The 72,089-nt window shown below is 42.3% G+C and overlaps 2 protein-coding genes, 4 long non-coding RNA genes and 1 other non-coding gene across 8 annotated transcripts; 4 read left to right on the top strand and 3 right to left on the bottom strand.

Annotated features, from left to right (window-relative positions):
- Nucleotides 1–12,245: 12,245 nt before the first annotated feature.
- On the top strand, nt 12,246–14,106 carry LOC122897283 (melanoma-associated antigen B18-like). The gene is made up of 3 exons (XM_044235473.1): nt 12,246–12,274; nt 12,709–13,798; nt 13,914–14,106. The coding sequence occupies exon 2, from the start codon at nt 12,773–12,775 to the stop codon at nt 13,775–13,777; it is 1,005 nt and encodes a 334-aa protein (XP_044091408.1). The 5' UTR covers nt 12,246–12,274; nt 12,709–12,772; the 3' UTR covers nt 13,778–13,798; nt 13,914–14,106.
- Nucleotides 14,107–18,589: 4,483 nt separating this feature from the next.
- Nucleotides 18,590–20,529, top strand: LOC122897581. The gene is made up of 3 exons (XR_006382560.1): nt 18,590–18,665; nt 20,208–20,356; nt 20,456–20,529. It is a non-coding gene; the product is annotated as an uncharacterized LOC122897581 (long non-coding RNA).
- Nucleotides 20,242–20,378, bottom strand: LOC122897850. Its single transcript, XR_006382680.1, has one exon. It is a non-coding gene; the product is annotated as a U8 small nucleolar RNA (small nucleolar RNA).
- Nucleotides 20,530–23,989: 3,460 nt separating the features above from the next.
- LOC122897227 lies at nt 23,990–40,964 on the top strand. Its single transcript, XR_006382497.1, has 4 exons — nt 23,990–24,232; nt 35,553–35,625; nt 37,174–37,352; nt 40,657–40,964. It is a non-coding gene; the product is annotated as an uncharacterized LOC122897227 (long non-coding RNA).
- On the bottom strand, nt 24,233–37,271 carry LOC122897224. The gene is made up of 3 exons (XR_006382494.1): nt 37,203–37,271; nt 35,038–35,224; nt 24,233–24,927 (listed from the first exon to the last, which is right to left on the bottom strand). It is a non-coding gene; the product is annotated as an uncharacterized LOC122897224 (long non-coding RNA).
- Nucleotides 38,452–48,330, bottom strand: LOC122897226. Of its 2 annotated transcripts, XR_006382495.1 has the most exons (5): nt 48,226–48,330; nt 47,989–48,064; nt 46,504–46,563; nt 39,745–39,860; nt 38,452–38,739 (listed from the first exon to the last, which is right to left on the bottom strand). It is a non-coding gene; the product is annotated as an uncharacterized LOC122897226 (long non-coding RNA). The 2 variants fall into 2 exon arrangements; XR_006382496.1 differs by lacking the exons at nt 38,452–38,739; nt 39,745–39,860 and adding an exon at nt 42,182–42,208.
- A 1,285-nt stretch (nt 48,331–49,615) lies between these two features.
- On the top strand, nt 49,616–50,599 carry LOC122896699 (melanoma-associated antigen B17-like). The gene has a single exon (XM_044234755.1). It carries the CDS (start codon nt 49,616–49,618, stop codon nt 50,597–50,599), a length of 984 nt encoding a protein of 327 aa, XP_044090690.1.
- The last annotated feature ends 21,490 nt before the right edge of the window (nt 50,600–72,089 follow it).

Below are 72,089 nucleotides of genomic sequence, written 5' to 3'. Positions count from 1 at the left end.
TGTTTTTGTTTGAAGTTGATGTGTCTTGATTCAGCTGTAGCTTGGTCATTGCCATATGACCTTTCTTGGTGTTTGTTTGTCTTTGGGCTCCTTATCTAGTTATCAGTCCAAACACCAGTAAAAGAAAACAAAAACTGGTTTCATTCAAATAGTAAATGGCTTGACTCAGTAGAAGTATGAAAGGGAACTGTTGGTTAAAACCACTATTGAGGGTTGCCTGGGTGGCTCAGTTGGTTAAGTGTCTGCCTTCAGCTCTGGCCATGATCCCAGAGTCCTGGGATTGAGTATTGGGCTCAAACTGTATTGGGCTCCCTGCTCAGTGGGGAGTTTGCTTCTCCCTCTCCCTTTGTTCCTTCCCCGTAACTCATGCTCTCTTGCTCACCATATCAAGTAAAATCTTTTTTAAAAAGCCCATTATTGAAATTTTCAGGTATAATTTCTGTATCATATACTTCTATGTATTTTAATACCTATATATCCTCATTGTTATGGATATTTGAGAGCTTTCTTATTCTTTAAATTTCTTTACAGTTTTAAAAGTGTCAAATCAGGGTACCTGGATGGCTCAGTGGGTTAAGCTTCTGCCTTTGGCTCAGCTCATGATCTCAGGGTCCTGGAATCAAGCCCGGCATCCAGCTTTCTGCTCAGCAGGGAGCCTGCTTCTGCCTTACTCTCTGCCTGCCTCTCTACTTGTGATCTCTCTCTCTCTGTGTGTATCAGATAAATAAATAAAATCTTTTTAAAAATAAATAAATAAAGTGTCAAATCATGAAAATATAGTTTAAAAAAATTATCTAGGTGCCAAGATAAAACTCATATTGAATGACCTAGATTAAAACTAAAGTTTAATAGGAAATACTTATTTTTTTGTAAGATTTTATTTATTCATTTGACACAGAGAGAGAGAGAGATCACAAGTAGGCAGAGAGGCAGGGAGAGAGAGAGGAAGGGAAGCAGGCTCCCTGCCAAGCAGAGAGCCCATTGTGGGGCTTGATCCCAGGATCCTGAGATCATGACCTGAGCCGAAGGCAGAGGCTTTAACCCGCTGAGCCACCCAGGCATGCCAATAGGAAATATTTATCTTGATTTAAAAGCCCAGTGTCTTTTATGAATAATTTTCTTAAAATGACAGCAAGTGTACATATGCTTTAATAGTTACCACAACAATAAGAGTGCCATAGATCCTGAAATTTAATATTTCTCGAGAGAGTTTCTTCAGTTTTGCAAAGGCATCACTGTAATTAAGCAGTGAAGAAGTTAATTACTTTATGGCTTGTTGATTCATTCTCAGAAAATAAATTTTTAAATATCATACTCGGGTCCTAAGGCTCAGCTCAGTGTTGCATTATACATAACATGGTTGCGACAGACCCCATAAACCACGTGCCACTGAAGATAGGAAAGGACCCCCCTAATGCAAATACCAAATATTACACATTAATCACAATATGGCTTTGCCATCGATTTCACATTCACATGCAACTGCAATGCGCATAGCCATTTTCTTTTGAATGAATTTTAGGTGCATTTAAAAAATGCATTATACTTATAGACACTGACACTTTTAAAAGCTGTTCAAGTTGAAATCAAATTAGAACAAACCAGTTAATATTTGTTTTAATAGAAACACAAATGACTCAGTGTTGGAAAAGCCAGTAATAAGTTGTTCTACTTTGCTGTCGTAATGCACATTTAATGTGTTGTCCTTCACACAGCAACACACTGCCACCATTAGCCTAACACCTGCTTTCTGCTTTTTTTCAAATGCGACAGTGAGTTTTTTCTGAAGCAGCTACACTATAGAACTTAATTTCACCAAATTCTCTAGATGCCTTAAGTAGAGGTACTGAGTATAAAAGTTTAACTCTTTACAGAATCTATTTTATTCATTACATTATTATGCTTGTATTTTAACAATATTCTTGAGTGGATTAATTTATTTGTTGACGCTGAAGGAGAACTTACTATCTCTGTTAATTAAGAGTAAAAATATTTGGGATATTCATAGGAATTGTAAGCTCTGGTACCAAAATGTTAACAATTTCTATGTATATTCAAGAGAATTATGGGTGTTTAAATTATTTTCTATGTATTTTAAGTCTTCTGTAATGGGTAAGCTTCTCTACCCATTCTTGAAATGCTGGCTTGCCTTCATGTTTATCTGACTCTGTACTCTTTTTCTTGCTGATCTCATTCATGTTCATTGCTTCTATTTTCAAATACTTGCTCATGACTTCAGATGTGCATCTCAAGGTCAGGCCTCTCTGAACATTCAGCTTCATATATATTTCTGCTTGCCTGATACCTTCCTTTGAATATTTATCAAAGGTGCTTCACATGCAACCTTTTTAAAAATTGAACTCACAACCATACCCCCAAATTACATCCATTCTGGTGCCCAATGTTGGTACACTGTACACTTGCAGGTTCCCTAAACTCGGCAGGTAATGCAAGTGTGAGTGCACGCCCCCTCAACATGGATATAGGCAGGCATTTGGGACACTGTTTTCTCCTATACCATCCATATGCAAAGCAGCATGTGAGTCTTGCAGATTCTGTTCTGATGTGGCTTTCTCATCTGTGCAGTTTTCTCCATCTCTAGCGCCACAGTCCTGCAATACTGCACAAGTGTCCAGAATTCTTTTTCCTACATGTTTCTGTTAATCTGTTTTCTATATTGTGGCCACAGAGATCTTTAGAAGATGCCTATCTGATCAGGTCCTGTCCCTGCTCTAATCCCTTCAGTGGTTCTATTTTGCACCTGAAAAGAAACCCAAACTCCTTACTGTTCTTCTCACTGATTTTCGCACTCAAACAAGAGTGGTCTTTCTCCAGTCTGTTGAGTGCATCAAACTTATTCTTCTTTCGGACCCTTGCACAGGCTGGTCCCTTAAGGAACAGTCTTGAAACCCTACCCCACCTTTGTTATTCTAACTCAAATCTATCCTTTTCCTAGGTTAAAATACGAATTCTTTGGGATAGCCTTCCCAAACTTACTGAATCAAATAGTATCTTACTATTTTATCACCCTGTCCTTTACCTTCTTGAACAGTTTGTAATAAATACGTGTGTGTGTGTGTCTGTGTGTCTGTGTGTCTACTGGATTTATATCTGTCTCTCCTACTAGATGATAAGCTCCATGAAGGCAGGTTGTGCCCGTAGTTTGTTCACCATTTTATCCTCAGTTCTCAGTACATCACATAGCCAAATTCTTTACCAGTAAATGACTATTGAATGGAGGATTGTGATATTTTGTATTCAGGAAAATATTAAAGTGGGGGGTGAAATATGCAAGGTCTGGTTGGTAGTCAGAGTGCACAGAATCAGATCATGTTCACTTGCTATGAGAATGCATGAATTTGACTTTGAGATTCCACTTCCGACTTGAGTGAAAAAGACAACAGAATAGTTTCCCCTAAATAAGAGAGCTAAGCTAAGAGTATATTTCCTAAGGGTCTTCTCAACTGAATGCTCAGGGTGATTCTATCATGAACAACGTCCTTGCCATAAATATCACATGAATTTTTTTATTATAATGACTTTAATTGTAGTTTATAGCTGAGATCCTTCGTTTTGATGATCAAAATTTTCAATAATATGACAAAGAGAAAACAAAAGAAAACGTGAAAAGAGAAAGTAATTGACCAGGGCTGATTACAAGATACAATACAGAAGAAAGTTGCTTGTTGCTTATCCACTGGCAAAGAATCTTTGCCTCTTCTGAACGTAAAAAGAGCTCTTCCAAAACCCCTCTCTGTCTCTTTCTCAGTCTAGGCCTTTGCTGTTTTTTTTTAGGACTTTCATCATGTTCCTGGCTATAGTAAATAGAAATTAAATACATAAATGAAAGTTTTTAAATTGCATGAGCCTCCCTTTCTTCGCCTGTATAATCTAGTGACTAAAAGTGACCAGAGGTTTTGTACGATGAGGCACAGGGCACACTTGTAATGCCGGGGGTCCTCAGTAAATAAGGAGTTCTGATGATTTTCATTTTATGGTATTTGTCTTGCCTCCTTCCTTTTTCCTCTCCTATCCCTGTGACTCCACAGCAGACAGATATTTTAGAAAACAGGGTGAGAAAAGCTATATGCCCCATCCCACAACTCAGTCACACCTCAGTTGTAAAAACTGGGGAGCTAAGTCGTAAAAGTCTGGGGAGCTAAGTTAATGACATTTTTACAGTCACAACCCCTTCTTTCTTAGGGCACATCTCACTTGTCTTGTAGTGGTTGAGAATTGTTTTTTCCATGCTGTCCCTTCTTACCTGCCCCATGAGTGCACACGCATGCGCTGAGATGCTTAGTTTGACCATGCCACTAAGAGTGAGCATATAAAGAAAACAAATGAACAACAAACCCAAACCTCTTAAACCATCAGATTATAAATGTTTAAAATACCCCAGTGTCCCTTCAGAACTTCCAAATGGTGTTTTCTTTGCAGGTAAAAATCTACTCTCTTGACATATAGCTTAAATGACTGCTAATGTCTAAAATACCCAAACTTTTCTCTTTGCTTGGCAAGCATGCTTTACTTTTTTCCCTTCATTTTGGAAAAAGATTCCCAACAACCCTTCTGTAAAGATTAAATACACAGGCCTCTGGTGTTTAAGTTGACTGAACTTGTGCCTTTGTAGGCATCTTTTTTTTTTCTTCCTTAAATCCTTGTACTTTTCCTATTTTTAGCCAAGGAAAATTTTACCAACTACCTGGTCAGAACTTACATGATTATGATTATGTATACATTGTTATTATACTTGTTTGGCAGATTACTCCTTTCCAAGTAAATTAATGACATTTCATTTGAAACTTTTATATAACCTACACGTTTCCTGTAGAATCTAAAATTCTTTTCCATTTGTAGTAAGCACCGGTAACAAACAGGCAATACTTGTGATAGGCTAGTCCACCAACCTGTCAGGATAGCATCTGAGGCCTAGACAGGCAAAGGTATGGTCAGGTTGAGAGGCATCAGTGAGCCGTCACTGAAGCCCAGATGTCCACGTTCCAGTTGAATGGTCCATGCATCATTCCTCATTTTGTTACATGACCATTGCTACACCTTTGAAAATAGTAGAACATAAGAATAATTTATTGCTGCTTACATTTAAAGTTACTCTGATGGAAAGAAGGATGAATGAGTGGTAAACCTTGTGGATTTCCATGTAGTACCTGAAGACACAGAGGAGGGCTCATTCATTACTGCGTACTCCACTCTTGGCATGGTGCTTAGCTTTATATGTATTTGTTAAATAAATGACAAGTAGAAAGAGAGTAGCTATTGAGTTGATAAAACCTGAAGACATTAATGATGAAACAACAGACCCCTTAAAGTTCAGTGTCTGAATGCAGCCTTTCAGTTTGGGAATTAGAAGCCTCAATTTTGCCTGTTGTGCCACATATCCCATTGGAGCAGTGGCCTGATGGATGCTAACGGCCGTGAGGCACAGTTGTTTCAAAGAAGGTAGAAAACCAAACAAACTAAAACAAACCACAGCATTAGAGACTTCAAAACCATTTGTTCTAAATTTAGTACAGTATATGCAACTTGGAGTTCTAGCTACAGTTATGGTAAAAAATTCTGTAGTCATTTATTTTTTCTAGGCGTGAGAGGCAGAATAATTAAGACTACCTTCAATAATTCACATGCCCATATAATCACCTCCCATTGAATGCAGGAAGCATCTGTGTTTATGAGGTGATATCACTCCCATAATAAATTTATGTTATGTAGAACAGCTGACTTTAAGGAAGGGAGATTATCCTTGATGGACTGGACCTAATTAGGTGAGCCCTCAAAAAGGGCAGGTTTCCTTCTTCCTGGAGAAAGGGATTCAGGTACTGAGGATTCCACATAAGGGAGATTCTCCACTGATGGCTCTAAAAATGGAGAGGGCCAATGGCGAGGAATGCAGTCAATTTCTAGGAGCTGAGAGTGGCCCCTGTCTGACAGCTAGCAAAGATACAGAGGCCCTAACCCTGTAGTGACTGACAGATTAACTCGATTCTGCCAACAATGAGAATCTTGCAAGTGGTCCCTTCCCAAGAACCTCCTGAAAAGAATACAGTCCAGCAACAAGACACCTTGAGAGTGAGGACCCGAACAGAGAACACAAATGAGTTGCATCTACACTATTGACCCACAGAAATGTGAGATAATAGGTGTTATTTTAAGCCACGGTGTCTGACGTAATTTGTTACGTAGAGATGAAAAACTAAGGTATTGGGTATCTCAAAGGATGGATCAAGGCTGATTTTTAGGACTTTCTCAAAACTTCAATCCAAGAAATATTTCTAAACAACTAGTAATTTGTGAAATTTAAGAAGTGTGTTTTCTCATATATACTTTTATCTCATCATCCCACCAATTCAGTAAAAAGAATATCCTTATTCTCTACTCTAAATGTTTTTAACATAATGTCATATCGGGTAATTTTATTGCTCAAGATCACAAAGGCAGACAGTGGAATGATGCCTAGAATTTAAAACAAGACCAGGTACAATTAAGTATTACTGCTCTTAGTGTGTGAAGACAGGATCAGTATTAAATCCTTAAGATTCATCAGAACTAGGGCTAGGGTGAGGCAAGTGAGGCTTGAACTCAAAATTTAAGGTCAGGGGTAGATCAAACAATCTCAGTAATCAAGATGAATTATGCTTTTACTCAATATTAAACAGAATAAGGTTAATGCCAAAAATCCATGATGAGAAAGTATCACACTTTTAAATAAAGATACCATCCATGGGCTGGAAATAGTCTTAAACAAGTGAGGCACAGACTGTCAGGATCATCCATGTGTAGGGTCAGATCCCGTCTCTTTAAAACTTTAGTATTTTATTCCCCACTCTCCTCACCTTAATCCTAGTCCTGACTCAATAACATGCACCCTAACATGTTAATATCTCCTTGTATTAACACCTCCTAGTAACTGGAAGACAAGGAAGTGTCTGAAGGTTATTCAGAAATTTTTATTTTATTTTATTTATTTGAGAGAGAGAGAGAGAGAGGGAGAGATCATGAGGAGTGGGGAAGGGTAGAGGGAGAAACAAACTCCCCACTGAGCAGGGAGCCCGATGCAGGACTCAATCCCATAAACCTGGGATCTGACCTGAGCCAAAGGCAGCCACCCAACCGAACTGAGCCACCCAGGGGCCCCTATTCAGAAGCTTTCTAGTCAGTTGTTTGGGTTGCTTGGCAAGTGGCAAACTAATGTGTTCAAAAATAGTTTTCCTCGGGGCACCTGGGTGGCTCAGTGGGTTAAGCCCCTGCCTTCAGCTCAGGTCATGATCCCAAGGTCCTGGGATCGAGCCCTGCATTGGGCTCTCTGCTTGGCGGGGAGCCTCCCCCACCCCACCCCGCCTGCTTCTCTGCCTACTTGTGATCTCTCTCTCTCTAATAAAAATAAAAACAAAATCTTTTAAAAAATTTTCCTTATCAAACTCAACACTCCAAAAACAAATAATCCAGTTAAGACATGGATAGAAGATCCTTTTCCAAAGAAGGCCTCCAAATGGCTAACAGATACGTGAAAAGATGTTCAACATCACTCATCATCAGGGAAATACAAGTCAAAACTACGATGGGATACCACCTCACATCTGTCAGAATGGCTAAAATCAACAACATAAGAAACAACAGATGTTGGCAAGGATGAGGAGAAATGGCAATTGCACTGTCGGTGGAAAGGCAAACTGGTGTAGCCACTCTGGAAAACAGTATGGAGTTTCCTCAAAAAGTCAAAAATAGAGCTACGCTATGACCCAGCAATTGCACTGCTAGGTATTTACCCAAAGGATACAAAAATACAGATTTGAAGGGGTACGTGCACCCTGATGTTTATTGCAGCATTCTAAACAATTGCCAAACTGTGGAGAAAGCCCAATATCCATCGACTAATGAATGGATAAAGTAGATGTGGAATATTACTCAGCCACCAAAAAGAATGAAATCTTGCCATTTGCAATGGAGCTAGAGTGTATTATGCTAAGTGAAATAAGTCAGTCAGAGAAAGACTAATTCCATACAATCTCACTCATGTGTGGTATTTAAGAAAGAAAACAGATGAACATATAGGAAGGGGGAAGATTTAAAAAGAGAGAGAACAAAACAAACTGTAAGAGACCCTTAATGACAGAGAACAAACTAAGGGTTGATGGAGGAAGGTCGGTGTGGCGATGGGCTAGATGGGTGATGGGGATTAAAGAGGGCACCTGTTGTGATGAATGCTGGATGTTGTATATAAGTGATGAATCACTGAATTCTACTCCAGAAACCAATATAGCACTATGTGTTAACTAACTAAAATGCAAATTAAAAACAAATTTAAAAACCCAAATAGAGTTCTCTTTATCTGCCAAATTGGCCCCTGGCTATGTTAATCTGAGCATTGTGTCACAGGTATTGTGCTCATCAAAGACATAGCATCCATTTCCTCTGAATTAGTAACAGATAGAGCCTGTGTCTCCTAAACATCGTTCCCTGGGCTGGAGTTGATGTCTAAGAGAATGAGACATGGGAATGAGGAAGCCTTCAGAAGTTCAGTCCTTCACTGGCAGTGTAGCCATTGAAATGACTGACATGGTATTGGAAGCAGCAGGTTTAAGAGTGGACAGTTTGTCTGAGTTGGACTGGAGCAGAACATATAGATGAACAAGGTCTTGAGCCACTGAAAGGCTAAAATCATTGTCAGGGGCCAAATCAATCTAGGTCCCTTCTGCTTGAGAACGTGTTATAACATCATTCACAGAAGAGCAGGATGGGTGAAGGCACAGGGGAATACAGTTCTAACTTACCCATTCTAACAGAGAGTGGTGACAAACCGGGTTTTATAACCTGACTCCTTTTCCATGGTTTCAGTGTCTTTGCTTGACAACTATTTTGTATTGCCAGGCTTATTAACCTGGAAATATGTCTAAAAGTAACCTACTCAAGAAGTAAATATTCATTCAAAAATCTAAGTATTTAATTTACTAACAAGTAAAATGAGAAGTTGGAAAGTCTTTTTTAATAAATTGAGAGTACATATTAGCATATTTATTCAAACACGTCAGATGTTTTTGCATTGGTTACAGTAATGAATCGTGCCCTGATTCTATTAGGATAGCCCTATATTGAATAAATTTGTGAACCCAGACGAGGGAGTATACGATTTTATCTTTTACGTACATGCATGCAACCTAAGAGAGTAATAACATTGAAACAAGTTGCCATGTCTACATTAGAATTTATAAAGAAAAAAAAAACATCAACTGGCATGTTGACTGGTTAGCTATGTAGAAAGAACACGGAAAGTATATTCCTTCAAAGAAAACTAGCTTTGAGTAAATTATAGTAAAATTCTCTATTTTCTGAAATTATAACTATCTGTAGGCACAAATAATCTGTAATGTGACAAAGATTAGGGCCTGAACATGGATTATTTCACTGCTGCCCATTAATAATTATTATTAATGGATGAATTATTCCTCCAGTTACTAACTGATTTAGTTCTCAGGCAATATTTCTCATTATTTAAAATTACAAAAAATATAATTCTGAGCTAAAGAGTTTACTGATACTGATTAGACCAAAAAATCTAGCTTTCTTTACCTATCTATATATCTAGCTCTCTAGGTAGTAAAATGAGGCAACTCTAAGACTTACCTCAAGAAAACAGAATGGAAGATTCTACCTATAGACATAATTCAGCTAATAATCTCAGAAGAAATGACAGAACTCCAGAATTATAATTCAGCAGCCCCTAATGGATTAGTGGATGACACTGATGATCCTTAACGACTGCCAACATTACCACAAAGGAAACAGCAGATGTTATGTCTCCTAATGGACTTAACTTAATGACACTTTGGGGGTGATTTTGCCAGCAAAGAGACAAATAATAAACCTTAATCTGAACAAGCTTCCTATAACTACTGAAGATAAATGATACTGAGCATCAGGTATATTGAATTATTTTATCCTTTGTAATGTACATGATGGACAATTTTCTATAATAAAATGATTTTATTACAAATATGTCTGTAAATTTGGAAACCCAAGTAAAATGGAATCATTTTTAGCAAAATATAAATCACTAAATAGGTCCATGAAGAAGTACAAATCTTTCATTGAACAAAAGAACCCAAAACTGTAGTCCTGATATATTTCCAGGGCAAATTTTGCCCTCAAAATGTAATGGGATCAGCCAGGTTGAAAGGTCATTACACCGAATGATGAAGGAAAAGCTAATCAGCACATTAAGTAAGCTCTTAAAAGCCATTCAATGTGGTTTTAATTTGAATCTCCCTGAGGGCTAATGATGATGAGCATTTTTTCATGTGTCTGATAGCCATTTGTATGTCTTGATTGGAGAAGTGTCTGTTCATATCTTCTGCCCATTTTTTGATGTGTTTGTCTGTTTCGTGTGGGTTGAGTTTGAGGAGTTCATTATAGATCCTGGATATCAACCTTTTGTCTGTACTGTCATTTGCAAATATCTTCTCCCATTCCGTGGGTTGCCTCTTTGTTTTTTTGACTGTTTCCTTTGCTGTGCAGAAGCTTTTGATTTTGATGAAGTCCCAGAAGTTTATTTTCACTTTTGTTTCCTTTGCCTTTCAAATAGCATGGAGGACAAGGGGCGTTAGAGAGGAGTAGGGAATTTGGGTAAATTGGAAGGGGAGGTGAACCATGAGAGACTATGGACTCTGAAAAACAGTCTGAGGGGTTTGAAGTGGCGGGGGGGTGGGAGGTTGGGGGTACCAGGTGGTGGGTATTATAGAGGGCACAGCTTGCATGGAGCACTGGGTGTGGTGAAAAAATAATGAATACTGTTTTTCTGAAAATAAATAAATTGGAAAAAAAAAAAAAGCCATTCAAGAAGGTGGGAAATCACTCAACCACTTTAACGCGCTAACTCTCCTTGATACGAAAACCAGATGAGTAGGCTCCAAGAAAAAAATATTTGCATCAAGCTCACCCATATACATATTCTAAATAAATTCATAGCCTATGCAGTACAGCAGTGAATTAAATGAAGAAAGAGGCTGTGTCCAAGGAATACAAAGATCATATGATATGAGAAAAATCTGTGAACTGGAATTCACTATGTTAACAGAGAAGAGAAAGCATTTTTTCATGTTCTGAAAGCAGAGAAAAAAAAAACACCTTTGATAAAAATTCAACACCAGTTCATGCTAGTAACTGTTAGCAAACATATTAGAATAGAATTTCCATATTCTAAAATCAACAGCACACATACATAAGTATGAAATGTTAAAACATTCCCACTAAAGTCAGAACAGGACATGGAGGTGTGCTATCATTTCTACTATTCTAAACTCTACTGGTTGACAGAGCCAGCATAGAGCCATACATAAGAATACCAAAATAAAATATATGGATTATGAAAAGAGATAATAAGATCCCATAATTAACAACTGCAAAGAAATTGACTGTCTAATATTCAAATGTATAAGGCACTTCAGGAAACTGATGTAGCCCTCTAGAGCAAAATTAGAAGTCTATCCACACAAAATAAATGGTAGAATACATCATGGAGAACATACCATTTGAAACAGTAGCAATATCCAAAATATACTTAAAAAAAGAACTAAGAAATATGTACATGATCTTTATGGAACCAAATATTTTTAAAAGTTACTAATAGACTTAGGTAAAAGAAATCTCAAATAGAGCAATACACCACGCTCATTTACAGTGTGCAGAATATTGTACAGATGTTACTTCTACTTAAATTATTTACAGATTTCTGCCTTACCTGATGGATTTGACTCTGGGTCAGCAGAAGAGACACAGCCCAGCACCAACAAGGTGTCAAGGTATGACACTGAGTGAGGACTGAGGGGAGAATCCACCCCAAAAGAAGGGGCAACAGAGAGATTTCCATACCGCCCCCCCCCCGGCTGTCAGTCTTGGAAGGTCCCAGTCATGGCTGCTCAGCTCTACTCCCACCTTACTTCCTACTGGGGGTTCTGAGGGAAATGAAAGCCTTGGTCTGATGTGAGCTAACTTCACCAGAGGAAGAAGTCCCAGACCCTGCAATCGGGAGTCAGAAAGGACCCCTGTTTGACTTCTGCATAATTCTTCCACCACCAGTACTGAGGGGAGTCCCCCAGAAACCCACGCGAGATTTTATGCTGGGAAGCCCAGATGGGCGTGGCCGGAAGTGCTCACCCTGACTTCCGCTACATGCGCAGTGGAGTCCGAGTTCGTTTGAGACGTGGAGAGGTGTGGTCTCACACCAGCAAAGGAGGAGTGCCAGGAGTGGACAGTTGTCAAGGTAAGTAACTTGCTAGGCCTGGAGGGATACACTCCTTTCAGAACCGAGGTTCCCCAAAGAGCCTGGTCCAATTCTGGCACACCCCACCCCCAGTGTCCTGATCTTGTGGCCGAAGTACGACTGTTAGGCCTAAGGGCCCTCACTTCTGCCTTGCGCGTTTGTGGTTTGGGAGGTCTTTGGCTGAAGGGGCAGCCTCAAGTCAGCAGAGGGTGGTTTCAGAAGACCAGTTAGGAGTCAAGTTTAGTACTCTGAGTTTGAACTGAGTTTCCAAGCTGCCACAGAAGAGAGCAGGTGCATGGAGTCCTGCTCACCCCTGTTTTGTGGGTTCCTAGAAACAGTACCGTTAAGGGAATAAGCAGAGGCAGCTTTTCTTGGAGCCCAGGTAGAATATCCTTATTGAGGCTAGACATACCATCTTTTCTTCCATATTCTAGGGTGACATCTTCAACCCAGCTGCTTGCACCTAACTCCTGCCTGCCATCTCTGACCAGTGTCACCATGCCTAGAGGTCAGAAGAGTAAGCTCCGTGCCCGTGAGAAACGCCGCCAGGCCCGCTGTGAGACCCAGGCTCTGAAGGAGGCTCAAGCTACTGCGGCAGCAGCAGGAGAGTCCCCCTCTGCTCTCTCTGGGGGTAGACCTGCTGCTGCAGCTCCTAGGCGTCCTCAGGGAGCCGCATCTTTCACTGGGGCCGATGCAGCTCTTTCAGGCACCGATTCAGATGAAGGTGCCAGAAGCCAAGATGAGGGAAGCCCCAGATCATCGAAGGGCTCCGAGGTCTCACACAGAGACCCACTAAACAAGAAGGTAGTTTTGCTGGTCCAGTTCCTGCTGCAGAAGTATCAAAAGAGAGAGCCAATTTCAAAGGCAGATATGCTGAAGTTTGCCATCAAAAAGTACAGGAATCAGTTCAATGAGATCCTCAAGAGAGCCTCCGAGCACATGGAGCTGGCCTTCGGGCTTGATCTGAAGGAAGTGGATCCCATCCGCCACTGCTACACCCTGGTCAACAAGCTAGACCTCACCGATGGCTCCATGCACGAGGACGAGAACATGCCCAAGACCGGCCTCCTGATGATTGTGCTGGGTGTGATCTTCATGAAAGGCAACTGTGCCCCTGAGGAGGAGGTCTGGGAAGTGCTGAATATGATGGGCGTCTACGCTGAAAGGAAGCACTTCATCTACGGGGAGCCCAAGAAGGTCATCACCCAAGATCTGGTGCAGCTGCAGTACCTGCAGTACCGCCAGGTGGCCGACACTGATCCTCCACGCTTCGAGTTCCTGTGGGGCCAGCGAGCTTATGCCGAGACCAGCAAGATGAGAGTCCTGGAGTTTCTGGCCAAGATCCATGATACGGTCCCCAGCGCCTTCCCGTCGTGGTATGAAGAGGCTTTGAGAGATGAGGAAGAGCGAGCCCGAGCCCGAGCCGCTGCCAGGGCTCGCACCGCTGCCATGGCCAGCGCACGTGCCAGGGCCTTGGCCAGCAGCTTCGCCCACCCTAAGTGATGTCCGCGGCCGGTTGACCAGGTGGGTCAGCATGCGAATGGCGAAGGGTCAGGGCGGGGCTGGAGAAGCGGGTGTCATCTTTGTGTTCCTCTTGTATATCAGTAACGTGGTATTTCACCCCTTTTCTTTTTTTTAGGTTTTATATCCAATGTTGAAGTTTGAAGCAGATTCTTTTCTCTGTGGAACGAAAAAGCAGTCTACGTTTTAAGTAACCGACGGCCAGGGTGGATCTAGAAGAAACACAGTGAATATTGTCTTGGTGTTCTTGTTCTATCTCATAAACTTAGAGTTGTTTTCTTCTATTTTCTCTTTTCTTTCTCTTTTTTCTTCCTTCCTTCCTTTTGCTTTCTTTTTCTTTTTGTTATATTTCAAATGTTGTTTCTTTAACAGAACGTTTACATAATTTTCATATTTAAGTTTAGTCATAATTTTAGTTATTTAGTTATTATATTTTAGGTTATTTAGGTTATTTCTCTATAATAGCTTTAGGATTAGGAGTTTTGTTAGTTAGTAAACCAAATTGGGAAACCTTTCATATTTACCAAAACAGAACAAGAAGACATGGCATTGTAACAGGCTTTCCCTTGGAAATGTGAAAAAAATTGAGCGGTAAAATTACCAGGATCAGAAAATGGAGGGGAAAGAAGCAAAAGAGGTTCCATTCTCGGTTTCCCCTATACGTTTTAGTTTGTTGCTCTGTAAGGATAGAAGATACATACATGGATTTGTTTGGCTTATTTAAAGAATGGAGGAGAAATAAAATGTTTAAACAGTAGAATTCATGCTTGCTGGCTCGTTTATTTTCCAGATACTAACTGAGCGTCTGCTCTGTACAAGTCAGTGTTAGATATGGGGAAGCCACAGGATGCCTGGGTGGCTCAGTGGGTTAAAGCCTCTGCCTTCAGCTCAGGTCATGATCTCAGGGTCCTGGGATCGAGCCCCACATCGGGTTCTCTGCTCAGCGGGGAGCCTGCTTTCTCCTCTCTCTCTCTGCCTGCCTCTCTGCCCACTTGTGATCTCTGTCTGTCCAATAAATAAATAAAATCTTAAAAAAAAAAAGAAAAGAAAGAAAGAAATGGGGAAGCCAGGATAAAAAATACTCCTGGCCTTAGACTGTGCATTTCAGGAACAGTAATCATATGAAGAAGATGGGGAAGGACCCTCTTAGACCCAAAGCACTGGTAAGAAGGAGTTAAAGAGGTAAGGAGGCAGGGGGAGGGTTGGAAGAAGTGGGACGGTGGGGGGGGGCGGTCTGGCTGAGTCATAAGGTATAAATTCCCTGAAGAAAGGCAGTTTGGGGTTCTTAGGAAACTGTGCCCCTCTGGGTGAGATAGACTTAAATGAAGCTGCATGGCGGGCCACACGGGACTATGGGACTGGTGAGCAGAGGCCAGACAGACAGATGGTTTCTTGGTGTTGAAGGACGTGAAATGCAAACCTGCTCTTTAGCGTTACTTTGGTACCATCAGTAAACCGGAGGAAAACCTCCACAGGCAGAAATGGAAGGCATCCTGTGTTCTTGTTCACGGCGGCTGGACAAGGAGTGCAATCTCATCGTAGGCACAGCATCATCGGGGAGTATCTAATAAGGGTGCTACTCCTTGAAGGTGGGATGCCGCGAAGATACTGTGTTGGCTCTCCGCGCTGAAGTGGGTGAGGAACCAGGTCCCAATGCATTGAAAGCCCGGTGGTGGGTATTAAGGAGGGCACGGATTGCATGGAGCACCGGGTGTGGTCTGTAAACAATGAATCTTGGAACACTGAAAAAATAAAACTATTTTTTTAAAAAGGGCATTTTAAGTAGATTATCATGAGTGCAATTTTGCAGAGTGTAAGGGAGGATTAAATTTTCGGTGGTGGTGATATGGGTGAAAATAAGGGTGTTTTGGATGGAAAGGGCACCTGGGAGCAAAGATCTTGGTCTTTGACACATTCTGGGACATCTGAGATACCTCTGGCTTGGGGGGTGGGGGGGAACTCTTCTACTCCCAAGTTAAGTTAACTTACTCTGAAGTGGGTCAAATCTTCTTTAGTTTTACTTGCTGAGAAGCATTATGGGCTAATTTGGTGTTATTTGTCCTAAAAGTTGCATATTCTGTGATATCTCCTCGATTAAAAACATCTCAAAAATTTTAAAAAATAAAATAAATTTCCCCAGAGAGGAGGATGGTGTATCATCAGCAGGTAAAAAGAAAGAAAGGAAAAAATCAATTATATGATAGCTACCATTCATTGAAGACCTACTATTTTTCAATTACTCTGCCAAGTGCCTCATTCCTGTTACATTTATTTCAACAGTCCCACAGGATGGGGCTTATCAGACATATTTTGCAGCTGAAAAACGGAGTTTTCTGAAGTTCACATGGCTGGTAAGTCACAGTGCTAGGACTTGATCCCTGGTTATATTTGACTGGGCCCCCCACTTTTCCATTCCTCCAGCTTGAGGCAATCTTCTGGCTCTTACCTTTCTATCCTTCTCACTACTCCAAAACCCAGACGCTGGGCACCTGAGTGTCTCAGTGGGTTAAGCCGCTGCCTTCGGCTCGGGTCGTGATCCCAGGGTCCTGGGATGGAGTCCCGCATCAGGCTCTCTGCTCAGCAGGGAGCCTGCTTCCTCCTCTCTCTCTGCCTGCCTCTCTGCCTGCTTGTGATCTCTCTCTGTCAAAGAAATAAATAAAATCTTTAAAAAAAAAACACCCAGATGCTTTAGCCACATGCTAAAAGCAGTCCTAAGAAGGAAGGTGAATGGGAGAATAAAGCACGATTTGGCGGTTATGTGTGAGGCTCCTGTTACAGCCCTTGTCTCCTGAGCGTTCCCCATTGTGCCCTCCGGTCCAAATTGGAACCTCATTTGCTAACCAGCTCTCCACAGTCTGCTGGAATCTGCACCCAGCTTCCGGCAATCCAGACAGTCCTGAATCACCTGCCCTCCCCTAAGAGCCTTTCAGCTCCCAGTAGGGGGACCTTGGAGGTCCCAACCCTCAGTGGAACCATAGCCAGTGGAGTTTAGATACTGGATTACCACAGCCCCTCCCCCCCAATCCCTACAGCAATAAGAAAGTATATCCCAAATAAACAGGTGTTTAGACTCTTACAGAATAGATGGTTCTCGGCATGTAACTGAGGTTAGATGGGGGTCTTGTAAACAGCACAGATATTTTCAGTAGGGTTTTGCAGGAGTGTGGAGTCAGAGACTGGCACTGAACATACACTAAGGACTGAGCTCACATAGTTGGTCGTCAGCAATCAAAGCCTCCCTTGTAATTGGTTAACTGTGGAAATCACTGGGCCCCAAACATCTACTGACACTGAGAACCTGGAGCTTTCCTAAGCAGGGCATAAATGGTTTCTTGACAAGACATACTATCTTGGAACAGCAAACACTAATATAATTTGCCATTCTTCTGCTGCCTCTTATCTCAGTACTCGCCCCAGAGGAAAATGCTCGTTTGTCTTTGTGCCTAATGGCATCTGTCCAAGTGTCCTGCGCGTTCAGTCATTCTAAGGATTGCCCAGTCTCCCAAGTTTTGATCATGCTTCCATAAAGAGACCCTTCTCATCCTATAGAGAGTCTAGAACTCATTTAAAAGGTGAGTACAGAAAGGTGCCATTGAGTGCAAAAGGTGAGCCCTCCTGAGATTTTACCAGGATCCTTTTAAAAATTAAATGTGGGGGCACCTGGGTGGCTCAGTCGGTTAAGCATCTCCCTTCAGCTCAGGTCATGATCCCAGGGTCCCGGGATCGAGTCCTGTAATGGGCTGCTGGCTCAGCAGGAAGCCTGCTTCTCTCTCTCCCACTCCCCGTAATTGTGTTCTCTCACTTGCTGTGCCTCTGTCAAATAAATAAATAAATACATAAAACCTTAAAAAAAAAAATGTGATCCAGTCTTTGAAAGCACCTGCCACATAGCAGGATTGGAAAAAACCAAAAGAACTGCAAGGCAAACTGGCCTACTTAGAAACTCCAAGAAGAGGGTTGTTTTCATAACAAATTCTAAGAGTTGCTCTTTATTGAGCACCTACTATGTTAGAATTAATGGGAGAGGCTGCAAGGGCTTATCACATCATGTCTTGGGCTTCCTGGGCTGATGGGGAGCCTATATTGCCTCCCTGCTTGAGAAGGGTGGTACAACCACTGTCTTGACACTGAAACAAGAACAGACACAGTGTTCGTCACCTCCAGGCCGAGGTATTTGGGAGCTAGTACGACTCTGTTTGATTCAGCAGCAAACGGAGACCCTTGTTGAGAAGCTGAGCCATTTCATGGGAGCTGCCTGGACCCCTGGGTCATCTGACAGAGGGGACCCTCGGCAACCCACATCAGACCATGCGTATGACAAACAAACTTTTGTTGTTTTAAGCCTTGGCAGGTTTGCTGTCAGGATCAGCCATCGGTCACTTTATCTGATTAATGCACAGCTACTATCCTCGTGGTGAGATGTATTTAAATATTTTAATAACAAAGGTAATAGTACATATGTTCTTATAAAGACTTCTAACAATGCACATAAATGACAGTCTCCCCTCTCCTCAAAATTCAGCCTCCTCCTCAGAGGTAATCACAATGAACAATCTGATGTGTGTCATTTTAAAGCTGACCTGAGGCTTTTTCTTATGTAGATGTGCTATAAAAATATACTGAATTTTTAAGATTTGTCATTAACAGTGTATATATTGTTCTGCCTCTTGTCCTTGATGTAATAAAATGAACACAAGGTATTTCCATGACAGGACATACAGACCCACCACACTCTTAACTGATCCCTAGAATTCTTTTTTCTTTTAAAATAGGTTTATTGAGGTTCACAAAAATCAGTTCATACTTAATATGTGTGGTCGGATGAGTTTGGACATATGTATACATCTGTGGAATCATCATCACAATCAAGGTAAGATGTATCCATCACCTCCAAAAGGTTCCTTGTGTCCCTTTGGTTATTTTTCTAAAAAACACGTTCATGAACTCTTAAGACTATTTAAGTGTGTAGTATGGTACTGTTAACTGTAAGCTGATCTCCAGAATTAATTCATCCTGCATACCTGAAACTTTCTATCAGTAGAACAACTCCCCATTGCCTCCTCCTCCCAGCCCCTGGTACCCACAGTTCTATTTTCTGATGCTGCAGGTACGATGATGTTAAGTACATCATATAAGTAGAACCACAGGGCATTCATCCTTCTGTGAGCGGCTTGTTTTACTGAGCATGACGTCCTTCAGGCTTGCCTGTGCTGCTGCAAATGGCAGGATTTCCTCTTTTAAGGCATTTTAGGTGTTGACCCAAAATGAACAAATCTTTTTTTTCTTTTTAATTTTAAAGGAAAAGGGTTTTATTCGAGCCCAAGTTAGGACAACTGCCCTGGATATACAATCTTCAAAAAGAAGAGAGCGCTTCAGGGAAAGAACATTTGGTGTAGGGTCAGATAATTTTTTTTAATTTTTAACAAAAAAAGTTACAAATCATCGCAATAAAGGGCATTACAGGAAGTTACAGACTTTATCCTATGTTTTTAGTATGTGGAGGCTGTAGGACCGCCATCTTATGGGAACCGGGGAGCCTTTTTTTTTTCTTTGTTTGGAATGTTCCTTTCTTGGTTGTTTTCGTGAAGCAGATGTACAGTGTGCCCGGGGCAGAAATAGAGCTCCTGTTTGAAGGTCTGGCTGAGTCATTTTGACCTTGGTAAATGTTAAAGCTGCTGTGGGAGCCTAGCAGCAGGGCCCGCAAACATAACAAGTTTGAAAATCTCCTTTATCAATGGTGTGTATGAATGTGTATATATTTATTAAAACATATGGGGCGCCTGGGTGACTCAGTCGGTGAGGCGGCCAGCTATTGGTTATGACTCAGGTCATGATCCTTGGGGTCATGGGATTGAGCTTCGCGTGGGGCTCGGGGAATCCATGCTCAGCGGGGAGTCTGCTTGAGATTCTCTCTCTCCCTTTGCTCCTTCCCCGACTTCTGAATGTGCTGTCTCTAAAATCAATAAATCAATCTTAAAGACATATATATGTGTGTGTATACGTGCACACACACACACACACACACACCACATTTTCTTTATCCATTTCTCTTCAGTGGATATTTAGTTTCTTTCCAGAACTTGGCTATTGTGAATAGTAATTACAAAGAGGGTAAAAATGCAGGTATCTCTTTGAGATCCTAAATTCCATTGAGTATTTATACCCAGGAATGAGATTGCTAGATCATATGGTATTTCTATTTTTAATTTTTTGAGGAACTTCCATACTGTTTTCTATAGTGGCTGCACCATTTTACATTCCTATGAACAGTGTGCAAGCCTTCAATGTCTCCACATTCTTGCCCACACTTTTTTTTTTATATTAACCATCCTAACTGATATGAGGTGATATTTCATTGTGGTTCTGATTTGCATTTCCCTCATAATTAATGATGTTGAGCATCTTTTCATAGACCTCTTAGCCTATTGAAGGAGACCTCGTCAGGAAGAAGACAGGAGCAATCAGGGCAGTGCGAGTCTTGATTACAAGGAGACGTTAATCATGTATTATTGGCAACTCCAATCATCTAGTCCAAAGCTCTCCCCCACAAAAAAAGAATAGGTAAAGATCATCTTACTTATGTTTGCGCAATAATTAATTTAACCATTCTCTTCCTAATAGACATATAAAGTGTTTCCCATTTGTTGCTATGATTAACAGGACTGAAATCAACATCTTTGAACATGAAATCTTGGGCAAAGGTGCATGCTTTCTCATAGGAAAGACATAGCAAAGTACAAGCCTGATGTAAGTGGGTGAGTGTGAAGATTGGGAAGTTTTAACAAGTATTGTTGAACTTCTGCTCCAAAAGTGCTCTACCACTTCATAGTCTGACCAGTGAATGTGTGTGACTGCTGTACATCCTCCTAGGCATTTTATTCATCACACTTTGAAATTTTGGTCAAACTTTGGGGTGAAAGATGGTCTCAGTATTGTTTTACTTTTTATTTCCTTTTTTTCTAAAAAGGTTGACTATAAAATTCAGTGACTCCCTTAGAGTGGCACTTCTGCATTAATGTCTTGAGTGCCTGGATTTTTCTCAGCATACTTTTTATATTTGGAAAAAGACATTCCTCCTTTACTTATAAAAGCAAGGACTTCACAGAAGGATCAGTTGCTGAGCCGTGGAGCGAGGCAGGACACCCTTAGCTAATGAGGGTTGGAGGTCAAAGCAATTGCGAGGGCCCATAAGGGAGAGAGAGACCATGTGTAAAACCTCATCTAGAGAGCCCAGGGCAGGCTGGTGGTCAGCATTCTGGATCGAGAGTTGAGCACAAAGTGGGCAAAGAACCATAAGGACAAGAGCGAGGAATGTGTAGTGGATCCAAGAATTTCTGTTAGTAGGCTTGGCAAACCTCTGAATTGCCACCACCAGCTGAAGTTGTGAGGTGGTCTCAGTGGGCAGGTCTGCGGGTGGAGAGGACACCCTGCCCTGCCTCTAAAGTCTCCATGCCCACAATCAGGCAGACCACAGATGGCTTTCCGGCATCACGTGGTGGTGCTGCCTTCTGGATCCTGGGAGGGCCACATCTCTTGGCTGCTGTGGTAGCTCACAGCGTCCTCGCCAGTGTTCCAGGCTGGGCAGGTTTGCTCAGTGATGACAGCTCAGATGGGCCACGAGTACCAGTGAGCAGTGCAAGGGGCCAACCACTGCAGGGAGGTGGAACTGAAGGGAGATATGCTTCGGCCTATTGCCTCAGTGACTCTACAGATAAAGGGTTGAGTGTGGACATGTCTGGAAGAGATGATCTAGATGGTATTTGCAATTCACACTGTCCTCCCTGGCTCCTGACCTCCTGGCACACCAGAGGCCGGATGACCAGTGGCTCTATCTGGTGGCCTCTATTGCTACCAGCTATTTCCTAGGGTAAGAGGTTGACTCAGAATGCAGACATTTGTCGGATGGATGGAACATCTGTGACGATGGGACTGTTTATTAAATCGACCGTGGGTGACAGGGATGCGTGGAGTCCAGAGCTGTATCTTTCTGGTTATAATAACCGAGACTGGATGTATTTGAAAAAAAAAATCTGTACTAGTCCTCTCCAGGTTATCACATGATCTGTAGCGCAATGTAAATCACTACTTACCGTGTAGTGTGGGGAGGATTTGTGTTTCTAAGAAAGTTGCATTTATTGCCTAAGTGACAGCTGAGTGAGAATAATGTACAGTGAACAGGACAGGAAATAAGGTTTATTTCCCTGTATTAGAAATTTAATAGAAGTTGTATATCCTCCCTTGAGCAGGTTTCCCCTTTTATTTGTGACTGCTGCTTTATCTCCTCCACCAGTCATAACACAGATTACTCCTTGCCTCTCCTTCCACATTTGCATAAGTAAGTCTCCTATCCCACACTCTTTGTAAAGTTCTGTATTTTATTTGAAATCACTACATCTATCAGAAGGACATTATTATCATTTGGCTCAATAAACTGCAGTTAGACCCTAGCAATTATGGCCTAGAAGGACAGAAAAGTGGATATTGGCAAACACTAATAATTGTACAAGTTACGGCCTCCCTATTTAAAGTCTTTCATTTTGAAATAATTTTATACTTACACATAAATTGTAAAAATAGTACAGAGAATTCCTGTGGCTCTTACAACCAGTTCAGCCAAACAAATCTGTTTACGTTGTGATAGTTCATTTAGCAGAACTCATAGACTGACATTGGTAGAGTAGTATTTAACTGCAATCAAATCTGGATTTCACCAGACTTCAAGTAGACAGGCAATCAGTGCTTTTTGTTATGTTTTGTTTTCTTTGGTATATAGCTGGAGACATTTTTATCCCATGTATAAATCTGTATGAATTCTACCAGAATTCAGACACACAAATTTCCCCAAGCCCCAGAAACTCCCTATGTTCCTTCTCTTTTGGGGTTTAGTATCTTTTTTCATGTCAAGTGCACTCTTTAATCCGCACCCTATTTCACCCATCCCCCCACTCAGCTCCCCTCTGGAACCATCCGTTTCTTCTCTATCGTTCAGAGTCTGTTCCTAGGTTCTTTTCCCCCCTTGCTCATTTGTTGTTTCTAATTCCACATGAGTGACATCATAAGGTATTTATCTTCCCCTGATTTATTTCATTTAGCATTATACTCTAGCTCCATCCACGTCATAACAAAGAGCAAGTTTTCATTCCTTTTTTATGGATGAATAATATTGCATTGTGGGTATGTACGCATGAATATACATACATGCATGCACCATGTCTTTATCCATTCAACAATTGATGGACACTTGGGCTGTTTCCATAGTGAAGTTATCGTAAATAATGCATCAGGGTGTATCGTATTTGCATTATTATATTTGTATATTTTTGGTAAATACCCAGTAGTGTGATTACTGGATCATAGGGTAGTTCTATTTTTAACGTTCCTTCTTTATAATCACAGCAGATGGAATCCTTGGCAACCATGGATCTATTCTCTATTAGTATAATTTTTCTTTTCTGAAAATGTTATAGAAATGGAATTTAAAATTACCTAATTTTATGAAATGGGCTTTTTCAGTTGGTCTAATGCGCTTGGGATCCTCCCAAGTTGTAAGGACAAATAGTATGTCCCTTTTGACTGCTGAATAGTATTCCCAGTATTCCCAGTTTATCCTTTTATCCACTGAAGGAGGCCGAAGTTATCTCTGGTTTGGGGCGATCACAAATACAGTTGTTAGGTACATTTGGGTATGCTGTTTTGTGTGAATATCTATTTTCATTTCACTAGGGTAAATTTTCAGAAGGGGCTTGTTCTGTCATCTGGTAAGTATATGTTTAACTTTGTAAGAAACGGGTAAGTTGATTTCCAGCGATCCTGGACCATGTTACACTGTCACCATCACCGAGAATCAGATCTACTTGTTCTGTACCCACAGCAGCACTTGCTATTTTCAGTAATTTCTGCTTTACCTATTCTAGTAGGTATGTGGCAGTATGTTGTTGTGGCTTAAATTTACATTATAGTAATGGACAGCGATGTGAATAGTTTGTCATCTCATTTACTACCCATATATCCTCTCTGGCGAACTGTGTGTTCAAAAGCCATAGGCTCATTTTCTATGTAGATTGTTTCTTGATGTTAAATGTAGAGAACTTTTTTAGGGCAGTGGGGGATGGTATGCATGTGATCAAAGCGTCGTTAGCTAGATACCAAAGAAAACACAACCCAAGTCTTTGATCAGAGAGGTGACTGGTAAGTATTTCTCATGGGTACATAGTGGAGGTGATCTGTGTGTCTTAAAGCTTGGGGTGGTCCTGTGGCCTGTAGTAGATGCATAGGACATCTTCAGTGGAGGGACAATTTTAAAGCTCTGCCCCTGAATCTTCCCAGTGTGCCTTGGGACCAGCAGTTTCTACTGCTTCATCGTGGGACCCTGAGAGACCACTGCTCTTGGTATCCATGGCGTTATGGAAGGACAGCACATCCGAAACCTCCTTACAGGTAAGTACGAGACTTTATTATTATTTGAATTTAGTGTATGGCTTCGAATTAGCAAATATCACAGTAAATCACATTGGTAAGGCCAGTATTTCTTTTCAGCAACCCTTGAGCATGGATGCGTGCTCGCAGACACACACATGACTGGTAGATGTCGGTGTGCATAGTCACGCCGAGACCTTCCCAGCAAGAAGGTAACGTTGTTGGTATAGTCCCTCTTGCTCAAATATAAAATGAACAGTCATGACGAAGGCAGACATGCTGAAAAGAATACAAAGAACTCTTGCTTGTGGCCTTCTAGAATGCCTCTGAACACTTGGCAGGTAGTCTTTTGCCTTAAGTTCAAAGACATGCACTCTGCCGAGCATTTCTATGGCCTTGTCAGCAAACTGGGTGTCACCAGTGACGGGAGCTTAAATGGTGGCAGCGACTGCCCGAGACTCATCTCTGGATGACTCTCCTGGGCATGACCAGGAAGGGCTACCGCTCCGCTGAGGAACAGATCTAAGAATTCCTGAACATAATGGCGCTGTAGGCTGGGAGGAAACTCTTCACCTGTGGGAGGCCAGGAAGCTCATGACCAGACATTTGGTGCAGGAAAAGTACCCCAGGACCACCAGGTGCCAGATGGACATCCTCCATGCTCTGAGTTCTTGTGGGGCCCGAGAGCCCATGCGGAGACCAGAAGGAGTCAAGTCCTGGAGAAAGGTTTGAGAAAAGTCACTTAGAATGTCCACAGTTCCTTTCCTTACCAATATGATGAGGCTTTCAGAAGTGAGGGAGAGAGAGTAAAAGGGACGTGTCGCAAGGGTTGGCTGGTTTCTTTAGTTTTTTAGTTTGTGGTTGAAGACACAAGTCTTGGGAGTCCCTCCCTCCCATACACAACTGCACACTCTTTGCCCATTTTCTCCTCCCCCCCCACAAGGCACCAGCCCATTTCTGCCTTTCTCTCAACCACACCCACACTACACTACCCCTGCCCATCTTCCCCTTCCTTTCCTGCTCATCCCTACTACTCTCTGCACATGCAACTACAGTGAAAAGTTCCATCTTCTTCCTTCCCTGGCTCCACCTGTGCTGTGCTTTCCATTTGTTACCCACACTATTGTCACCCTTACCCCCCCCCTTCCTGTTTACCCTCCCCTCCTCCACACACACACTCACTACGGCAGCCTTCCCACCCTCACTTCCTCCACCGGTGGGCAGGCTCCCTTTTCTTCCCTTACTGCACTTACACACATTGCTTCTCCTCTTGTTCTCTTCCCTTTTTTCTGTACACACACTACACTCGACTCTCCCTTTCCTTCCCACCTCCACACATACACAATAGAATCCCTTCCTTTTCCTCCTCCCTACACACTAAACCACAATTACACTACGCTTTCTGATTTTCTCTTCCATTCCCTCTTCCCCGACTCTACCATGTTCTGTCCCTTCCCCCCTTCCTTTTTTGACTCTGCCATCCTTCTCTCTTACACACACCACAATCCCTTGCCATTGGCCCCTTCCCTCTTCCACACCCCACACCGCCCTGTTCCCATCCCATTTCCCACTCTCTCGGTCATCCCCTCCTTTACCTTCCTTTTTTTCCTACAAACACACTGTACTCTAACTCCTCTCCTCATTTTTTTCTCCACCCCACACTGTTATTTCATTTCCCTTCCATTCTCCAAACACACACAATGCTACACTGCCTTTCCCCAGTGTTCCCGTTTCTTGTCCCCATATACACACAACACTACACCAGTCCTTTTCTACACACACTACACTATTCCTTCCCCTTCCTTCTCTGTGCCAACATTCTACAGGATCCTCTCTCCAAACATACACACGACTTCATTCACTTCCCTCCTTTGTTTCCGTGTTCTACAAACAAACACCACCCTATCCATTAACTTCCCTATCCACAAATTCTACACTATTTCCTCCCTTCTCCAAATATGCACACATTGCCATATCCCTACCCATTCCATCTACACACACACACACACACACACACACACTATAGTCCCCATTTTCTTCTCTTCCCTCAACCACACAAGAGCACAAACTACTCCATTCACTGCTCTCCTTTGCTTCCCTGTTCTACATACACACACTACCCTATCCATTCTCTTCCCTAACCACAAATTCTACAAAATTTCTTCCCTTCTAAATATGCACACAGTATTCTATTCCCTACTTTTTCCTTCTCCAGACACACTGTATTTTCCCTTGTCTTCCCTTCCTTCACACAAGAACACAAACTGCTCCACTCCCGTCCATCATTTGCTTCCTATTTCACACACACCACCGATCCATTCTCTTCCCTATACACAGATTCTACAGTATCTCCTCTATTCTGCAAATAGGCACACAGTACCCTAACCCAAGGCTTTCCTTCTCCAGAACACTATATTCTTCGTTTTCTTTCCTTTCCTCAACTGCACAAACACATGTACATTATTCCTTCTGCGTCTGCTCTGTGCAAACATTGAACACTATACTTCTACAAACACACACACCCCATCCATTCTCTTCCCTATACACAAACTCTAGGCTATTTCCTCCCTTCTCCAAATAGACACACACTACCCTAACATTACCCTTTCTTTCTCCACACACACACGATATGCTCCCTTTTCTTTGCTTTCCTCAAAGACAGTAGCGCACACACTACCCTGCCTTGCTTCCCTGTTCCACAAACATTCACCCCTATCAATTCTCTTCCCTATACACAGATTATAAACCATTTCCTCCCTTCTACACGAAGATACATACTACCCATCGCTACCCTCTTCCTGTCCAACACACACGATTCTCCATATTCTACACTATGTCTTCTCCAAACACAGACTAGACTATTCACATCCCTTTGCTTCCCTGTTCTACACACATACAGCACCCTATCCATTCTCTTCCCTACACACAAATCCCACATAATTTCCTCCCTTCTCAATACACACGTGGTACCCTATCCCTAATTGTTCCTTCTCCAAACACACTATATTCTCCCATTTCTTCACACAAGAACACAAACTGCTCCATTCATGTCCATCCCTGGCTTCTGTGTTTTACAAAGGCACACCACCCGCTCAATGTTCTTCCCTATACACAAATTCTAGACTATTTCCTGCCCTCTATGTACATATCCTTCTTCAAAAACACTATACTCTCCTTTTTTTACCGTTTCCTCAACCACACCAAAACACGTACTACACTATTCATTCCCCTACCTTCTCTGTGCAAACCTCCCACACTATTGTTTCTGTAAACACACACACAACTCTCTTAACGTGACTCCTTTGCTCCCTGTTCTGCAAATACACACCAGCCTAGCCATTCTCTTCCCTCTCCAAATATACACAGATAACCCTGACCTACCCTTTCTGTCTGCACACACACAATATATTATCTCTGTTCTTCGCCCTCCTCAACCACACAAACACTGACAATAAACTTATCACTGCCCTGTACAAACAATCTACACTATCACGTCTCCAAACACACACAGTGCACTTACTCCATCCTCTGCTGCCCCACTCTAAAGACACATAAAAACCGATTCATTCGCTTCCCTATAAACAAATGTAAGACTATTTCCTCCCTATTCCAAATGGACACATCTACCTATGCCCATATTTTCCTTCTGGAAGCAAAGTATACTCTGATTTTTCATCCCCTTCCTGACCCACACAAACACACAACTGCAAATTAATGTCCAGCCGTTGCTTCGGACTAAAAAACACACCACCCTGTCAAATCTCTTCCCTATACATAAATTCTATCCTATTTTCTCCCTTCTACAGATATGCACACATGGACTTACCCTTTGCTTTCATCTGCCACACACTGTCTTTTCTCTTAAGTTCCCTTTCCTCATACTCACAAACATTCTACGACACTATACACGACCCTGCTTGGCTTCTCTTAACTAAAAACACACACCACCTGATCCATTCACTTCCCTACAAATTCTAGAATATTTCCTCACTTTTCCAAATGGACATACAGTACCTATGCCTCCAAGGTCCTTACAAAACACTGTACTCTCCTTTTTCTTCCCTTTCCACAAACACACAACTACACAATTCACTTCCCTCAATTGAATTCCTCTCTTGGAAACACAAAACCTCTCAGTCCTGTTCCCTATACCCAAACTCTACTCCATTTTCATCTTTCTTGGAATATGCACACACGACACTCTCCTTTCCCATGCCTTTGCCACACAAGTGCACTGTCTTCTCCCTTTTCTTCCCTGTCCTCATCCTCACAAACACTCTTCTACACTATTCACGACCCTGCTTGGCTTCTCTGATTGACAAACACACACCACCCGATCTATTACCTTCCCTATACATTATTCGAGACCATTTCCTCCCTTTTCCATAGGCACATACACTACCTAAGTTTACAATTTCCTTCACCACAAAAAATATACTCTCCTTTTTCTTCACCTTCCTCGAGCACACACACACGCAACTACACAATTAACATCCCTCATTTGATTCGCTTTCTTGGAAACACACAACCTTTCAATGCTGTTCCCTAGACACAAATTCTACCCCATTTTCTTCCTTCTCCGAATATGCACACACGACACTCTCCTTTCCCATGTCTTTGCCACACAAGTGCACTGTCTTCTCCCTTTTCTTCCCTTTCCTCAGCCTCACAAACACTCTACGACACCATTCACGACCCTACCTGGTTTTCAGGATCTACAAATATACACCATGCGATCGATTCTCTTTCCTGTACACAGATTGTAGACTATTGCCTTCCTTTTCCAAATGCACACACAGTACCTATGCCTTCACTCTATGTCTCCAACAACACTGTACTCTTCTTTTCCTTCCCCTTCCTCAACCACACACACACACACACACACACACACCATGTCCATTTGCTTCCCTCTCACAGAAACAACAACTTCTCAATTCTGTTCCCGATACACAAATTCTACCCCATTTTCTTCCTTCTCCGAATATGCACACACGACACTCTCCTTTCCCATGCCTTTGCCACACAAGTGCACTGTCTTCTCCCTTTTCTTCCCTCTCCTCATCCTCACAAGCACTCTTCTACACTATTCACGACCCTGCTTGGCTTCTCTGATCTACAAACACACACCACCCGATCTATTCCCTTCCCTATACACAATTCGAGACCATTTCCTCCCTTTTCCATAGGCACACACACTACCTAAGCCTCCCAATTTCCTTCTCCAAAAACACTATACTCTCCTTTTCCTTCCCCTTCCTCAAGCACACAGACACGCAAGTAGACTATTCACGGCCCTCATTTGATTCCCTCTCTTGGAAACACACAACCTGTCAATTCTGTTCCCTATACACAAATTCTACCCCATTTTCTTCCTTCTTCGAATATGCACCCGCGACAATCTCCTTTCCCATGCCTTTGCCACACAAGCGCACGGTCTTCTCCCTATTCTTCCCTTTCCTCATCCTCACAAACAATCTACGACACCACTCACGACCCTACCTGGTTTTCAGGATCTACAAATACACACCATGCGATCGATTCTTTCTCCTATACACAAATTCTAGACTATTTCCTTCCTTTTCCAAATGCACACACACTACCTGTGCCTTCAATTTCCTTCTCCAAAAGCTCTGTACTCTCCTTTTCCTTCCCCTTCCTCAACCACACAAATACACAACTACATTACTGACTTGCCTCCCTTGCTTCCCCCTCATGGAAACACAAGATCCTGTCAATTCTCTTCCCTTTGCAGAAATCCTACCCCACTGTCTTCCTTCTCCAAATATGCCCACCCGGCACTATCCTTTCCCATTCCTTTGTCACACATTTGCACTGTAGTTTCCCTTTTCTTCCCTTTCCTCATCTCACAAACACTCTACAACACTATTTACGACCCTGCTCGACCCACCTGACCTACACACACACACCACCCGATCCATTCTCTTCCCTATACACTAATTCGAGACTATCTCCTCCCTTTTCCAGATGGACACACACTAGCAATGCCTCCAATTTCCATCTCCAAAACGCTCTACTCTCCCTTTTCTTCCCCTACCTCAACCACACAAGCACACAACGACACTATTCACGTCCTTCTTTGGCTCCCTATCATGGAAGCACAGCACCCTGTCAATTCTCTGCCCTATACACAAATCCACCCTATTTTCTCCCTTCTCCTAATATGCACACCCGGCCCTATCCTTTCTCATGCCTTTGCCCCACACTTGCACTGTCTTCTCCCTTTTCGTCCCTTGCTTCATCATCACAAATACTCCATTACACTATTCATGACCCTGGATGGCTTTTGGGATCTACAAACACACATCTTGCCATTGATTCTCATTCCTATCCGCAAATTCTGGACTATTTCCTCCCTCTTCCAAATGCACACACAATCTATACTGCTAATTCCCGTCTCCAAAGCCATTATGCTCTCCTTTTTCTTCCTCTTCCTGAACCAAATAAACACAGAACTACCCGATTCACGTGCCTCCTTGCTTCCCATCATAGAAACACAGCACCCTGTCAATTCTCTTCCCTAGACCCAAATCGTACCCTAATTTCTTCCTTCTCCACTAGGCGCACTTGGCCACAATCCCTTCGCCTGCCTTTGCCACACACTCGCACTGTATTCTCCCTTTCCTATTTGTACAAACACACTACTACACTATTCACGACCCTCCTGGTCCTCCCTGTTGTACGAACACACCACCCTGCCACTTCTCTTCCCTATATGCAACCTCTACCCTCTTTGGTCCTTTCTGCAAATATGCACAGACGACTCTTTCCTTTCCTTTTCATATTCCACACACACACACTTGCACTGTCTTCTCCCTTTTCTGCCCTTTCCTCACCTCACAAACACTCTCCTACACTAACAAGACCTCTTTGGCTTCTCTGATCTACAGGCACACACCAGCCGATCCGTTCTCTTCCCTGGACACAAATTCGAGCCTATTTCCTCCCTTCTCCAAATGTACACTGCCTATACCACCCATCACCGTTTCCAAAAACACGATACTCTTAGAAACACACAACCTTGTCAACTCTGTTCCCTACACAAAAATTCTAGGCCATTTCCTTCCTTTTCCAAATATGCACACTGGACTCTATCCTTTGCCTTTCCTTTGTCACACAAATGCACTGTCTTCTCCCTTTTCTTCCCTTGTCTCAATCTCACAAACACTCTACCACCCTATTCACGACCCTGTTTGGCTCCTCTGATCTACAAACACCCACCACCCGATCTATTCCCTTCCCTATGCACAAATTCGAGACCATTTCCTCCCTTTTCCATAGGCACACACACTACCTATGCCTCCAATTTCCATCTTCAAGAACAGTATACTCTCCTTTTTCTTCCCCTTCTTCAACCACACAAACACACAACTACATAATTCACATCCCTCATTTGATTCTCTCTCTCTTGGAAACACACAACCTTTCAATGCTGTTCCCTAGACACAAATTCTACCCCATTTTCTTCCTTCTCCGAATATGCACACACGACACTCTCCTTTCCCATGCCTTTGCCACACGAGTGCACTGTCTTCTCCCTTTTCTTCCCTCTCCTCGCCCTCACAAACACTGTAGTACACTATTCATGACCCTGCTTGGCTACTCTGATATACAGGCACACACCACCCAATCCATTTCTTCCCTAGACCCAATTTCTAGTCTATATCTTCCCTTCTCCAAATGTACCCACACTACCTATGCCTCCATTTTCCTTCTCCAAAAACACTGTACTCTCCTTTTTCTTATCTTTCCTCAACCACACTACTACACTGTTCCCGTCTCTCCTTTGCTTCTCTCCCATAGAAACACCCTCCTTGCCAATTTTCTTCCCTATACACAAATTCTCTTCTGTGTTCTCCCCTCCCCAAGTATGCACACAGGACACTCTCCTTTCACTTTCCTTTGCTACACACTTGGCACTGTCTTCTCCATTTTTTTCCTTTTCCTCATCCTCACAGTCTACTACAGTATTCACGATCCTGCTTGGCTTCCCTGATCTACAAACACAGACCACCCGATCTATTCTCTTTTGTATATACAAATTTTAGACTATATCGTACCTTGTCCAAGTGTACGCACACTAGCCTATGTCTACATTTTTCTTCTACAAACACATTACTTTCCTCCTTTTCTTTCCTTTTTCCCTATCCACAAAAATATGTAATTTACTATTCACGTCCCTCCTTTGGTGCCCTATTCTACATATGCACTCCAGCCCATGCTTTCTCTTCCATGAACACAAAATCTACAGATTTCCTCCCTTCTCCCAATAGACACACAATACCCTAACATGACCCTTTCCTTCTACAACACAGAATATATCCTCCCCTTTCGTCGCTTTCCTTAGAGGCACTAGCACACACACTACTCTTTTCATGTCCCAACACTGCTTCCCTGTTCTACAAACACTATCCATGCTCTGCCTTACAAATATATTCTATACTATTTCCTCCGTTTTCCAAATATACATGCACTAACCTCTCCTTTTACACTAGTACACTAGTGCACACACTACCCTTCCCTTTCCTCAACCACACTGTCATTTCTGCAAATCACAGAGTTCTCGATTCATATCCCTTCCTTTGATTCCCTTTCTGGACACACATCACCCTATCCATTCTCTTTCCTATAGATAATTCTACACTATTTCCTCCATTCTCCAATTGTATACACACTACCATATCCCTATCCTTTCCTTCTGCACACAGACACTATCTACCTTTTCTTCCCTTTCCGCAAACACATAAACACACAGAATACACTTTTCCTTCCCATTCCTTCTCTGTGTAAACATTCTACACTATCCCTTCTCCAACACAGACTACTCTTTTCAAGTCCCTCGTTTGCTTCCCTGTTCTACAAATACACACGACCCTATCCATTCTCTTTCCTATATACAAATTCTACAGTATTTCCTCCATTCTCCAAGTGTAGTCACTAGCCTATCCCTAGTTTTTCCTTCTCTGCACACACTACACTCTCCTTTTTCTTCCCTTTCCTCAGCCACACAACTACACTGTTCACATCCCTCCTTTGCTTCCCTCCCAGAGAAACACACCACTCTGCCAATTATCTTCCTTATACAAGGGAGGAATACCCTATTTCCTTCCTTCTCCAAATATGCACACAGGACATTCTCCTTTCCCTTTCCTTTGCCACACACTTGCACTGTCTTTTCCCGTTTCTTCCCTTTTCTCATCCTCACAAACACTACTACACTATTCATGACCCTGCTTGGTTTCCCTGATCCACAAACACACACCACCTGATCGATTCTCTTCCCTATACACAAATTCTAGACTATTTCCTCCCTTTTCCATATGTACACACACTACCTATGCCTACATTTTCCTTCTCCAAATACCTTATATTCTCCATTTTCTACACTTTCCTCAACCAAACCCGAAACACACATTACACTATTCCTTCCCCCCTTCCTTCCTTCTCTCTGCAAACATGCCACACTGTCTCATCTGCAAACACACACACAACTCTCTTAACATGACTCTTTTGCTCCCTGTTCTGCAAACACACACAAGCCTATCCATTGTCCTCCTTATACACAAATTCTACACTATGTCTTCCCTCTCCAAATATAAACACACGACACTGTCCCTACCCTTTCCGTCTCCACACACACAGTATTTTCTGTTCTTCCCTCTCCTCAACCACGCCAACACATACAATACACTATCCCTTCCCTTTTCCTCCCTGTACAAACGTTCTACACTATCACTTCTCCAAACACACACAGTACACTTACTCCCTCCTATGCTTCCCTGTTCTACAGACACACACCACCCGATCCGTTCTCTTCCCTAAACACAAATTCTACAGTATTTCCTCCCTTCTCCAAATATACACATATACATACACATACATATACCATACCATTTCCTTCTCCACACAGACACTATATTCTCCCTTTGCTTCCCTTTCGTCAACCACAGAAACACACAATACACTATTCCTTCCACTTCCTTCTTTGTGCAAACATTTTACACTATCCCTTCTGTGAACACACACGACTCTATTCATTTCCCTCCTTTGCTTTCTTGTTTTTCAAACACCTACAACCCTGTGCATTTTCTTCTGTATACAGAAATTCTACACTATTTCCTCCCTTTCCCCTATAGACACACACTACCCTATTCCTACCCTTTCCTTCTCTACACATATACTATATTCTCCCTTTTCTTCCCTTTCCTCAACCACACACAGAATACACTATTCCTTCCCTGTGAAAACATACTACACTATCCCTTTTTTACACTACTCTGTTCACTTCCCTACTTTGCTTTCCTGTTCTAAAAACATACACCACCTTATCACTTCTCTTCCCAATACACATATTCTATACTATTTAATCTCTTTTCCAAATATACACACACTGCCCTATCCCTGCACTTTCTGTTACCCCCCACACACTATATTCTCCCTTTTCTTTCATTTCCTCTTCTGCACAAACACATGCAATTCCATTCCTCCCCTTCTTTCTCTGTGCAAACATTCTACACTATCCCTTTTCCAAACACACACACTACACTATTGATTCACTTCCCTCCATTCTTCTAACCACACACATACACACAAGATACTTCATTAGCCCTTGCCTTCTTTTTCTGCTCGTTCACACTCCACTGTCCCTTTTCTTCCCTTCTCCCCTCCCCATCACAGAAATATTATGTTTTCCCCTCCCTTCTCTATGCAAACATGATACTATGCCTTCCCTTCTCCACACCCAGATTCAACATTATGCTATACTTTCATGTTGTCCCTTCCCTTCCCACACACAAACAATAGAGTACCTTCTTTTCATCTCTCTTGCCATTCTCTTCATGGCCTGTCTTCCGTTCCGCAGAAGGTGTTCAGTCAGCACTTAGTTCGGCTTCAGAAGGAATTGTTCTATAAATAGGTGTAGATTTGGTGTCTCCATGGAGGAGGGGACTTCAGCGTCTTCCTCCATCACCTTCTTGGACCAGAGCACTCTTATTTCTGTGTGTTGCATTTAAGAGTAGGAGATATGTAGTTTCAAAAGAAATTTGGCAACACTTCCCTCTTATTTTATGATATGGAACAGGGTATCACTGCACTGAGTAGGTGTTTCGAAGACAGTTGACTCATTGCTTTCCTAATACTTTCAGTCAGTCACTCTCTAAAATTAAGATACATATGTGAATTTGCTAAACTTATCTAAGAATGCAGGAGAAAATAAAACTTAAATTAGATAACATGTTCATTGGTTCACTTATTCTCTGAACATTAGTTGAACATGTGCTCTCATGGAAGATATTCTTGAGGATGCTATGGATTTTTTGTCTAGGAGCAGCTGGAAACTATGAGGTATCAGGGTACTATAAGAAGGATGGAAGATTTGCACGTCCAGCTGAGAGTGGGTAAGTGCCATTTGGACATCTGGGAAACCAGTTTTTCAGTGGAAAGAAAGTTTTAAGATTAGCTATGTGGTGGGTGAGGTAAGGTGAGGTAAGGTAAGGGTGAGGTATGTGGGAGACGTTCAGATGGAGAGACTAAAGCGTAGGCTGCAGGATGGCTCTTCATAGTTACTTGTGAATCCTGGATAACCTAGGAAGTTTCTAGGGGGAGAGGCAAGGTAGGTGTTATAAGTACCTGTGTCTGTGCATTTGATGACCGTTTGCGAAGTACTTGTTTTACATTCTAAACTCCAAATATATGCTATCTTCCATAAAAGAAAGAAAGGAAAGGTGCGGGGCACCTGGCTGGTTCAGTTGGTAGAGTTTGTGCCTCTTGATCTTGGGGTCATGATCCATGTTGGATGCAGAGATTAGTTAAAAAAATAAAAAATGAGGATGACTCAGAGAATGGATACAAGATCCCCAAGATGGAGGTGAGAGCCTGGGGAATTAATCTTGGGCTTTGAATTCTACTCCAGGAACTGACAATAGTTGCTCAGTGGTATTTCAGAAGGGCTACTGTCCACTGACTTTCATACTTCTCATGTGCCTGTTTCTAAACAACGGTGTCTATAGACAGGATCCTACTCCTCTCCTGCCATTATACATTGGATGTGTTAGGACAGATGAACTACCTTCTTGCTTCACAGGTCTACAAATAGAGACTCATTCTGCCCTAGTGGTATGCTTAATAAATTTCCTCCCAAGAGCCTCATCATCTGCAGCTAGACTTAGAGATTCAGATGATGGGACTTGGATTTTGAGTTGATGTTGTAGTAGGGTAAGATGTTTTGGGATTTGGGGAGAAGGTGAATGAATTTTACATAAAGTAGGAACATGAGATACTATGGCCTGGAAGGTGGACAGTGGCAGACAGAATCTCATGGGATTCCTATGATCCCCACCTCCTGGTGATGGCGCTTTTGTGTACTCCTATCCTTAAGTTTAGGTAGGGCCTGTGACTTGCTTCTAACCATACATTCCAGAGAAGGTGATGAGATGTCAGCTGCTTGATTACATTATATGTGTTGGGGAAATCATGAGAAGCAGACTATCACGCTGACTCAAAAAATTCGTCTCCACAAAATATGTGTACAATAAAAAACAAATCGAACTTAGTAAGGAGAGATCATAAGAGATCCCTTCCTTCATAAGGGATACCTGCAAAGATAGAAAGGGAACTACTGCATTAGGGAGAATCTATGCCCCTACGATCTGCATGGATGTCAAGCCTCTGTGAGGCAAAAAGAGTTTTCCATTTGGAGAGAGGATACACAAAGCTGTGTATGTGTAGAAGCAGGATAAAGGATAGTGTGATTGGACAGAAGATCAGAGAATGTTTCGCCCTGAGGCCAGTCTGTTCTCAAGAGGGGTTGTGTGTTGGCTCAGCTGAGGGTGGGCCTGGAGGAGGAAGAGAAGCCTAACCAAAGTTGGGCTAACAAGCACCTGGGTTAACCATTTTATGAGGCCAAGAATGGGATTTTTGAGAATCTGTGTCTGGCCCTGTCATAGGTAAACAAATGAGCAGCTACGTGTCTTACCTAACTCATACGGAGAATGGACCTTTGAGATGAGCTGTTTCCTGGAATTCAAAGGAGGTGGACTTCCCGACGTTCACTGCTGTCCCGGGTCACAGGGCTCGGACAGTATTCGCCATGATCACGGAGGAAAGAACAAAGTTTTATTGCTCAGTAAGCAAAAGCAAAGTCGAAAAGAAATCTTTCTCTTCTATGTCACCAAGCTGATACAACACATTCTGTACATTTTCTCAAGAGGAAAGATAACTAGTCCGCAAGGAAGAGGACGTCATGTGTCCATTTGTCACACCTATTTCTTCCTAACTGCGCATGCTCACTGGGGTGGTCCTCTGTGATTGTTTTATCTGAATGAAAACATTCCTGGGACGTGAAATTGTTGAGAAGTTTCTTCAGCTTTTCCAAGAGAAAGGTTTTCTATTTACATCTTTTTAAAGTAAATGCTATTTAAAAAGGTGAGGGTGATGAGACTCCCCCCCCCACCACCACGCCATTTAGTGGCACCAGAAGAATAAAACTTTTTTATTTTTAACTCATTTATCCTTATGATACCCTACTTTGTTACTACAAAATAGTAACAGTACGGTTTTACGAATTCTCTCCATTGCCACTGCTATCTTTCTCTGGGCACACCGCAGCCATCTATATAGCCAGTAAGTCCACAGTAAATTAGAAGGCAAAGCAATTACAAAAATAAAGTAGGATAAATTCAGTACATTATTTGCCTTGGGGGAAAAACCTTTAAGTATATCACACTAATAGTGGACGGTTAAAGCAAATTCTTGATTATCAACATGCAAAACTTCTCTATCATATACTAATTTTACAAATTGTTGTGATGCTTTATTGCCTAAGTTATCTGAGTACTACTGTATAATTCCTTATAAAAGATTACCCAACTCTAGAGCCTGGTAATCTACATTTTTAACTAAGAGTTGTGTTTCTCCTGAGTTTCCCTTAGTCATGTGAGTAACATCACACGAGGGCTTAGGCCCTTCAGTAACTGTTCCATCTCCCCAAATAACTTTCTCACATGTGAGACACAGACAGCCATGACCATTATCTCGTTTCAAAATCTGATTAAGAGATGCCTATCAGCATCAACATGGTTGGAGCTGGAGGAGATTATGTTCGGTGAAGTCAGTCAAACAGAAAGATAATTACCATCTGGTTTCACTTATCCGTGGAACATAAGGAACAGCACGGAGGACATTAGGAGAAGGAAGGGAAAAATGAAGGGGGGCAGAATCAGAGGGGGAGACGAATCATGAGAGACTCTGGACTCCGGGAATCAAACTGAGGATTTTAAAGGAGAGGGGAATGGGGGATGGTTGAGTCAAAGCAAATGCGGTGACACTTGGTCTGTCCTCCAAAGAAACAGATTTGTTCCAGGCCCTGTCTCTCAGACCACGTCCACCTGCTTGAGGGGCCGTGTGGTCCACAGGGGGCCTGGGGTGAGGGAAGGCTATTACCTCAGCTCGTAGCCCAGCTCCCCCGCTGCTTGCTGCCACTATATGTCTGGTCAGTAAAGAGGCTGCCCCACCTGAAAAAAAAAACTGCTGGTGGTCCCAGTAGGAAAGGCTGGTTTTCCTCATATTGAAGTCAGAAAAATATAAGTTCTAGGATCTTTTGGTTAACCTACCCATACTGACATTTAGCAGCTTAACACCTTTTTTTGTTTGCTTTGTCCCAAGTGACTAGTTCAACTACTCTTCATCCTGTTGCCTTTATTGTGAGTGTATCACCTTTTATTCAAATTCTGTTATTTTATGTTTATCATACTTCTTTCCTAGCTACTGGGTGTGTGGATGACATGGGAGTCTTATAGGTTGAATCTTGGCTAAGATATAAAGGGGACCCCGGCTAGAGCATGACTTGCCCAAACCTGTGTCCTCAAACAGGGCAGGTTATTCATTAGCAGTTAACAAAGTTATGCCTTCATTCCTCTGTGCAGGGAGATCCACAAAGGAAGGCAACAATACAGCTAGAAGAGCACTGCCTCCTTCCTTCTAGGACTTGATTTACTGTGGGGAAAAATAAAGAGAAGCAGGGAAGCAGAGAGCAGGGACAGCTGAGAAAAAGGGCCTTTAATTCCTTTACTTCCTCTTCTATTTTTTTTCCCCCCGGTTTTTCCTTCTGGCTATTCAAGTCATATTTAACTTTCCTATATGAATGATATGAATCCCATACATTCCAGTAACTCATTTGGTTGAGATGAGGCCCTTTTGAGAACCCCTGCAAATACGTTAATTTATACATATTAAAAGAAGTGTCCTCAGGCCACTGCAAGACAAGATTCTTCGAGGTATACCATTCCTAATGTGACAGAGAGAGGACACATTAAAGACAAAGAACTGTAGGTAATAATTCCAGCTTCCCATATTTTTCTATAATCAAAGCCAGTGGTGATCCTAATGGGATTTTAGAGCTCTTAGTCTCATGCTTAATTAAGAGAAAAATCTCGAATTCAGAGAGGTTGGTTTTTCTGACAAGTATTCCGAAAGAGCGGAGAGCCAGAAGGCAGACTTTATAAGTTAAAGTCTCTTACCTGACTATTGTGTGTCCACCTCTTACGTGATTCAGGAACTTCCAGAAGTCTTACTCTCATTGCCAAATTTGCTGGGGTATTCACTGGAAACAGAATCTCCTGCCAACTCAGAAACGCTTTTCCACAAAACATAGAAAAGAGAGAAAACAGTCTTATTTTTTAATAATAACTGAACCAAAATGTGACACCCATCCCATTGCCAAAGAGAGGAATAAGACAGAAAGCTATCTCCCCCTTTTATGGGAGCCAAATAGATACAAACCATTACATCCATGATCTTAAGCTAATAGTTAACTATTCCTCAAGTAAGAGGACTTGACAACACCATTTACTACACATCGTTCATCCAAAAATCGCCTGGTAATTTGGGGCGGGGGAGAGCATCTTTGTTAGTTCATTGCCTTTATCCAAATAAATGGAAAAAAGAAAAACAACTTCTCATTTCTTGGTGAGAAGAGACAGTTTTTTACGACTTGGAGACAGGTGCTGAAGTGAATCTTTCATGGAGACTGGGAGACAGGGGTGCTATTTTACTTAATGTTCACATTTCAAGGGCCTGACTCCCAGTTACTTCAGAAAAAATTCCTAGGCTGCAAACTGGCAAGAAGTGTAATCAGCTCTTAAGAGTAACAAAGATCTCAGAGAGGCAGAGAAAGTATCTACAAGTTTGTTAAAATAAATGCTCTACAAGGAGTCTCATTTCTTGATCTGCACGAGGAAGAACTGAATTTTTTCTTATCTTCTTTTTTTACTGGGGTGTAATTGACATATCATATTTTATTAGTTTCAGGTGTACATGATTCAATATTTGCACTTTTTTCTTATTTTAAATTTTTATTTGCCCTTAGGCCCTAAAGGGGTATGGGACTCCCCTAACTCTCGATATTATATAACACTCCATTTTGTTAACAGAAATGCTATACGGGGGACCCTGAAGAAAAAGCCTGTGATGCTGTCAAGTGCCTGCGGAGAGGGCCCGTATGGGTTGGGTCTCATGTCGTGGAACTGCAGCCTAGCCTTTAGCCAACAGCGACAACAACCACCAGAACAACAAAACCACATCAGCTTCTGAGCACCACTGTGCACAATGTGAGGGAGCTCAGATTTATTTCTAGTTTAGCCTTCAGCTGACCACACAGCTCACGTGACACCCTAGATGCCGCTAGGTAATACTCTAAAGCAGAGACCAAAGTCGACTTTTACCTGGACATCTTACCCCTAGAAACTGTGAGATAATAAAGTTGTGTTTATTCTGCTAAGTTGGTGCTGATTTGCTATGCAGCAGCAGTATGAAATGAAGCAAGGGACGCCTGGGTGGCTCGGTCGGTTAAGCGTGTGCCTTCGGCTCAGGTCATGATCTCAGGGTTCTGGGATCGAGTCCTACCTGAGGCTCCTTGCTCAGTAGGGAGTCTGCTTCTCCCTCTGCCTGTCACTCCCCCTGCTTGTGTTCGTTCTCTCTCTCTGGCAAATGAATCAAATCTTTAAAAAAAAAAAAAAAAGAAAAGCAAAGAAAAAGAAAGAAAGAAAAAGAAAATGAAGACAAAGGGAGCTAACCATATTTACTTGGATGGTAACTCTTTCGTTCAGTCTTCATCCCTTGTATACCAAGGTTTTAAGCCTAAAGTAGTTACCTGATGACAGGTAAAAATAGGTTCATGAAATGTTTGAGGAAGTATGGAGAAACTGTTCACTCTGTCAAAGTTGAGGGAGGGTACCTAGAAGGAATAATGTAGATCCAAGGTAAAGGCAGGCCTTGTTCTGGGCTGAGGGCTGCCCCTGATCCTATCAATGAGAAAACCCAAACAGCACCATCTTCCTCCATTTCTCCCCAACGTCAGATCCTCTGCACTTAACTTCTGGATGACTCTTTCCACACTGAAGGACAGACTGGTAGAATTAAGTCTTTCTCACTAGAATTCCAGATACCATTTAGACTGTGGAGAGTCCCCATCCACACACCTTCAGACACAAGTGGTAGTTCGCTTGCTGGAGGAGGAGGTACTCACAGTGAACTCAGTCAACACCATTTGCCCACTATGGAATCATGGCCACTCCCTGCTTCCTGACCTCCCTCCACTCAGAGCAGCCCTGATGACGAGGAGAAGAGAAGTCCTCCTTGCTCCCAAAGTACTCTGAACCCTACTGTGGGTCTCCACATGAGACCAGATAAATAGTAGAATCTACGGGACAACTCCACAGGTGTAAAAAAAGGTGAGAGGCCAAAGAAGACCTAAATAGACATTTTGCCAAAGCAGACATCCAGATGGCCAACAGATACATGAAAACATGTTCAACATCATTAATCATCAGGGAAACGCAAATCAAAACCACAACAAGGTATCACCTTATACCTGTTAGAATGGCTATCATCAAAATGACAAGAAATAGCAAGCGTTGACAATGACGTGGAGAAAAAGGAGCCATCTATGTGCTGTTGGTGGGAACGTAAATGGGTACAGCAACTCTGAAAAACAGTACAGAATTCCTCAAAACATTAAAAACAGAAATACCACAGGGTCCAATAGTTCTATTCGGTATTTACCCAAAGTAAACAAAAACACTAATTCCAAAAGATACACGCACCCCTATGTTAACTACATTATTTATTATGGCCAAGGTGTGGAAGCAACCTAAGTGTCCATCAAAAGATAGATGGATAAGGAAAATGTTTTACACACACACACACACACACACACACACACAGATATTACTCAGCCATAAAAAAGGATAAGCTTCTGTCATTTGAGACAACAGAGATCAACCTAGAGGACATTATGCTAGTGAAATAAGTCAGGCTGAGAAAGCAAATACCATATGATTCCACTCCTAAGTAGAACCAAAACCAAAACCAAAACAAAACAAAGCAAACAAAACAAAACAAAAAAACCCCAACCAAACAAAACAAAACCCCAAAAGAACAAAGGAAAAGCGGTATCAGACCTATAAATATAGAGAACAAACTGATGGTTGCCAGAGGGGAAGGGGATGGGGGTTGGGCAAAATTGGTGAAGGGGAGCTATGGGATTCCAGTTGTGAAATGAATAAATCATGGGGGAAAAAGGCACCGCATAAGAAATATAGTCAGTGACACTGTACTATTAATATAATAGGACAGATAGTAGCCACACTTGTGGCAAACATAGCATAATACATAAACTTGTCAAATCACTAAGCTGTACACCTGAATCTAATGTGACATTATGTGACAACTAAACTCACATTTTAAAAAAAGGTAAAGTATTAAAAAAAGGTGGAGGGGGGAGGTGGAGAGTCCCCGGCTCGCAGTTTTCTCACCCCATAGCAGGAGTACTCATTCTGCTGGAGGAGGAGGTGGGACACTGCTCCCATCACATCTGCAAGAGCTGGAACCTTCTCTAAATTCCAAATGCCTTCTTGGTTCTCTTTAGTGTGTCTGTAGTCAGTCCTACACCCCTGGTCACTACTACTACTACTACTACTACTACTACTACTACTACTACTACTACTACTACTACTGTCTATAACACTAGGGTCCAGGTTATGCTTTCTTAAGGTCCAGAGATGGACACGTCAGTCAGGGACTAGGGCAGGGGAGGATGGGATGGGTGGATCACTGGCCCAGAGCGCTTTCTCCCAAGCTGGCACTAAGTACATAAGCACTCCTCTTTGAAAGTGAAGGCCCATAATGGTAATCAAGCCAGATAAGCAGGGGACAAGGGGGCTGAACAAGCTGCCATGTCTTCTCTTCCTCTCCAGCTCACATCATCTCCAGTCCTTCTGTTACTCAAGTGACTGATGTCCCCAAGTTCTTTCATCTCTTTCCATCCAAATGTTTTACCTGACCCATGCTGGTGTCCTTCTAGTTGACAGACTATACGATCTTTTTGCTCTTCTCACCTGTGATGTAATACTGAAAACTGTCATAATATAAATAATGGAAAGTTTTTTAATCCCTTCTAGAACTGAATTTTGTGTCTAGCATGAGGGAAATGTTATAGTGGTATTCTTTTTCAGTTTGGATTTCCAGTTGCTCCAGTGTCCTATCTTAGTTTTAAAAAAAAAAAATCTGTTCTTTCTCTACTTCTCAACAATGACAGTTTTAATAATCAGAAGTTCACATATAAGTGGGTGTTGTGGGACACTCTATTCAGTTCTATTGGTTTCTTTGTTTATACTGACACATAGCACACATTTTTAATTACTACGGTTTCTAAAAAAATGATTCTTAATGTCTAGTAAGTCCTTCTATTTTTCTTTATTAAGAGCTCTTTGATTATTTTTGGTAATTTGTAAGTAAATTTAAAGCTCAGAATCAGCTTGTCAGACTTCATATACAAAAGCTATGTAGTTTCTTTTGGGGAGACTAGGTATTAATCTACCCTGTAGATTACATTTGGGCAGAATTAACATGTTTACAATATTAAGTACTTCTTTCCATGAACAGGGTAATCCTCTTTATTCAGGTTTTCATTAATTTGTTGATATAGCAGTTGTATATATTTCATTTTTATTATGTATTTTATATATAAATATATATATTAGATGCCAGTATTTGTTATGGTACTTTACAAGCTATTGTTCCTTAATTTCATGGTCAAACATCTTGTTGCTGCAGAATTAAAGTGTATGTTTTTATCCTGATCTCTTACTCAAGAACTTTTACAAATACTTTTATTGATATAACAGATTATCCTTATTTGTGGTTTCTGTAGGTATCCTTTACTTGTAACATACATTTTTTTAAACATGAATGAGTGGTAAATTTCATAAAACACTATGATTGATTTTTTTTTTTTTTAATTTGAAATCCTCCTTTCATTCCTAGGAAAAACTTCAATCGATCACATATGTGTGTGTGTATATGCATACTAAAAAATTTCAGGAGTATAATGGAGAGACTTACTCAACTTAAAAAAATTTCAAGTATTACACATAAAGGTCTATAGTGTTGGCTGTGGGAAAGAGCCCAAATGCTACTTGGGTATAATAGCACTGAACAGATTTACCAGAAAAATATTTAAAGCATCCAAATGATTCAAGAGTTATTGAAACAGCAGCATATTACATCCAGATGATTAGAAGGCAGAAATAATGAAGACGAAAGCAGAAATGATGACGCAGATGACAGCAGAGTCAACGATCGAAAGCCAGTTCTTTACAAATATTTCTGTAGCACCTTCTGTAGATCTTACCAGTTACAAAAGAAAGCAGCAGAAACAAGTGATAGTAAATAAAATTCTACCAAGTGTGTGTGTAGAGGAGATTTACAGGCTGTAATTAACACTCTAAATACTTTTACCGTGATGTCAGGATAACAAAAGGGAGATAAGGAAAAGATTCTACCTAGAGAGTTATTTTAGCTAATAGAGACAAAGGAATGACAGAATTACCATTGGGCAGCCCCTGATGGATTAAGGGATGAGGGTGATGCTCCTCAGTGACTGCTAACATCACCATAAAGGGATCACAGACATTATGTACTTCTTAATGGAAGTGCACAGCGGGGCCCTCTGGAGAAGTGTTACCACTAAACAAACAAACAAACTTTAATCCGATTAAGCTTCTTCCTGTTACTGCTGAGACTTGTTGATGCTGAGAACCAGGTACATGGGGTTCAATATTCCGTTCTCAGCATGTTTGAGAATTTCAGTGATAATGTGATCTTCTTTTAAATAGCATGCCTTTACATTTAAAAATCCAAGAGAAATGGACTATTTTTCAGCAAAAGAGAAATGGTTAAATCGGTTCATACATAAATAGAAAACTTATGTTAACCATATCAACTAAAACTGTAGGTAAAACACAAGGTGCCCTCAAAATGTTCCCGGACCAGCCAAATGTGAAGTCTCCTTACACCAAACGGTGAAGGAGAAACGAATAAAACTTCTATATAAACTCTGTCAAACTATACAAAAAGGGGAAATGACTTGCCTGCTCTAATGCCTTAGCTGTCTTTGATACAAAGACCAAATAAGGATATCCTGAAAAAAACAGCACTTGACCTGGGCTCACTCCTACTGAGACAAATAACATAAACAACTTCACAGCATATGCAATACAGTGGCCAATAAAGACATAAGTCCAAGGAATGCAAAGATGGTATCATGTTAGAAAACATGAATCAGAATTCACTACACGAAGAGGGCGAGAAGCATCTCACAATGTGCAGGGGTAAAGAAAGACCTTTTGACAGAAATTCTGCACCGTTTCATGATAATAAGTTTTAGTAAACTTCTTCAGTGGAATTTCCACATTGTAAAATCATGAGTAAAATGTGAAATATTAGAAGCATTCCCAGTAAAGTTTGCAAAAACAGAATTATAGTCCCACAAACTGGGACATGAATGCATAGCAGGGCACAGCCATGCACAAGAATGAGAAAATAAGAGGTATAAATAATACAAAGAAACAGATAATAATACTAATCTCATAACTAATATATCTAAGTAATAAGCAAACACAATATTCAAATATATAAGGAATGTCAAATTGCTAGTGTATACAAAATCCCTGTAGTAAAATCAGAAGTCTGGTCACACAAAATGAATCCCGAATCAGGACGCGTAGGGATGACGTACCACTTACAACAGCAACAGACCTAAAAGGCACCTAAAAATGAAACCTCACAAAACTGCAGGTATTTATGGAGGCAACTAAAAAAATGTACTGATAGAGAAAGAAAATGTTCCAAATGGAGCTGTAAAATATGTTAATTCAGGGGAAGAGAATAGTGTACAGATATAAATTCTCCTTAAATTATTTAAAGATTTAGAGACTTACCTGTAGCTTCCAAGATGAAAACTGAGCTCAGGCCGCTGTTTCCTGTGCCCAGAATCAGCCCTTGGAAAAAGCAAAGGAATAAACAAAGCAAGATCAACAACAGTAATACTGCGAAAGCCCTGAGGGGCACTAAGTGTGCACTGAACTAGGACTTGTGTGGGGGCAGGCCCTGAAGTTGAGACAGGTCTGTAGAAGACAGCACTGGTGGGCGGAAAGATTTTAGGTTTAGCCTTGATTTTCCCAGCCTTGCCCTGGGATACTCAACTACTGGTGCTTCACGGAAGGAACCTCTCTGAAGGCAGCTAGCTCCTCAGGGCGGCACCAAAGTTTGGGTTGGTTGAGGCGGTCTGAGTCAGGGGGCCAGACACCGCCTTAATAACTACTATAAATTTCTTTTGTTGGGGAGGACTGGACCTTTATTTCTTGTAGCCATCTCAGTAGATTTTAAGGCATGAATGAAAATAGAACACTTGAGATCTAGTCTCTTAGCAAATTTCAGGTAAATAACACATTATTATTAACTATAGTCACCGTGCTGTACAGGTTTCCAGAACTTACTCGTAACTGAAAGACTGTACCCTTTCCTGAGTATCTCTCCCTCTCCTGTCACCACCCAGCCTCTGGTAACCACCATTCTCCTCTGTTACTGTGACTTATATCTTTGTTCTCTCTAGATTCCACATGTAAGTGAGATCATATAGTATTTGTTTTCCTGGGTCTGCCAGTTTCACTTAGCATCATGTCCCCCTGATTCATGCATGCTATTGAAAATGGGATTTCTTAGAATACACATGAAAATGGTAACTATGGAAAGCCATAGGTTGACTAGTTTTTGATAATCATTTCACAGTGTATGCTCATATGAAGGCATCACATTTTGTGTGTATATAAAATTTTTTTATTTTCAAAACGTAAATATCGAAATAGAATACAAGTATCATAGTAGTTATACAGAAGGCAGAAACTTACCCCTGAAACTTTCAGAAATGACAGTGATGTCAGCCAGGAGAGGCCCTACGGTAAGCGATCAGGCTTAGAAGTACCCCAGTTTCTCCACAGGGTTCTTGAGGACCATGCTGGGGTGGGGGTGGGGGCGGCGATGCATTTACAAAAGGGAAGACCTCTAGGACTCTAAAGAACTTCATTCAAGATCCCTATCCCAGAACACTGGACCCCAGAGGATTCTCATTTTCCTGCAGCCACCTCTGGAAGACCTTAGGGAGGAGTAGCCCAAAGAAGTACACCTTTAGTTCACATCAGGAATCACAGGGACTTGATGGCATTTATATGAGGGGTTGACCTCAAATCAGCAGACGGAGATTGCCCAGCACCCACAAGCGATCAAGGAAAGACACTGAGAGACGATTCAGGGAGTGAAGTCCTCATCAAAATGCAGAGGCCCCCCAAAAGCTACCAGCTTCTGACTGTTCGACTGGGGAAGCCCCGGGCATGGCAGCTAAGCTAAGACACCCAAATACTTCTTACCGGAGGTTGGGAATGAAACGACACCCTTGGTTTCAGGCCAGCACACTCAGCACAGCAGAGGAAGCATTCACTGGACCTGCTAAGACCCAGCGAAAGTATTTGTGAGGCCTGCGGGACTCCCCCCTACGATCCAGCACACCACACACTACCTCCATCACTCCCTACCCCGCCCACAGAGCCGCGCCCACAGAGCCCCGCCTCCGCCTCCCAGGGTCCTCCTCCGGGGCCCAAACCCACATGACCGGAAGTGGACCTCCTGGCCCTCGAGAACTTCCTCCGGACCACGCCGTGGGTAGTGAGGCCTTGTCGGAAAGCTGCTGCCTAGGGTGAGCCCAAACTGGGGACCTGTATACTGTTAGGGGTCGAGGTGCGAGGAGTCCCGGGTTACAACTTTGGGGATACACCTTCGACAACCCCCCAGCCCCAAATCCCCCGGAAAGAGAGGTCCAACAGGCCCTGTACCGCTCCGCCCCTGCTCTCGGGGCTCGGAGGCCCCAACATGGCGGTTAAGCCCCAGGTCCCTTCACTTACCTCGCGGGGTCTCAGGGATTGCAGGCCTTGTCCCGGGACCGCCAGACTCTGGCTCAGCTCAGCACAGGCAGAGACCCCCAGGCCTACTGGTGGGAAGGAGACGGGCTTTGTGACGATTGGGGGGAATCCATACCCCAGAACAGAGGCCACATGGAGTCTCCGCTTTGGCCTGGGAGGGTCCGGGCTGGTCTAAAGACTGAGGTGCTGCCTCACTTTGTGCTCCAGAAACTCGGGGAGGTAGGGGCCCAGGTCTAGGGGGCTGGCTGCCCGTCAGCAGAGGGAGGATTTCCAGGTCGTGCCGGGACTCAGGGTGAGGACCTTCCGGCTCCTAATGAGTCTCCAGCACCTGCCGCCATTAGCGTGAGTGGCCAGAAGCGGGGCAAGGGAGGACCCGGAGTGAGGACCGCGGGAACCAGGAACAATAGGGCTTGTCCTCTCCTGTCGATGCTTAATATGCCCAGAAAGGGACGTCGGGCTGAGACATCCCATCATTTCTCCCATCAGGTCTCAGGCAGGTTTCAGCTTTGATCCGCAGGGGCAGCCTGCAGTCAGAGGAAGGGAGGGTCCCAGGTCCTACACGGAGTCAGAGTGGGGGTCCTGCGTCATTCCGAGGATCCCATGAACTCAGGGCAGAGAAGCCCGCCCATCAGTGGTCAGCACTAGGTGCCCCTGACTTCAGCGGTGGGCTGAAGGCTCCCTCCTTCCCTCCTTGAGGGTACCATGGAAGATCCCAGATCGCCTTCAGAGCAGGGGAGGGGGTGGGGGCCCAGGTCTTCCCAACACTTAACAGGGGACCCACCCCACACCCTACATGGACCCTGGGGTCTTCACTGTTAGGAACACTGCCGTCACCCTGGTAACACCCAGGCAGGGCTGGCTGGCTGGGGCCCAAGGCTCACACCACCTTCCTCCTCAGGGCCCAGGCTGACCAGGGTAACAGAAGCCCTGTGGGGTCCTAGAGCAGTGCCCTGAGGGACCCTGCAGGGGCGGCCGTGGGCAAAGCTAGGGTGGGATCTCTCCACTGAAGGGGCTTCCCCCACCTTACTGCCCCCCCCCCAGGTGCCCTCACTGCTGACCAGCCCTGACCAGTGTCGCCATGCCTCGGCGCCAGAAGAACAAGGCCCGTGTCCGGGAGAAACGCCACCAGGCCCGCGGTGAGGCTCAGGGTGTCGGGGGTGCTCCTGCCGCTGTAGCAGCAGCAGCAGAGGAGGAGCCCCCCCGCGCTCCCCCGGGCTCCCCGGAGGAGGCGGGCCCATCTTCACCAACTGAAGGTGGCCCCGCCCCTGGGTCTCCTGGTGCAGGGTCCCCAGGCCTGCCAGGCGACCAGGGCGCCCAGAACCAGGCCGCGGCTGCGGCCCCGGCCGCCCCTCCGGCCATTCGCAAAACGCCCCTGATCCGCAAGGCCAGCATGCTGGTGCAGTTCCTGCTGGAGAAGCACAGCTCCGGGGAGCCCCTGATGCGCGCGGCGCTGCTGAAGATCATCGGCAGGAAATACCGCGAGCACTTTCCCGAGATCTTCAGGCTCACCTCCCAGCGCATGGAGCTGGTCTTCGGGCTGGAGGTCCGGGAGGCCGACGACCGCGGCCAGTCCTACACGCTGGTCAGCAAGCTGGCCCAACCGGGCGAGGGCACCCCGGGCGGCGGCAGCAAGGGGCTGCCCAAGTCCGGCCTCCTGATGGCGCTCCTGGGCGTGATCTTCATGAAGGGCAACCGCGCCAGCGAGGAGGAGGTCTGGGAGTTCCTCAACGTGCTGGGCGTGCAGGAGGGCAAGAGGCACCTGGTCTTCGGCGAGCCGCGCAAGCTCATCACCCGAGACCTGGTGCGCCAGGGCTACCTGGAGTACCGCCCGGTGCCCGCCAGCGACCCTCTGCGCCACGAGTTCCTGTGGGGCCCGAAGGCCCGCGCGGAGACCAGCAAGATGCAGGTGCTGCAGGTCCTGGCCAAGATCAACGACACGGTGCCCAGCTCTTACCCCCAGCTGTACGAGGAGGCTCTGCTAGACGAGGAGGAGCGCGTGGGGGCCAGACCCCAGGCCAGGGGGGCTGCCACGAAGGGGGCCCGTAGCAGGCGCCGCGTCTAGTCAGGCAGTCGGGGCGGTTGCTTTTCCCTGGGGTGGAAGACGGCACCTTTCCAGTAGTGCAGAGCCCTGGGGATAGGAGGGGAAAAAAGCAGAGATGTTCCTCCTGTTTGTTCTAAACTGTTAGCTTCTATAAGCATATATAGTTATACTTATTTAGGTGTTCTCAAATGTTTTTTTTTCTTGTAATAGTTCATTTAGCTCTAGAATATAAACTTAAGAATGGCATGGATCTCATTTATTGCTGTCTCACAAGGGAGAGTTATAGGTTTGGTATATGAAAAAGAAAGTCACAAACCATCTATACTATATGTATGATCCAAAAGCAGATAACATGGCATTGCAAATGGGCATTTCATGAAAATGTGAAAGAAGAACACAGTAAAATACTTAGGAACACAAAATAGAGAAAAAAATTGTTAAAATGTGTTTTAAACAAAAATAAAATAAAATGTTTTAATTCATGGTTTGCCTCTTCCTTTTAGTCTTAGTGAAAAATAAGATACTTTAGTTAGCTTAAGAATGTTTGTTTTTGTCCTTGTGCACTGTACATTCTCTGCTATCTACAGTATTAAAAATAAACTTAGATGGGAGGGTGGTATTTTGGGGGTTGATAATAATAACTGCCATTCATTCAGACCCAGTATTTCTTAAAGAGTATGCCAAGTGCTTTATATAGTACAGGAATGCCAATGTTCCTACAGGATAGAGCTTAGCAAACTTCATTTACAGATAAAATGACTTGTAAGAATCTCAAGTTCAAAGGAGTGGTAAGTGACCTCGCTGGGACTGGATCCCTGGTCTGGATTGGTCCCGATCAGTGTAGAGACCCATGCTCTGCCTCTCCTTCAGCCAGAGCCAGACCTTCTATTTTGTTTTTCTTCCTCTTACTCCAAAATATATCTCATGGATAAACAAAACCCTGACCCAAAGTAGTGTTTTGGAATACACAGCCACAGTAATAGTAATGCTAAGTAAATGAGTAGTGTGAAGAAAGAAAAGAAATGATAAGAGTCTCATACGCCTTAATTGAATTTAAGGTGAGGACAATGAATGCTGATGAATGGACCCCCATAAGAGAAAGGGCCATACAGTGGCCGCAGGCAGGGTAAGCCACGGAAAGCAGGCTGACTTCCCCCTCTAGTGTCTCAGAAAGATGACAACCTTGGTGAAAGGCGGGCAGACTTAGGCTACGCATAGTCAAGGTCAAAAACCTGAGCAAGGACTAAGGGGCTACTAACTCCAGAAGACTGGGGTGTCATAAAATTCTGCCCCTACTATATCATCTTTCAGAAGATCCTAACAGCCCTGGGCAGAAAGGATTCATTCTTCCAATTTGGAGCTTCCAAGCAGGTAATGGCCTTAGTCTGAGGAGTATGGCCTTTTCAGGCGAGTGGAAGGTAGAGCCCCACGTTTCGTCATGAGTCAAGATGAAGGATGAGGAGCTAGGGGACCACTCACCCCAGGATCGAGGAGAATGCCCAGACTCCCACCCTTGCTGTCAGACCTAGGAGGCCCAGGGCAAAACTTTCCAGCTGAGGTGTCCCTGTTTCCATGGGACGTGGACTCATGGAGGAGAGGGCCTTTGTCTAATGGGAGCAGCCCTCCTCAGTAGAAGGTGGAAACCTACTTTCTCATTGGAGTCAAGCTGATCACTCTAAAGGAAGATAAGTGGACCCCAACCAGAACAGAAGGGGCCACACAGAGCCCCACCACTGATGTCTTCCCTCAGTAAACCCAGAAATGGTGGCATGATGAGGCCTACTCACTTCCTTTAAGGGCCATCTCAGTGAGGTGGGGCACTTGGTATAAAGAACAAACATTAGGTTAGCAAAGGAAGATATTCCATGTCACACCAAGAACCAAGGACAGGGCCCTACGTAAGAGGGAACCATCCAGATCATAACAGTGGTGACACAACAGGATACCTCTCCTACTGTCAGCTATGTGACCACAGGAAGTTTTGCCACGTAAGGCAATCCTAGGTGGCCAGAGGGAATGAAAGGAGTTAGTGTGAGAGAATAGGCTCCAGGTCATAGAAAGAATCAGTGTAAAGACTCTGAGTGAGGACTAGGGAAACAGAAACACCCAACCGAAGACAGAGAGAGGAACAAACTTGCCACCATCCTCTCAGACCTGAGGAACTCTAGGAAGGAGTATTCATATGTGTCACCCGCTGGCTTGCAGCCCTGGGGGACTTAGGTCAGTAGGAGGAGGCATCATAGATCTTGAGAGAGTGAGGACTATAGGTATCACCAGCCTCAGAACAGTAGAGTCCCATAGTTTTGTCCCTTGCTATGAGCTCTCAGAATCTCCAAACAGCTGTGACTAGATGCAACTTACCTGACTTCCACTTCTGGGGACTCAGGGCAGTAAGGCCCATGGTCTGAAGCTAGCATAGGGACAATTTCTAGGTTGTGCCAGAGTTAAGGGTAAGAAGCCTGCAAATGGAGCAGCGCATGAAAACCATAACAATGGGGGCAGGGCTGTCAGTCCTGGGAGACATTTGGCTAGCTGGCAAGCAGAGCAAAAGAGCAACTCTCAGATCCTATTGGGGTGACAGAGATATGAGGACGGTAATAGGTCAAGAGAGGAAGAAACGAGGCCACCTCTGAGTCAGTGAGGAACCTGAGTGAGGACCAGTGAGGCGAACCATCACAAGCTCCAGATTTGCCTACCGCAGGCAGGTATGGCCCAATATGGCTCTCCTCACTCTTTCTGATGGGTCTCCGAGAGTTGTGGCCTTACTATGAGGAGATGACTTCAGGCCTCCGAAGATTCAACCTGAGAACGCTGACTGAAGACTGGGGGGTGGGGGACACAGCCCAGCCCCTGAATAGAGGAGACAACAAAGAGTCCAGCTTTGCCCCTGCTTTCAGCACTTTAAGGCTCAGGGCAGGGGTGACAAGCAGGAGGTCCCCTATCCCTCCTTTACTTCATGTCTAAGGGAGGTAAAATCCTTAGTCAGAAGGTGAAGCCACTAGAGGACAGAAGGGTGGGCCCCAGCCCCTAGGTGGCACACTGAGTAGACTCCTTACTCTAGAACATAGGAGACCCCATGGCCAGCCCCTGCTGTCATCCCAGTAATGCCCAGACAGGGCTGGCTGGCTGGGGCCCGAGGCCCATACCACCTTCCTCCTCAGGGTGCTCAGGGACCAGGCTGACCAGGGTAAGGGGAGCCCTGGGGGGTCCTAGAGCAGTGCCCCTGGGGGACCCTGCAGGGGCGGCCGTGGACAAGCCAAGGTGGGATCTCTCTGCTGAAGGGGCTCCTCCCACCTCACCATCCCCCTCTCCAGGTGCCCTCGCTGCCTGCCAGCCCTGCCCAGTGCCCTCAGGCCTCAGGCGCAGGACAGCAACCTTCGCCTAAATGGGAAATGCCCCTGGGGTCTTGAGGGTATGCAGTCTACTGCAGTAGCAGCCAAGGAGTCCCCCATCCTCCTCCTTGTTTTGGGGGTACTCCCCAGAGGTCCCCTGTTGCTGGCTCTCCCCTGGAGCCACAGAGAGCCTTTCCACCACTATGGCTACTGTAGTCTAGGGGCTGCTGCCACATAAGGGGGACCATGAACTGCACTGTACGTTGCACAGAAATGTCAAATTAAAAGAACGGGTGAGGCAGAGGGGAGGTTCCTGATGAGAGCAGCCTCAGGCAAATGCTCTGAAGCAAGGCACTGTGGAGCCTGGTGACACTGCCCCTGCCTTCCAGGAGGTCATTTTAAGTTAAGCAGGAGAGCGGAGAACAGAAAGGGTCCTGTGCTCTGGTCCCAGTGCATGTGAACACAGTGCACGAACCAGGGATTTTATGGACATGATCTCTAGGAAATTTCTAAGAAACAAAGGTGACACTCCTCTGAAGGGAGATGTCACTTTACTGTTTTTGCTCTGGCCCGGGAGAGCCAGAACCTACTCCACTAAAGGCGCAATCTATTCATTAAATTATTTTGAGAGTAATCTGGCAAACCTCTAAAGGAAAGGCTAGACTTTCGGTGGTGGTGAAATGAATAAAAAAAGGGGTGGTTTGGCTGTAAAGGCATCTGAGAGGGAAACTGTTGGCCCCTGACACAAATACTAGGACCTCTGAATTACATCTAGTTGGGGGAGACTCTTCCACACTCAAATTAAATAACATATTTTCATTCCTTCCAAAGGCATAGCATGTTTTCTGACATCTCATAAAATTAAAAGAAAAAATCCCAAAGGAGTTGGTATTATTCTCTGGGGTCATATTTATCATAGCAACAAATCCCGTTCTTTTAAAGATCACTGTATCAGGCGCTTTGCAAACATCGCAACTATTTCCAGGGTCCTACCAAATGGGACACCTCAGACTCACTTTGCAGATGACAAACCTACAATTTTGTCAAGTTCATCTGGCTTGTCAGTGACAGTGCTGGGACTAGAGCCCTGGTGTGAATGTGTCCTGAGGCCACACTGTGCCACTCCTCCCAGCTGAAGACACACCTAGCGTCCCTTATTCCACTTTTCTTCCCACTACTCCACAACAGATCACAGGCAATACGATGTATTTTACGGGGACTAACATAGCACAACAAAAACAAATAAATAAAAAAAGAAATTAAAAAAAGGAAAAAAGAAAAAAGAGGAACTTGTAGCCAAACGTCAAAAGCAGACGTAAAGGGGCATCGTTAATATGAGAAGAAACCACAGTGTGGGCACTGGCTAGAGGCTGCATTTATCAAAGAGCCACCTACACCGGCCTATGGGTTCTGGAGAACAAGCTGTGCCCTGGTTCCCAGCACATGTGTTCAGTTCCCATGCTGTCCTGCATTACAGCATTCCTGCCCCGGGCCTTCCCTGCTGTGCCCTCACGTCCCACTCTGGAATCCCTTAACGGTGTGGTATTTGAGACTGGCCTCCGAACAAAGACACGGATGAGGGAGCTTAACCAAGTGGTCAATAACCAAAGCCTCCCTGGCAACTTGGGGATGAGGAATGACTTGGGATCTCACTATGCAGCAAGTACCTGCTGACGCTGAAATCCTCAGAAGCCCAGAGCACTTCTGGGAGAGGAAAGTGGTTCCTTGGGAGACACGCTGTCTTGGAACAGCAAAGATCAAAATAGTTGAGCACCGTTCTGTTGCCTCTTATCTCAGTCCTTGCCCCCAGAGGAATACCTTGGTTTTTCCTCGCCTACTGGGGCTTGTGAAGTGTCCTGCCCGCCCAGTCAAGCTGAGGGTTGCCTGGACCCATGAGCAAAGCTTCTGACCATGCTTCAAGAGGAGAACTTTCTCACCCTATTGAGACTCTAGACTCTGTTCAAGAGGTGAGTGCAGAAAGGATGAGAATGTTCTTTTATTTACTATATGTCTATATTTAACATGTTTCATTTTTCCTCTTGTGTTTTGAACAAATGGAGTAATCATACATCTTGTGAAGCCTCATCTCATTGCTCTAGCATGTTTCACTTCTAGATCAGTTTTGGTTAATTCTTGTCCACACTGCTGGACACATTTTCTGCTTCTTTGCACGCCTAGTGACTTTCAGCTGGAGGCTGAAGACTGTGAATTTTGCCTTGTTCACACTTATCCAGCCTAAGTGACCTCAAAAGTTTTGCTTTTTGCTTTTTTTTTTTTTTTCCAGTCCATCTACCCTTTTGAGCTTTGTTCTGATACTCAACTAAGTTACCTGGAAACACTCTAATCTTTTTGGTTCTTGATTTTAAGCTCTGTTAGGTGAGACCAGAAAGCAAAAATTTAGGGCTAATTTTGTATCCCTACAGACACAAAACCCTTCTGTGGACTCTATGTAATGCTCTGAGCATGAAACAGTTTGGCACTTTGATAAAGGGAATAAGAAGTATTCTGGGCCGTGCACGGACTCCAATATTTTCTTTCTGTAGAATTCTCTCCTCTCAGCTGCTTTGCCTTGTGGACGCTAGTCCCATGGTCCTCCTTGGACCCCTGGCCTCTCCAGAAGACCACCAGTTTCACCTGAACTATTCAAGGCAGCAAGCCAGGCCAATTCTAGACTTGCTTCATTTTTTTTTCAATCTCTCAGGAGTCACTGTCTTTCCTTGCCTGGTGCCCAATATATTGAAAACGTTTCCCATATGTATTTTATCATCTGGCCTTTTTCTTTTTCTTTTTTTGGTAGATGTTTCAGGCAAGTGGTTAAATCTGTTCCTGTTATTCCATCTTTGCCAGAAGTAGTAAGACTACAAATTTAAAACCCAAGTTGCTACGGCATGCAAATGTCCCAAGGTGAAAGCTCACATTTCAAACACGTTCAAATTAAAACAAGGATCAAGACAATGTGGGACATGCACAATAATATATATGTTCATATGGGCATATTTACACATAAGTTGGAAGTATAAACCTGTAAAACAAAATATAAGCAGGGTTCCTATCTTGATGGTGAAAATTGCAGGATTTTAAAAATCACACTTATGTTCAATATTTTCCAACACTGCTGAAACATCTAGGAATTACATTTAAATTATAAAATAATATAAATTTTCAAAATGTGATTTGGAGACCAAAAATAAACACATATTCTCTAGATTTTTTGGTCAATATTGATTAACCTCTTGCCTGATTCTATTCGGCATCTAATTTACTTATGCCTTTCTTCACTAGGGAAAAAAATGAATCACCAGTAGTAGGGTATGTATATTCAACCAACTTAAGAGCCTCCCTCCAGAGAAAAGTATTTTAAAAGCAGAAATTATATTTATATCTAAAGCACAGTCCCTGAGATGACTATATCCTTCAACCACATGAAGGACTGTATGCAGGTAATGTAGGCAGCAATAAATAGCACTAATTATTTTCAGTGTTGTAAATTTTAAGTTTATATATTTTTTGGAAAAGCTCAGTATATGAAAAAAAGTTTATCATCATTAGCCATCAGGGAGATTCAAATCAAAACCACATTGATACCACCTCACACCAGTTAGAATGGCCAAAATCAACAGTGTGGAGATTCCTTAAGAAATTAAAAATAGAGCTTCCCTATCACCCTGCAATTGCACTACTGGGGATTTGTCCCAAATATACAGATGTAGTGAAAAGAAGGGCCATCTGTACCCCAATGTTCATAGCAGCGATGTCCACAACCGCAAAACTGTAGAAAGAACCAAGATGCCCTTCAACAGACAAATGGATAAAGTTGTGGTCCATATATTCTATGGAGTATTATGCTTCCCTCAGAAAGGATGAATACCCAACTTTTGTATCAACATGGACAGGACTGGAAGAGATTATGTTGAGTGAAATAAGTCTAGCAGAGAGAGTCAATTATCATATGGTTTCACTTACTTGTGGAGCATAAGGAATAATACGGAGGACACTGGGAGATGGAGAGGAGAAGGGAGTTGGGGGAAATTTGAGGGAGAGGTGAACCACGAGAGACTGTGGACTCTGAGAGACAACTGAGGGATTTGGAGGGGAGAGCGGTGGGAGGTCGGGTGAGCCTGGTGGTGGGTATTAAGGAGAGCACGTATTATGTGGAACACAGGGTGTGGTGCATAAATAATGAATCATGGGATACTGAAAAAAAATAAACCCATGAAACAAGATGGGATAGGGAGGGAGACAAACCATAAGTGACTCTTAATCTCACGAAACAAACTGTGGGTTGCTGGGGGGAGGGGGGTTGGGAGAAGGGGGATAGGGTTATGGACATTGGGGAGGGTATGTGCTTTTGGGTAAATTGGAAGGGGAGGTGAACCATGAGAGACTATGGACTCTGAAAAACAATCTGAGGGGTTTGAAGTGGCGGGTGGGTGGGAGGTTGGGGTACCAGGTTGTGGGTATTATAGAAGGCACGGCTTGCATGGAGCACTGGGTGTGGTGAAAAAATAATGAATACTGTTTTTCTGAAAATAAATAAATTAGAAAAAAAAGAAACAAACAAATAAATAAATGGTGTTATTTAAAAATATGTTGTTTCCTCGTAGCTGCCATTAATTCTAAGTAGTAAGACTGCAAATGCACTTTTATTTTAATATTCCTTAATTTTCCTAACAACAGTGCAAAGGAAATCCATGTTTCTATCTTAGGCTATTATTCCACGAAGTGTTTCTTAAGGTAACATGTGACAATATTTCACAATGTATGATGTGAACAGAACTGGAAATCATGACTTTCTTAATTTGTTCTTCTCTCTCATAAACGTTGTTACCGTCCAAGTCAGCGACATCCCATATACTTTTTTTTCTACACTCAAAATTCCTTTATAAAAGTTTTCTATCACAAACTGTACTGCTAACAAAGTCATTAATGATGTCACTCTTACTAATAAAATTCTCTATTTCTTTGTGCCTCAGACATTTTATCCTCACAGTATTATCTACGGCATGTTCTTCGCTTTTTAAAAAGCAATATATTCTCTCTGCTCCAGTGAGCACTTTAATCTTTTTTGTAAACCATGCCCTCTTTCCAAAATTCATTAATCCCTGAGCTTTCCTTAAATATTTCTGATCCAAAGGGGATACTCCACACTTTCCATTACAGAAGGTCTGTACATTATTTGTTTATAGTGCAATTGTCTTTAACAGTTTTACCTTTCCTTTTCAAAATAGAGGTTGACGTACTCCAAAAAGGATAAAAAGAAAGGAATAAACACCAGTATTTGTCCCAATACTGTTATAGACCTCAACCCTTACTTCAGCCTTACCAATAAAACACGTTCCTTGGGGTGCCTGGGTGGCTCAGTGGGTTAAGCCTCTGCCTTTGGCCCAGTCATGATCTCAGGGTCCTGGGATTGAGCTCTGCATCGGGCTCTCTGCTCAGCAGGGAGCCTGCTTCCCCTCGTCCCCTGCCTGCCTCTCTGCCTACTTGTGATCTCTATCTCTCTCTATCAAATAAATAAATAAAATCTTAAAAAAAAAAAAACCCACGTTCCTTATTTTGACACTTTTTCGTCTTACTTCTTGAATATGCCTTTGCTTAAGGTCTAAATGATTGGCTGGAGCTTATATACATTTAAACAGTTAGATAGTACTAGTGGATCACCAGGCAGTTATCATTAGTTTGCTATATCATGTATTCTGTCATTTTTGCCCTCTTTGCTAATCCTGTATTAGATATTCCTTGCTGAACATAGACAGTTTCCTATACATAGAGCTTGTAAGCAAAATAACTGCTGCTCAATGTCCTTCTTCTTCTTCTTCTTCTTTTTTTTTTTTTTAATTTCTCAGACTGGCATCAGATATTCAGCTTCTGTGTCCCTGAACATCCATCTCTCAACGAGAAAATTCCTGAACTCTTCTGCATTTTACTCTGATTTGAACTTCAAGGTTTGGCAAATGCTCACACCACCTAAAATTACATCTTCCTCCAAGTCCTCTGTATCCTGTGTTTTTCGGAAAATGTTTCTATACTTTTTCACATCCCCCTTTACCTATTCCTTCCCTTTGTAATACTACTGGAGTTATTCATTGATGTGGTTGGGCTCCATTAGTCCCAGAAAGGCTTTAAGGGGATTTACATAACAATAAACTATATAGCAATATACCTTTCTCAAAATATGAATAATTAAAAACAGGATTAAAAATGAGAGTAGAAATAGCAGGTAACTCAAGGACGTAGTATGGAAAATGTTTTAAGTGTAGTCCCCTTCATTTGGGCCTATCCTTTCTAACATCCAACCCAAAATGGAAATACAAATAAGTAATTTATAATGTCCAAAAGATAGAAACTGAGGGCACTGTCTGGCAAAAAGTACTCTTTTACCTACTATAAGGAGAGTGCACCAGAGAAAGCAGCAGCTATATATAGAAATAAATAATACGTATAGAAATAATTATATACAAAAATTACTAAATCTATATCTATTTCCCTTCTTTCCTTCAACTTCAGAGGAGGAAAGAGCGTAGGTGACACGCGCTGCTCCTACCTCGTCCTTCCCATGAAGGCGGCGTGTGGCACGGCTCTCCCAGATGCTCAGCTCGCAGTCTGGCTGGTGGCTTCAGCGGCTCAGAGGAAGGCAAGGACTGTGCACCTTTCCAGGCAGTCTCCCTCTCAAGTTACAGTTCTCCCGCTCTGCCGAGCTTTTGAGGAAACTCCTCATCTCCAAAGCTCCCCTTGGGTTCACTTTCCTTCTTCCTGTCCCCTCCTGCGTTGGCCCTATTCTTCCTCCTTGAGGGAGCGTGTCTCCTGACGTGTCCCCTGGCGGGACAGAAGCCTTGCTGTCCTGCAGTTCCATCAGTGTTCTCAGAATCGAATGGGACCTAGGCTAGCTTCCTCTTCCTCTTATTGTCCAGATGCAGGAACTGCATCCCCAAGAAATGTTGCGTGGCTGTGGAAAAAGAAGACATAAAACTCCATCTTCGTTCTCGTAACAAGGCTGACTTTAGGCATTTGATAATTAAGAAAACCTGTTATGAAGCAGGCATTCCCCACAGTGTTCACAGGATCTACTGTAAAATGTAAATCATCTCTCCCTGTTTGCCATGTTACTGCTGAATGAAGAGCTCTCTTGAGGGACTAAAAATGTGGCACCCGTGGCTGACACATGCCAACAGAGTAAGACTGCTGAACCACAAGAGGCGCGAGCGTTAGGCTTCTCTCTGTTGTTTTTGTTGTTTTAAGTTGATAGATTCTCTCTTTAGCAGATACCCTACCCCCTTTTTTCCCCTTACTTTTCCCATTGCTTGTAACTCAGGTTATTCCTTGCCTCTCTTTCTAAGTTCACACACAATCACACAATTTTCTCATATCCCACTGTCTCTGTGTGGCTCTGCATTTCGTCTTAGATCACTGCCTCTAGCGGAAGCATATTCTAATCAGATGGCCAGTTCACTGCCATGGGCCCCAGAAATGCTAGCCTACGAGGGGAGAACTGAGCCCTGGTGGGCACTGATAATTATACTATGAGTGGTAGCCCCCTATTCAGTTTAAACTCTTGTGTATAAAACAGGTGTCCTGCTGGTCCTATCCCTGCAGGGAGAATCTGTGCCGGCTGCTGGAGACGCACAGACCCATCTTCATCGCCTTCGAGGGACAGAAGTGCAATTCCACACACCCCACACTCCACCTGCTGTGCCAGCACTGCCACCTGGTGCCCCTGCTGCTCTGGAAGCCCGGCTCCGTGGAACCTTCTTTGGATTTTCGGAAAGAGCTACAGCTGGCATTGCCGTGGAAAGTGTGGTGCAGAATAACGGAGGAGACCCCCAGACCTGGCTGCGGGATAACAAGGACCCCATGCTAATTGTGCCAAGGCCACATCCTCAAGGGTCAGACCCTGCAAGGGGAGCTGGACCCCCAATCCTGATAGAGACCTGGGTGTTTCAGGTCCTATCTTACCTAGATAACAGTCATATTGGTGTGACTGACCCATAAAATAACCTGAAGACTGGCAGAAGAGACCTTCCACAGTCAATCACAGAGAGGGGGCCATATCAGAAAGGGTAGGAAGGGCATAGACACAGCAAGGGACCAAACCTCTTGTAAGATTAACCACAAAAGGAAAGGGCCCAAAGGTATGGAGAAGGGGGAGGAAGAGACCCCATACCAGGCATCCCAAAGACAGGGCCCCTGCAGGAGAAAGATGAGTTCCCATAACATTTGGCTTTGAAAACACTGGGGCTTAATTTGGGGTTTTACAACCAGTGGGGCTTAACTATGGGCACTTTAAAAATCAACGTGTTTAGCTCTGGGAAACTGAAAGGGCAAGAGAAAACGGAGTCCCTGTCCTTGAAGAGAGAGCTTAACAAACAGCTCCACTGAGATAGAAGCATAGAGGCAACAGTTTGAAAAACACCTAGAATATCCATGAAGACAAGTTATTATTTACAAATCCTAGAACTGCACTGGAGGGGCAGGGATCTTTAGGGGACTTCTCCAAGAAAGAGCTAGAGACTTCTCTCCTTATCCCCTGCCTAAACAGCTGGACATTTGTAAAAATCAGCATGAACACTCTTCACCTACCTTGCTAACAAGGCCAGCCCCCACATTCTTCTATGGATTAGCTTTACCCAAAAAGCTCTTGCAACAACACATCCTTCAAACAGCCCCAGCAGGGACAAGCACCACTCAAAAGTTACTCATGTCCTAAGGAGAGAAGGTAACTACACACAACAATGTGACTGCAGTCCCAGCAGATGGACTGGGGGCAGGCATCTGGTTTGACTGCAGGCTCCACCCACCAACAAGAGCCTCTCAAGGGACAATGCAGGGAGAGTGCCCTTCGGTTAAGTGCAACCAAAACCCTAGTGAACAGGCTGAAAGCAGACATCTGGTTTCAGTCTGAACACCATCCAACGACAAAGCTGTGGCAGCCACAGACTGGCTCCCTAACAACAAAGGGACCAAATCCTGCCCAGCGCATGCACAATAGGCAAAGTGGGCCACTGCAGCAGACCGTGCTGAAGGCAAATGTGGCACAGCCCCAACAGCAGGGTACATGCAACCTACAACGGAGACAACCCTGAGGCACCTAATTCAGGTTAACAGGAGACATTGTGTTATAGGCAATCACGGGACCACTTATCCATAATGCCACTATTTTCAAAATTGGGACATGCAGCTAACTTTTCTAATGTTTAGAGACACGAAGATTTAGACAAAATGAGGAGACAAAGGAATATATCTCAAATCAAAGAACAGGATAAAATCACAACAAAACAGCTAACAGAACAGAAATATGCAATATATCTGATAGAGAATTCAAAGTAATGCTCAAAAAGTTCTCACTGGACTTGAGAAAAGAGTGGAGGATCTCAGTGAGACCTTCAGTAGGAAGAAAGAAAATGTAAAAAAGAACCAATCAGAGATGAAGAATTCACTAACTGGAATTAAAAATACACTAGAGGTAGTAAATAGCAGATTAGAGAAAACCAAAGAACAAATCAGCAGCATGGAAGACAGAGTAATGGAAAATAACCAAGATAAACAGCTAAAATAATAAATAAATAAATTTCAAATAAAATTAAAATAAGATAAGATAAAAGAATTAAAAGTGAGAATAGGTTAAGGGAATTCAGTGACATCATTTAGGATAATAACATTTGCATTACAGGGAACCCAGAAGAAGACAGAGGAAAGGGGGCAGAAAATTTATTTCAAGAAATAATAGCTGAAACTTCCCTAATCTAGGGAAGGAAACAGACATCTACAACCAATAAGCACAGAGAGCCCCCATCAAAGTCAACCCAAGGAGGTATTGATCAAGACACATAATTAAAATGGCAAAATCAGCAAGAAAGAAGAGTTAATGCAAGGTAAACCCAATATGGCTATCAGCTGATTTTTCCACAGAGACTTTGCAAGCCATAAAAGAGTGGCATCATATAATAAAAGTACTGAAAGCAGAATACCTGCAACCAAGAACACTCTGCCTAGCAAGATTATCATTCAGAAGAGAAGGAAAGATGGAGTTTCCAGAGCAAACAAAAGTTAAAGGAGTTCATCACCACTAAGCCCGCTTTACAAGAAACATTAAAGGAAATTCTTTGAGTGGAAAGAAAAGGTCATAATCAGGAGTAAGAAAATTATAAAAGGCCAAGAAGCAGACTCTTAATTATTAAGAACAAACTGATGTTTACCAGAGGGAAGTGGCGGGAGGGGATGGGTCAAACAGGTGATGGAGATTAGGAAGTGCCCTTGTGATGAGCATCAGGTATTGTGTGGGTGTTGAATCACTCTATAGTACACCTGAAACTAATATAACACTGTATATTAACTAACTGGAATTCAAATGAAAAGTTAAAAAAGAACATTACGAAGGAAAAAATTTCAAATGTAAAATAAAAATGGTAGGTTATTCACTTATAAAACCAGTAACGAAGATAAAGCACAAAATTAAAATATGTATAAAAATCTGTCAAGGGAGTCACAAATAAAAGGAAATGAAGATATAAAGTATTATATCATATACATAAAATATGAAGGGGAGGGAATTAAAATTTAGTGGTTTAGGATAGGTTGAAACTTAAGTGACCCTCGAAGTAATATAGACAGCTATATGTATAAGATCTCCAAATGAACCTAATGGCAACCACACATCAAAAAGAATCCAAGTATGTCACTAAAGGAAGCCATCAAACCACAAGGGAAGAGAGCAAGAGGAAAAAAAAGGAACAGAAAATAACTACAAAAACAACTATAAAACAACAAAATGGCAACAAGTACATAACTATCAATAGTGGCTTTCAATGTAAATGGTCTAAATGCTCCAATCAAAAGACCTAGGGTGACAGAATGGATAAAAAAAAAAAACAACCAAGATGCCTCTATTTGCTGCCTACAAGAGACTCACTGCAGACCTAAAGGCACATGCAAACTGAAAGTGAAGGGATGGAAAAACAAATATCATGCAAATGTAAGTGACTAGAATGATGGGGTAGCAATTCTTACATCATACAAAACAGACTTTAAAGCAGACTGTTACAAAGGATACTACATAGTGATAAAGGGAACAACCCAATAAGAATACTTAACAACTGTGCATACTTACACTATCAACACTGGAGCACCTAAATACATAAAGCAACTATTAACAAACGTAAAGGAAAAAACTGACAGTAATACAATTAAAGTAGGGAACTTTCACATCCCCTTACATCAATGGATAGATAATCCAGACAGAAAATCGATAAGGAAGTGGCTTTGAATGACATACTGAACCAGATGGATCTAACAGCTATATTTAGATCCTTTCATCAGGAAATGACAGAAGATTCTTTCCAAGTACATGTGGAACATTCTCCAGAATAGATCACATGTTAGGCCATAAAACAAGTCTTGGGGTGCCTGAGATGATTTTGAGGAGAGTTAGTTCTGAGGGAAGTAAATAAAATCAACTTGACTCAGTAAGAAAGCCTTGGTTATTAGAAAGAATGGTCAAGGGGCGCCTAGGTGGCTCAGTGGGTTAAATCCTCTGCCTTCAGCTCAGGTCATGATTCCAGGGTACTGGGATGGAGCCCTGCATCTGGCTCTCTGCTTGGCAGGGAGCCTGCTTCCCCCTCTCTCTCTGCTTGCCTCTCTGCCTACTTGTGATCTCTGTCTGTCAAATAAATAAATAAACTCTAAAAAAAAAAAAAAAGAAAGAAAAGCCTCAATAAATTCGAAAAGATTGTCATACCATGTATCTTTTCTAACCACGACTATATGAAACTAGAAATCAATCACACAGAAAAATCTGGAAAGAACATGATACATGGAAGGCTAAATAACATACTACTCAACAATGAATTGGTCAACCAAGAACTCAAAGAGGAAATTAAAAAAAAAATACACAGAGACAGATGAAAAATGAAACAGAGATGGTTCAAAATCTTTGGGATACAACAAAAAACTGTTCTAAGAGGGAAGATTATAGCAATGCAGGCCTACCTGAAGAAACAAACAAAAATCTCAAATGAACAAACTAACCTCACACCTAAAGGAGCTAGAAGAAGAACAAAGCCCCAAACTAATAGAAAGAAGGAAATAATGAATATTAGAGCAGAAATAAATGAAAAAGTGACTTAAAAAACAATCAGACAGACCCATGAAACCAGGAACTGGTTCTTTGAAAATATCAGTAAAGAATGACATGCCTTTAGCCATACTCATTATCAAAAGAGAGAGAGAGAGAGAGAGAGAACTCAAATAAAATTAGAAATGGAGGAGAAATAACAACCATCACCAAAGAAATACAAAGGATTATAAAACAATATTATGAAAAATTACATGCTAACAGACTGGACAACCTAGAAAAAAAATACATTCCTAGACACATAACCTTCTAAAAATGAATCAGAGAGAAATAGAGAATTTGAACAGACTGATCAGTAACACTGCGATTCAATCAGTAATCAAACAATTAACAACAACAACAAAAATCCCAGAACAGATTGCATCACATTTGAATTCTACCAAAAATTAAAGAAGAGTCAATACCTATTCTTCTGAAACTATTCCAAAAAAAGAAGAGGAAGAAAAGCTTTCAAAATCATCTTATGAGGCCAGCATTACCCAGATACACAAACCAGATAAAGACAGTACAACAAAAGCTTAGGAACTGGTATCTCTGATGAATATATATGCAAAAATTCTCAACAAAATGCTAGTAAACCAAATTCAACAATATATTAAAAATATCATTCATCACAATCAAGTGGTATTCCTGGGATGCCAGGGTGGTTCAATATTGGCAAATGAATTAAAGTGATACATCACATCAATAAAAGTTAAGGATAAAAACCATATGATCATTTCAAAGAATGAAGAAAAAGCATTTGACAAAGTACAACATGCATTCATGATAAAAGGCATCAACAGAGTAGTTTTAAAGGGAACATACCTCAACTTAAAAAAACTATCTATGAAAGACCCACAGCTATCATTGTATTCAAAGGTGAAAAATTTGAGAGCAATTCATTTAAGATCAGGAACAAGACAAGGATGTCCACTCTTACCACTTTTATTCAACATAATAATGAAAGTCCTAGCCACAGTGATGGGACCAAAAAAAAAAAAAAAAAAAAAATCAAAGGGCATTCAAATTGGTAAGGAAAAAGTAAAACTTATATTATTTGCAGATGGCAGGATATTATATAGAAAACCCAAAAGATTACACCAAAAACCTGCTAGAACTGATAATGAATTCAGTAAAGTCACAAGATACAAAATAAACTTACAGAAATCTGTTGTACTTCTATAAACTAATAATGAATTAGTAGAAAGAAAAATTAAGAAAATAATCCTACTTAAAATATCACCAAAAGAAATAAAAAATTTTTTTAAAAAAGCACCAAAAGGAATAAGATACCTAGGAATAAACTTAACCAAGGACAAATGTAACCTATATTCTAAAAACTAAAAAACAATGATGAAAGTAATGGAAGACAACACAAACAAATGGAAAGATACAACATGTGTATGGATTGGAGGAACAAATGTTGTTAAAATATCCATACTACAGGGGCACCTGGGTGGCTCAGTGGGTAAAAGCCTCTGCTTTCAGCTTATGTCATGATCCGGGGTCCTGGGATCGAGTCCCACATCGGGCTCTCTGCTCCGCGGGGAGTCTGCTTCCTCCTCTCTCTCTCTGCCTGCCTCTCTGCCTACTTGTGATCTCTGTCAAGTAAATAAATAAAATCTTAAAAAAAAAATCAATACTGCATAAAGCAATAGATTCGATGCAATCCCTACCAATGTATCAATAGCATTTTTCACAGAACTCCAAAAAATAATACCAAAATTTTTATGGAACTACAGAAAACTCCAAACAGGGAGAGCAATCTTGAAAAAGAAGAACAAAACAGGAGGTATCACAATCCCAGATACTACAAAGCTATCATTATAAAAAAAAAAAAAAACATGGTATGGCACAAAAGCAGACATGTAGATTAAGGAACAGAATAGAGAGCCCAGAAATAAACCCATGCTTGTATATAGTCAATCAATATATGGCAAAGAAGGCAAGAATATACAATAGGGAAAGACAATCTCTTCAACAAATGGTGCTGGGAAAACTGCAGAAGAAAATATCAGCAGTAATTTCTTTGATGTTAGCCATAAAAACATCTTTCTAGACTTGCCTCCTCGGACAAGGGAAACAAAAGCAAGATTAAACTACTGGGACTACATCAAAATAAGCTTTTGCATAGTACAGGAAACCATCAACAAACCAAAAAGGCAACCAACTGAAAGGGAGAAGATATCTGCAAATGATATATCCAAGAAGGGGTTAATATTGAAAATATACAAAGAATTTAAGCACACACACAAAAAACACATAGTCTGGTTAAAAAAAGGGCAGAGGACCAGAGTATACATTTTCCAAAAAGACACACACATGGCTGACTCATGAAAAGATGCTCAAATCACTTATCAGCAGAGAAATGCAAATTACAACCACAATGAGATAACACTTTATGCGGTCAGAATGGCTAAAATAAAAAACACAAGGAAAAAGTGTTGACGAGGATATTGAGATAAAGAAGCCCTCATGCACTGTTGGTGGGAATGCAAATTGCTGCATCCAATGTGAAAAGTTCCTCTAAAAATTAAAAATAGATGGGGCATCTGGATGGCTCAGTTTGCTGAGCAGACTCTTGATTTTGGCTCAGGTCATGATCTCAGGGTCATGGGACTGAGCCCCATGTCGGATTCCAGGCTCAGTGGGGAGTTAGCTTGAGGACTCTCTCTCTCCTGTGCCCCCAATCCCCACCCACTGACTCTCTCTCAAATTAATTAATTAATTTTTTTTAAAAAAAGAGCAACCAGAAATACCATATGATCCAGTAATTCCACTACTGGATATTTACCCAAAGAAAATGAAAACACTAATTTGAAAAGATATATGAACCCCTATGTTTACTGCAGCATTATTTACAATAGACAAGATATAGAAGCAACTCAAGTGTCCACTGATAGACGAATGGATAAAGAGGTGGCATATGTATATGTATATATACATATACATATACATATATACATATATATACGTATACATATATACATATACATATGCCACCTCTTTATCCATTTGTCTATCAGTGGACACATACATATATATTTTATATATATATATATATATACACACACACACACACACATATATGTGTGTGTGTATATGTGTGTTCATATATGTATATGTATATTGTATATATATAAAATAAATTATTTAGCCACAAAAAAGAATGGTATCTTGCCTCTGTGACAACATGGATGGACCTAGAGGGTATAATGCTAAGTGAAATAACAGAAAGACAGACAAACACCATATGTTTTCATTCATATGTAGAATTTAAGAAACAAACCAAAGCAACAAAGAGACAAAAAATAGACTCATCTACAGAGAACTGGTAGTTGCCAGAGGATAGATAGGTGCGGAAATGGGTCAAATAGATAGAAGGGATTAAGATCACACATTTTTTTATAAACACTGAGAAATGTATAGAATTGTTGAATCATTATGTTGTCTATCTGAAAACAGAACACAATGTGTTGATTATATATTAATAAATTTTTTTAATGTTAAAAAAGTAGAAGCTATGATATTTTGTAAATCAAACTAAGAATTCTTACATTCTATTTATGATTAGGAATGTAATAATGTGGGTTGCCTGGGTTGCTCAGTCTTTAAGCGTCTGCCTTCAGCTCAGGGCATGATCCCAGGGTCCTGGGATTGAGCCCCGCATCGGGTTCTCTGCTCAGCGGGGAGCCTGCTTCTCCCTCTCCAGCTCTCCTTGCTTGTGTTCCCTCTCTCACTGTGTCTCTGTCAAATAAATAAAATCTTAAAAAAAAAAAAAGGAATGTGATAATATAATATGGCCTTCTAATAGGCCTTTCTTTGGAAATATCAAACAACTCAGCTATAAAACTGTTGTGCTCATGAAATACAGAAAAATAGAATCAAAGACTGTCAACTCATGGATTCCCTAATACTGTCATTCTGTAAAATTTAAAGATGCATACTTCGATTTGTTTAACTTATCTGAGAATGTAGGCTATAATAAATCTTAATAATTGGCATACCATATTCACTGGTTCATTTATTTCCTTAATATTGAGTATCTGCTCTTTGGAAAACACCATGGTATTGCTGTAGATGTTAGGATTTAGGATAGGAGCAATTTTCAGTTGCTGGGATATCATGGTAGCCCAGGGGGACAAGGAGCAAAAAGGAGGGAGGAAAGTAGATTTCTGGTGTAAACAGCCTGAGACAAGTCTATTTGGGCATTTGGAAAACTATTATTTCTTTAGTGGTACCAAAGATTAAGAGTAGCTATGCAGTGGTTGCTAAGGTTGTGGGAGGGATAAACAGGCGAAGGAATCTTAGATGATGGTGCTTGCATATTTGAGAGACTAGAGCCTAGAATATAAAAGTGACTCTAGAAACATCGACAAAGGCAAGGGTAGCAAGGGAAAAAATGAACTAGGAACTTCATCGAGATATAAAGCATTTGCAAAGCAAAGGTCAACAAAACCAAAAGACAACTGACAGAATGGGAGAATATATTTTGCAAATGATATATCAGATAAAGGGCTAGTATCCAAAATCTATAAAGAACTTATCAAACTCAACACCCAAAGAACAAATAATCAAGAAATGGGCAGAAGACCTGAGCAGACATTTCTGCAAAGAAGACATGCAGATGGCCAAGAGACACATGAAAAAGTGCTCCATATCACTCGGCATCAGGGAAATACAAATCAAAACCACAATGAGATACCACCACATGCCAGTCAGAATGGCTAAAATTAACAAGTCAGGAAAGGACAGATGCTGGTGAGGATGCGGACAAAGGGGAACCCTCCTACACTGTTGGTGGGAATGCAAGCTGGGGCAGCCACTCTAGAAAACAGTATGGAGGTTCCTGAAAAAGTTGAAAATAGAGCTACCCTATGACCCAGCAATTGCACTACTGGTTATTTACCCCAAAGATACAAACGTAGTGATCCAAAGGAGCACGTGCACCCGAATGTTTATAGCAGCAATGTTTATAGCAGCAATGTCCACAATAGCCAAACTATGGAAAGACCCTAGATGTCCATCACCAGATGAATGGATAAAGAAGATGTGAGATATATATATATATGTTATGCAATATTATGAAGCCATAAAAAATGAAATCTTGCCAATACAAGGTATTATGCTAAGCGAAATAAGTCAATCACAGAAAGACAATTATCATATGATCTCACTGATATGGAGAATTTGAGAAACAAGACAGCAGCTCACAAGGGAAGAGAGGGGGAAAATGAAACAAGATGAAACCAGAGAGGGATAGAAACCATAAGAGACTTTTAATCTCAGGAAACAAACTGAAGGTTGCTGGAGGGGAGTGGGGTGGCTGGGTGATGGACACTGGGGAGGAGATGTGCTATGGGGAGTGATGTGAATTGTGTAAGACTGATGAATCACAGACCTATACCCCTGAAACAAATAATACATTATACATTAATTAAAAAAAATGCGAGAACCGTATAAATTATTTTACCTCCAATAAAACATTTCTAGTAAAAAAAAAAAATAGTGACTCTCAGCGGTTACTAAAGAATTCCAGATTAATTAGAAAGAAAGCTTCCACGAAGAAGGAAAGGGAGGTGTTTTAAGCATTAATCCAAGCGCATTTGATCACTATCTGCAGAGTAATTGTTTTACAATGAACACGTTACCTTCCATTACAAAAGAAGGATAACAGAGGCTGAAACCAGGAACCCACAGAATGAAGCTGAGAGCCAGAATTATTCTCAAACTTCAAAATCTTATCAAGAAATTGACAACTTTTGCCTTGTGGAATTTCAAAATAGCTATTTGATTCTTCTGTACTTCCCAAGACACCTGTTTTACACAGGAATTTCTATAGCTATTTTCCCATTCCTGTCCTAGCACTGCACACTGAGTATGTTAGAACACACAACTTTTAACAGGTTCACAAATGGAGAGGTACGGTGCTGAGTTGGTGAGTAGAGAAACTACACAGCAAAAGCTTCATCATCTGCAGCTGGAGTTTTGAATACTGAATTCATGTTGTAATGGGATCTGGCTTATTCTGTATAAGGCAGGGATATGAAATAATAATGGGTGTAGGGGA

Source organism: Neovison vison, chromosome X (assembly GCF_020171115.1).
Source record: "Neovison vison isolate M4711 chromosome X, ASM_NN_V1, whole genome shotgun sequence".
In the NCBI taxonomy this organism is placed as follows: Eukaryota; Metazoa; Chordata; class Mammalia; order Carnivora; family Mustelidae; genus Neogale; species Neogale vison.
This window is presented reverse-complemented; position numbering and strand designations above follow the sequence as displayed.

What these genes read in the sequence shown, in the direction of transcription:
- LOC122896699 (XM_044234755.1), top strand. Translation starts at nt 49,616, where the DNA reads ATGCCTCGGCGCCAGAAGAACAAGGCCCGTGTCCGGGAGAAACGCCAC.
- LOC122897283 (XM_044235473.1), top strand. Translation starts at nt 12,773, where the DNA reads ATGCCTAGAGGTCAGAAGAGTAAGCTCCGTGCCCGTGAGAAACGCCGC.